The sequence below is a fragment of the Chiloscyllium plagiosum genome, unplaced genomic scaffold, assembly GCF_037043375.1.
Source record: "Chiloscyllium plagiosum isolate Xiang-an unplaced genomic scaffold, Cpla_swu_hap1 HiC_scaffold_4, whole genome shotgun sequence".
NCBI classification, from domain to species: domain Eukaryota; kingdom Metazoa; phylum Chordata; class Chondrichthyes; order Orectolobiformes; family Hemiscylliidae; genus Chiloscyllium; species Chiloscyllium plagiosum.
Window position 1 is genome coordinate 140169024 of NW_028270142.1, and position 72089 is coordinate 140241112.

At 42.7% G+C, this 72089-nt stretch overlaps 2 protein-coding genes and 1 pseudogene across 5 annotated transcripts in view; 1 reads left to right on the forward strand and 2 right to left on the reverse strand.

The window, feature by feature from the left end:
- The window catches only part of stk3 (serine/threonine kinase 3 (STE20 homolog, yeast)), a 449830-nt gene extending 442274 nt beyond the window's left edge, over positions 1–7556 (forward strand). For 2 of the 3 annotated variants that reach the window (XM_043687660.2, XM_043687663.2), the window contains one exon: positions 1–2738. This exon is cut by the window's left edge and continues 926 nt beyond it. The gene's annotated coding sequence lies outside the window, so the exon portion shown is untranslated. Of the gene's footprint in view, positions 2739–7252 lie in introns of those variants that run through there. The other variant, XR_006311343.2, reaches the window with a different exon arrangement.
- A 23422-nt stretch (positions 7557–30978) lies between these two features.
- On the reverse strand, positions 30979–38292 carry kcns2 (potassium voltage-gated channel modifier subfamily S member 2). 2 transcript variants are annotated; one of them, XM_043689383.2, is made up of 3 exons: positions 38217–38292; positions 37860–38036; positions 30979–32488 (listed from the first exon to the last, which is right to left on the reverse strand). In XM_043689383.2, the coding sequence occupies exon 3, from the start codon at positions 32470–32472 to the stop codon at positions 31027–31029; it is 1446 nt and encodes a 481-aa protein (XP_043545318.2). In that variant the 5' UTR covers positions 32473–32488; positions 37860–38036; positions 38217–38292; the 3' UTR covers positions 30979–31026. The 2 variants fall into 2 exon arrangements, with proteins under 2 accessions (XP_043545318.2, XP_087842849.1); XM_087986723.1 differs by lacking the exon at positions 38217–38292 and having other exon boundaries at positions 37860–38039.
- A 7996-nt stretch (positions 38293–46288) lies between these two features.
- On the reverse strand, positions 46289–59731 carry LOC148150492 (uncharacterized; annotated as a pseudogene).
- Positions 59732–72089: the final 12358 nt, after the last annotated feature.

Genomic DNA, 72089 nt, shown 5'->3' on the forward strand with positions numbered 1-72089 from the left:
ACCCAGAGAAATGTGGTAGACTCTTGACTGCTGTCTGGAAAATTCAGGAAAATAAATGCTGACCTTATGGATTAAAAAATTAACTGTTGGGGTATCAAGAAACCCTATTAAAAGTTTTTAAAGATTAAAACTTAACCTGAATAAGTAAGCTTGGTAATATTCTCTGGCTCCCCCAACAAATTTTTAAATGCACCATTAATTTGTTGAAGTGTGTCAATTTGTGTCAATCATAATTGTATAAAAACTGGATTTCTGCCAACTAACCTGCTTACCTCATGTCATACCTTTTTTGTTGCAAATAGTTCCACAATTTGCTTGAAGCTACTGCCATTTTATAATGTTTCAGAACACTACTGGAGTTCTGCTGCAGCCTGTTGCAGTCCATTTGATGTAGGTATACCCATAAGGTTATTAGGGAGTTCCTTCAGTCTCTGGATCAAAACCTGGAATTACCTCCCTCATAATGCGGTGAGTGCACTACACCAAATGGATTGCAGTGGTCCAAGAAGGTAGCATACCACCTACACAAGGGAATAAGGACTGGGCAATATGTGCTGATGCTATCAGCAAAGCCCACAACCCATGACTGAATGAAAAATGCTCTAAAGTGTACATAAGAACAAAACAGTATACTAATGTCTTTAAAGTTTCAGACCCTGGATGTATTGCACTTTTGAAATTGACTGCATAGGTCTACAGTAGAAAAATCACATTCCAAACCTATACAGATAGGTTGAACGGTCAAAACTGCCTGCCCATGTCAATGCAGCAGGTCATTATGCAGTGTGTCATCTCACTGCTGACAAGTCTTTGCTTAAAGTTGGCAGCGGTTTACCTCTTGTGACACAGTAGAGCCATTTCTTAGAGATAATGCTTCATATTATTGAATGTACCTGCACCTGTTTGTTAATATTAGACCAGAGAGACATGGATTGCTTCTTGCACTGTGATATGAATGTTTATTATTGTCTGCTGTCACTTCAAAGAGCATTTTAGTTCTGGTAATCTTGCTAGATCTCCTTTTCGTTTACTTTGATGTATAGGCCTGATGTGAGATATTTGCCTAGGTTTACTAATAAAAGTAGACTTTGATACACAAACACTTGAACACAAAACTAATACAGAGCAATTGGTAATATATTAATGGCTGCTACTGATTTACACAAGATGAAACATAATTCATTGCACGTCTTGACAGTGTTCAGAGATCAGATTCCCAGAACATGCACAAATGGTAAAGATTGTAGTTTATTTATTTCAGAAGTGAACACTAATTTCATTGGTGCACGTGAGTCCTTGAAGAAGTCAGTACATGCCAATTTTCTTGTTTTTATTAAATTTGATGCCTTATTTCTTTCTAGTCTCACTTTAGTGTGTGTATCGAGTTGAGCCATGTCATGGTAGCAGAAGGCTGTAAACAGATGTGCTGACTGGATTGACTTTGTCACCCTACAAATGGAACTTCCTGTGGTATAGATGCTCGACAGAAACGTAAGACATTTGTGCTGCATCAACAGATTTTTCTTACTGTACATTTAAGCAAATTTGGGACAGTAGCTTTCCTATTATTTATGCCTTAAAAGAGTTGTCATGACGTAAGCAAACAGGGTTCTATGAAGTTGCCTTTTAGCATAAACTTGGCATTTGATTGATGAGGATATTTTTCTCTGAGGGTCGTGAATTTGTCGAATTTGTTACTGCAGAGGGTTGTTGAGACTGGATCATTAAGTTTACTCAAGGTTGAGATAGGTAGGTTTTTAATCTGTAAGGGAATCAATGATTATGGGGAAAAGGTAGGCAGGTGGAGTTGAGGGTTGTCAGATCAATTGTGATCTCATTGAATGATGGAGCAGAGTCAATGGGCTGAATAGCCTACTTCTCCTACATGTTATTGTCTTCTGGACATTGAGTCCAAATCCCTATGCCATTTGGTAGTTTAGGTGATGGCCAAATAAACTCATTATAACTTTTATGAAAATTTAAAGATAATCTAAAGTTAACTTTCATTTATCCTTCAAAACTTGACAATTGCTTGTTCAGTGAACACAAACCATGAGTGGAACATTATCAACCTCATACATGACTAAACAACTGAGCTCCATAGGTGGACTCTGACACCTGTTATTCCACTTAGTAATGCTCAAATGATTTACCAAGGCACTGTTTGCCTTTATAATAGTGTGCATATATACCTGACATGTTAATTTTGTTAAAGGAGAAATTGATATGGCACTGGGTGCTTGAACTGGCCAAACGAGCTGACTTCAATTTTCCCTTTTAATAATAGAAAATAGCTATAGAAATTGGATAATCGATTTTTTTCTACTGTGTTATAATTAATACAATCTTTTAGTATAGATCTGTGAAAGATTTTCTCAATTATCTCTTGGCCTAGCAAATCAAGACTTAGATTTATTTAGCTGACGTAAGACCCAGCATTTGACTAACCTCTAAACTAATCCAATTACTGTAAACTCATAATTCTTGCTCTAATACAAAGATGTCTGCTGCAATGTTCTGGTTAAGTCCTATACAAGACCAAGGGATAGCACCTCATTTTCCAGTTAGACACTTTACTGTCTTCAGGATTCAACATTGACTTCTTAACATGGATGTGATCAGGGTCTAACACTTTGATGACAACCATCACCACCACTGAGGTAAAAACAATGACTGCAGATGCTGGAAACCAAATTCTGGATTCGTGGTGCTGGAAGAGCACAGCAGTTCAGGCAGCATCCAAGGAGCAGCGAAATCGACGTTTCGGGCAAAAGCCCTTCCTGATGAAGGACTTTTTCCCGAAACGTCAATTTCGCTGCTCCTTGGATGCTGCCTGAACTGCTGTGCTCTTCCAGCACCACTAATCCGGAATCCATTCACCACCACTGCCCCAACATGTCTTTTCTGTGTGAAATTGATCTCAGCAGAGCTGACCTATTTTCTGCCTAAAACATACCATATATCATCTTTACTGTCATTTGCCTTCTGCTCTGGGCTCCCAGCAGGATATTGATTGACTACATGAGTGTTTTAATGTGCATCATCCTGACAGATAGATGTGTTTTCTTCATAACTGAGCAGACAATACTGAATTAACTATACCAAAGATGGAGGCTTTTGTTCGTGTTCACAGGAAAGTCAGCCAAGTCTACATATGTCTTATTTATTATTCAGATTATAGTTTAAACTTTTAAAGCTCAAGAAACTTAAAGAAAGTTTTTTGATTGCAAGAATCACAATAAATTGCCAAATTGAAATAATTTCAGTGCCTCTTAAAGAGATTTGATTGACTGATGTATTTTATTTAAAGTTGAGACACGCTGAAGTGTGGTGCTGCTCAGAATCTCCAAAATGATATGCACTAAAGAACTATAATTACTGAGATTGGGGAAACTCAATCCAACATGAGAATGCAATTTGCACACCGGTCAGTCGAATACGTACCCAACAGCGCAGGGTATTCAGAAAGATGTAATCACTCACTATAAAAAGCCAAATGTGAACATTAAGAAAGTTTTGTAATGAAGGTTCAATTCAGAAAAAAAAAGTTACTGTCTGAATTCTCATTTATAAACTGGCACCTTAGAACAATATTAACAACAAGCAATGACATTGCAGCACTTAATGTTAAATTGGCCGCAGCACCTGTTAATCATTAAGATCTGAAAGTTGAGTTGTAAATAAACCTCTGAAGATCACATCTAAAATTGGAAGTGCTCCTTTTTTAGCATTAAATGTGATTGTGCTGCAGAATTATGTTCTACAGTTTATTTTTCAGAATGTGGTTTGTGCGACTTGTAATGAAAGATGCTTTCTCAGTAATTAACACCAACAATAAAGATTATGATGCTTTCAATTGTAACAGCTACCTTTATGGCTGTTATACTTAGGCATAACATTTTATTGATCAAGCAATACAGTGCTTTTCACATTGCTGATGGATTCATCACATTGATTTCATTTGTTTTTTTTTTATTGTCATATGTATCAAGATACAGTGAAAAGTATTGTTGTGCATGCTATACAGGCAAGTCATACCTTACATAAATACTTCAGGATAATAGATCTCCTCTTTAAGGGAATACTAAATGGATGTTATCATCATCAACATCATTGGTAGTCCCTCACTGATGAGGATGACTGTCTTCCATTCTCAAAGTGAGTCCATTGGTGGCTATACAGACTCTGCTACACTTAGGCAGAAGGTGGTCATGGAAAGGGGTGGGTGGGGCGTAGATGTGATGGTGCACGGTTTTTGCCTGGCTTCCACTTTTTCCAGTAAGTCTTGAGGTGTTCATCACAAGATGGATAGATGAGAAAGGATTACATGGATATGTTGTTAGGGTGTGATGAAGTAAGCTATGATGAGCCTCGTGTGGAGCATAAACACTGATATGTAGCTGTTAGGCCACATAACCTATTTCTGTTCTGTAAAGTAATTGTGATGGTGCAGTGTTCTGCCGCAGCCAGAATAACTCCTGTCCACACGCTTGCACTGTCTTTTGAATTTCTGTTCTGTTCTCATCAGACTGAAATCAGCAAACAGTTCAAAACAAAGTGGCAATTTCCAGTACAATACTTGTGTCTGTAAACACCTCAGATGAATGCAGATGTTTAGAGTTCCCAAAAAAATGAGAAAGTATTACTGATCCCAGTATCTGCAGATTTAATGTGTTAATTCTTCCTGGTGTTGGTGCATTTCATTTATCCTCCTATCCATTCCTAAATTCACTGACAATAAACAATTATAATCTATTGTCATCTGTTAAAAACTACTGCTGCTGACTTGAATTTTAAATGTATGTATTAGTGATGTTGTCAATCTTTCTTTGAATCTAAATGTTGAATTATTTAAAAAGAAAATTGTTGGGCCTGGCTTCTCTTATTTTTAATTGAAATGTTATATGCAATATTTTGAATTTTAAATGTTCAATTTCTTAATATGGGGCACTAACTTATTTTATGATGTTTAATTCCAATATGTCACAATAAAACAAATGAGTACCAACAGCAGTTGAGTGTTTTTGAATGTTTATGCTATGATCCCTATACAGAGATTCAATTTTTAAAAAGATACTTAAATATCCAGTGAATGATTAGAAGGATCATCCAAGATTTCACATCTTTAACTTATACCATATCAAACAAACTGTAAACAACATTGACTATTTTTATGGGCAACTTAAAGTTTGGACTAGAGAACAGTCCTTTTTTTTAATTTTTGAAAAATTCCCTGACATTGTTATACTTTACTATGAGTCTCAAGTGGACTTCATAATGAGAATTCCTGGAGGATACTAGCCAAAGCTAAGTGAAACTTCCAGCCCCATTTAAGTCCAAAAAGACTAATTTTCTCAATGTGACCATGAACTCGCACCCACATTCTGCATGATGAACAACAAGTGACTGGCTGCCTCTATTTCCTTATCCTGTCTGTGATTCTTACCAGCTATTTCTGTCAGGTTCAGTCTTAGAAAACCCAACCGACTGATGTAGACTTTTTTCCCTCTTAAAGCTGATCTCTGTGGCATAGTGTTTCATGTCGATCTTGTTTCCAGGTGGAAGTACTACTTATCTACAATGAATGGGAGTTTTTTTTCACTATCAGATATGTACAGTGAGAACTATGTACATTCTTAGAAGTTTAGTATATTTAATATCCATATGATCCTGAGGTCTGAGCATGGTTGATACTGGTGGCGGGCGATGGAGTTGTAAGGAGACTTTGGGCATGGTGTAGTGTTTATAGGAGGTGAGGAATAGAGGCCTGTACTGTCTCAAAATCATCTTAAACAACTGGAACAAAGCTCCAGAGATCCAAGGCAGCCTTATAAATAGGAGAAAGTGAAGACTGCAGATGTTGGAGATCAGAGTTCAGAATGTGATGCTGGACAAGCACAGCAGGTCAGGCAGCATCCAAGGTGTAGGAGAATCGACGTTGGGATTCCTGATGAAGAGCTTATGCCTGAAATATCGGGTCTTATTAATAGTCAAAAAGTGTGGTGCTGGAAAAGAACAGCAGGCCAGGCAGCATCCAATGAGCAGGAGAGTCGAAGTTTCAGGCATAAGCCCTTCATCAGGAATGTGGAGAGGGGTGCCCAAGGAGGCTGAGAGATAAATGAGGCAGACGGCTGAGGGGGAAGGTGGCTTGGAAGGTGATAGGTAGATGAAGTTGGGTATGATGATAATAGGTCGGAGCAGATAGGTGGAAGGAAGATGGACAGGTAGGACATTTCAAGAGGGCAGTGCCGGGTTGGGTCTAGGATAAGGTGTGGGCAGGGGAAATTAGGAAACTGGTGAAATTGACATTGATGCTGTGTGGTTGGAGGATCCCAAGGCAGAAGATGAGGTGTTCTTCCTCCAGGCGTCAGGTGGCTAGGATTTGGCGGTGGAGGAGGCCCAGGACTTTGGGTATGACTATATTGAATGGCAAGGCAGCCACTTTGTCTCTTCTTGCTCCAGTTTCTTATGGCCTTATGGCCAAATGTTGTTTTATAAAGAGCGTGTTTAATGTGATGTAAAAACAAGCTTGAAAAACAACAGAGAGACAAAACAATTCAAGAGAAAACTCAGCAGGTCTGGCAGCATCTGTGGAGAAAGAAACATTAATGCCTCAAGACCAATGATTCCTCTTTGGAACTGAGGGGAGAGGAGGAAATTTGATGGGATTTATGCTGTTGGAAAAGAGGGGAGGATCAGGTGAAATACAAGGAAAAGTATGGAATTTGGTTAGTAGGTGGAGCCAAATATCAACAATATTTGGGAACAGAAGTTAGAAAGAATTGTAAAGTTGATAAAACTATGTATTGGTTCAGAATAGGTGTTAACAACAGAATGAAGATCAGCTGTGGCTGGGCTTGGGGGGTGTGGAGGTCAGGAGGGGGTGTAATGGGGTTGGTGATATGTTCTCAGTTTAGGATAAAGGCTAACGTCTCAGGTGCACCATTGTAGAAAGCATAATCAGAATGAATGACGTGGAGACCACAAAACAGGAATAGAGTCCTTACAAGAAACAGGGTGTGAGGGGGTGACGTTAAGATAGCTGTGATGGTTGGTCAGCTTGGAATGAATATTCATGAGCAGCCAGTTCCCAACACTGGACCCAGAGAAAGTCGAGGATGTGAAGGCTCTAAGAGGCTCAGGTGAGGGTGAGAGGAGAGTGGAAATTGGAAACAAAATTGATTTATCCTGATCCAGTGAAATTTTGTCTCTTTTCAGACTCAAAACATTAATTCTGTTTCTCTTTCCACAGATGTTGCCAGATCTAGGAGGTGTCTCCAACACTTGGCTTTTGTTTCAGGTTTCCATTATCTGCAGTATTTTATTTTAATTAAAGATGTTAGATTTGTTTTCCCTTTGCTTTTGTGAATTGACTTTATAATTTAGCTCAAACTTACAGATGTTGTATTTCTGTTTTAGCTCCCTTCTGCAATATTTCTTTATTTTATCTTTATCTATGTTCTTATTCTTTTCAATATTTTGTACTTCCAGTAATAAGTCATTGGCAATTGTGACATACTGTCAACAATAATAAATATTCCTGATGAAGGGCTTACCCTCAAACATTGATTCTCCTCCTCCTTGGATGCTGCCTGGCCTGCTGTGCTTTTCCAGCACCATACTCTCAACAATAATAAATAACATGCTTGTAGTAGCTGCTGAGATTCTGGTGTCTGACACCATGTGACCACATGTAAAATATTTCCACCCAAATACACTGAGCGAGTAGCCAGTTCCCTAAAGTTACTATCTGCTGAAGTGCTTGGACTGATGTCTTGTAGTGGAGTTATCTATTACGCCAATGTGTGTTGTACTGTTACTCAAATTAATGCTACAAAATAGCTGTTATAAGGCGAAAGAAATGAATTTCACAGTGTTTAGAACATAGAACATAGAACAATACACCGCAGAACAGGCCCTTCGGCCCTCGATGTTGCGCCGACCTGTGAACTATTCTCAGCTCATCCCCCTACACTATCCCATCATCATCCATGTGCTTATCCAAGGATTGTTTAAATCTCCCTAATGTGGCTGAGTTAACTACATTGGCAGGTAGGGCATTCCATACCCTTACCACTCTGAGTAAAGAACCTGCCTCTGACATCTGTCTTAAATCTGTCACCCCATAATTTGTAGTTATGCCCCCTCATACAAGCTGACGTCATCATCCTAGGAAAAAGACTTCCACTGTCTACCCAATCTAATCCTCTTGATCATCTTGTATGTCTCTATCAAATCCCCTCTTAGGTCTGTTCTCATTGGAAAGAAGGAGGCTAAGTCTCTTAGCCTTTCCTCATCAGAACTTCCCTCCAGACCAGGCAACATCCTGGTAAATCTCCTCTGCACCTTTTTCTAATGCTTCCACATCCTTCCTGAAATATGGTGACCAGAACTGTACACAATATTCCAAGTGTGGCCGCACCAGCGTTTTGTATAGTTGCAGCATGATATTGCGGCTCCAGAACTCAATCCCACTATGAATGAAACCTAACACACCGTATGCCTTCTTAACAGCACTATCAACCTGGGTGGTAACTTTCAGGGATTTATGTACGTGGACTCCAAGATCCTTCTGCACATCCATACTACCAAGAATCTTTCCATTAACCCACTATTCTGCCTTCCTGTTATTCTTTCCAGAGTGCACCACCTCACATTTAGCTGCTTTGAACTCCATTTGCCACCTCTCAGCCCAATTCTGCAGTTTATCCAAGTCCCCCTGCAACCTGTAACATTCTTCCAAACTGTCCACTACTCCATCGACTTTAGTGTCATCTGCAAATTTACTAATCCATCCACCTATGCCTGCGTCTAAGCCATTTATGAAAATGACAAACAGCAGTGGTCCAAAACAGATCCTTGTGGCACACCAATAGTAACCGGACGCCAGGCTGAATATTTTCCATCAACCACCATCACCTGGTTATGAAAATCGCATCACCTCAGTCGCCTGATTAGTACAAGCCTGGCCGCGGTTTGACTGATGCTTGTCTATTCCCCAATGACAGCCTGGAAGGAGCCAGAAACCGCAAACTCTTTCAAAAGGTTATTGGAATTGATTTCATCCTGCACTGCTTTGCCATTTAATCACTGGTATTTTTGAAGGATGTCCTTGGGGGAGAAAATCCTCCATCCTTACCTGGTCTGGCCTACATGTGACTCCAGACCCACAGTTGACTTTGATACAGTAAGTGACAGAACCCTTAGAAGCGTGAACAGAGAGATCTCTGCATACAGGTCGATAGTTCCCTGAAAGTGGCAACACAAGTGCACATGGTGGTCGAAAAAGCATGTGGCATCCTGCCTTTATCAGATGGGTGCAGAGTATAAGAATTGACAAGTCATGTTGCAGCTGTTTAGAACTTTAGTTTGGCCATATTTGGAGTATTGAGTACATTTCTGGTCGCTGCACTACCAGAAGGATGTGGATTTGAAGAAGTCACAGGATTATCACGGTGTTGCCTGGGTTGGAGGGTATTAGCTATGAGGAGAGATTGAACAAACTCAGTTTGTTTTCACTTGAATATCAGAGGCTAAGAGGCAACCGGGTAGAGTTTTACAAAATTATGAGAGGCATGGATAGAATGGATAGTCAGAGTGTTTTTCCGAGGGTAAAGATGTCAATTACTAGACTGCAGAGTTTTAAGATAAAAGGGGGGAATGTTTAAGGGAGATGCAAGACAAGTTTTTTTACACAGATGGTGGTAAGTGACTGGAATACTCTGCCAGAGGAAAAGATTGTAGCTGATACAATAGCAACGTATAAGAAGCATCTTGACTGATACATAAATAAGCAGGGAATAGAAGGATACTGAATGGAGGCTAAAGGCTTCTAATTTAGAAAAGCGACATATGTTGGTGCTGGCTTGGTGGGCCAAAGGGCTGGATCCTGTTCTTTGACTTTTAACATCCTGTGCATTTCTGGTTGCAAATGTGAGGTAAGGAAAGCAAAATTGGATTTACCCTTGTCGATGAAACACTGGTTGCTGTGGTGAGAATTAAATAAGGTTTTAGAAAAAGAGCTTAAAACAGAAGACACTTTCAAACTAAGACTGGAAGGCACATTTTAGCATCAATTTTTAACACATCAGCAGAAATGACTGGAGAGGAACCTTGAACACCCTAAGGCCTGCATCAGCCTTGAGAGCAGACTAGCTAGAGTGAGAAAGTCATAAAGTGAAAGACTTCTGTTTATCATAAAAGAATGCAAAGGAAACAATGTGTATAAGCCTGGGATTATAAAGATTTTTTTTTTGTATTTATCGGACATAGGTGGGATAGAGACAGGCAAAATATCAGTCAGAGTTTTGCTCAGCCTGTCTAAGGCAGACTCTCTCTCCAAGGTTGTTTAAATTAACATGAGGTTAACCTGAATTTCTGGGTCCTCCTGTAGTCTACGTGGAAGTTTGACCATAATAGTTGCCTTCCTTTCTAAATTAAAACCATCATATTTTACACCTCTGTGTAGCATTTTTTGGCCTGACATTATTTTTCCAAATTAAAGGTACTTTATAAATGTTGTTGTAGTTCATGATTATAGAATATGTGGTATTTTAAACTTGATAAGCTCCCAGGAGCAGATGGAATGCCTCTGAGGATAATGAGTAAAAGTAGAAATTTAGAGACATAGGCTGGAATCTTACAACCTCCCTATATCTGGGACAGGTGCCAGAGGATTAAAGAATTTCGAATATTACTGCCTTGTCTAAAAACAGGGTGCAAGGGTAAATCCCTACAGACCAGATCAGTTTAATTTCAGTGGTTGAAAACCTATCTTTTGGGGCAAGATTAAGAATCACTTGAATGAGGGTGGATTAATTTGGAAAGGGAGCACAGATTTATCAAAGGCAAGTTTGTGTCTAACTAACTTGCTGGTGTTTATTGAAGAAGGAATGGACAGGGTTGATGAGAGCAATGTGGTGGACGTGGTGTACATGGACTTCCAAATGCTTTGATAGAATACCATAATAGACTTATTAGTGAAGTTGAAGCCCATGGAACTAAAAAGGTAAGTAGGAGTATTGATCTGAATTTGAGAGAGTGACAGTAGACACCTATGAGTATGTACACAAATAGTTTGAAGGTGGCGTGGCAGGTTGAGACTGTGGATAAAATGACATATAGAATCCTGAGTTTATGATGTGCTTTACGAGAAACACTAGTTCAGCCTCAGATGGAGTATTGGATGTTACCAGAAGGTTCCATGTGTTGGAACACCTGGATGCAGGAACCAAATGCAATATTTCCAAGTTTACCGATGCTACAGCACTGGGCGTGACTTACTGTTGTGAGGATACAAAGAGGCTTCAGGGTAATTTAGACAATTTGAGTGTGTGGACAAATACATGACAGATGCAGTAAAACATGGCTAAATGTGCAGTTATACACTTTTTTGCTGTGAAAGGCAGAAGAGTATTATTAAAATGGCTGAAAATGTGTTACTGGAAAAGCGCAGCAGGTCAGGCAGCATCAAGGAGCAGGAGAATCGACGTTTCGGGCATGAGCCCTTCTTCAGGAAATGTCGATTCTCCTCCTTGGATGCTGCCTGACCTGCTGTGCTTTTCCAGCAAGACATTTTCAGCTCTGATCTCCAGCATCTGCCATCCTCACTTTCTCCTATTATTAAACTGGTGATATATTGAGAGGTACGAAGGGAGCAGAGACCAGTAGGACAAAATGACCTGGACTTGTGTATTAAAAGTATTGTCAAGGTTCAAGAAGGCAGCTCATTGCCATTCTCTCCAGGGCAATTTGGGGTGGATAATAATTGCTAGCCCCACCAGTGATGGCAAATCTTTTTTTTTCATTTGTGGGACTTGGATGTCGCACACTGGCCAGCATTGATAGCCCATCGCTATTTGCCCTTGAGAAGGTGGTGGTAAGCTACCTTCTTGAATTGCTGCAGTCTATGTGCAGTGGGTTGAACATAGAGAGGGAATTCCAAGATTTTGACCCAACAACCCAATATAGTGGTATATTTCCAAGTCAGGGTGGGAGTACCTTGGAGGGGAACTTGCAGGTGGTAGTGTTCCCAAGTACCTGCTGCCCTTGTCCTTCTAGATGGAAGTAGTTGTGAGTTTGGAAGGTGCTGTCTAAGGATCTTGTAGATAGTACATACTGCTGCTACTGGGCACCTGGTGGTGGAAGGATTGAATGTTTGTGGATGTGGTGCCAATCAAGTCGGTTGCTTGGTCCTGGATGGTGCCAAACTTCGAGTGTTGTTGGAGCTGCACCAATCCAGGCAAGTGGGAAGTATTCCATCACACTCCTGACTTGTAGATGGTGAATAGACCTTGGGGAGTCAAGAGGTGAGTTACTCGCTGCAGTGTACCCAGTCTCTGACCTGCTGTTGTAGCTACTGCATTTATGTGGTGAGTCCAGTTGAGTTTCTGGTCAATGGTAATCCCAAGGATGTTGACAGTGGGGGATTCAGTGATGGTAATACCGTTGAATATTAAGGGGCGGTGGTTAAAGTGTCTCTTTGTGGGTGGCACGGTGGCACAGTGGATAGCACGGCTGCTTCACAGCGCCAGAGACCCGGGTTCAGTTCCCGCCTCAGGCAACTGTCTGTGTGGAGTTTGCACATTCTCCCCATGTCTGAATGGGTTTCCTCCGGTTTCCTCCCACATTCCAAAAATGCGCAGGTTAGGTGAATTGGCCATGCTAAATTGCCCGTAGTGTTAGGTGAAGGGGTAAGTGTAGGGGAATGGGTCTGGGTGGGTTGCCCTTCGGAGGGTCAGTGTGGACGTGTTGGGCCGAAGGGCCTGTTTCCACACTGTAAGTAATCTAATCTAATCTTATTGGTGATGGTCATTGTCTGGCATTTGCGTTCTGCGAATGTTACTTGCCACTTGTCAGCCCAAGCCTGGATATTGTCCAGATCTTATTGAATCCTACAAGTGAATTTAAAAAAAGTTTGATTCTGTTTAAGTTTTAAAGGCAGTAGCAATCCGTATAGATTGGAGAGTAGCTGTAGTTCCTTAGGATTGTGTTATGAAGGTGGAGAAGTGTACTGTACCTTTAAGAGAATTAAAAGCCAGCAGAACTACCTGACAGCACCAAGTGTTCTGAACAAGATACAATTTAACCTTTTCGAGCAGCAGCTAGTGTAGCTGGTTGCCTGGAGACAGAAACAAATTCAAATTAGGCCAATCAGTTTAAACTATACCCCAAAACATACCAAACTGCAATCAAGTTTGAATTGAATATAGTGACAATATTAAAGGCCAATGACACAATTTGTTGCTTTGGGGTATAAGACCGGGAAAAATTGAACAGTTGGGAGAGAATGCCAAGCCACCAACACACATGGACTGCCCACAGAATCACTCTCTTAGAGGTACCTTTATCAATCAGTGAGCTGTGAAACATAATCCCTTAAAAGAAGAAAAGAAGATAGAGGAAGATACAAAGAAAAGATTCGATATCTGCCTGGTTTTGAAATTTGAGTTTTGGTAAATCTTAATCAAGGATTTTATCGGACTAATATTATAGACGGGAAGTAAAAGATAGGTTAGAGGATGGAGTTGTAAATAGTTATTAGTTAATTATTCTCATACTTTAAGAACTATTTTTACTTTAAATAGTTCTTGGCCCCTCGAATTTTCACAGGTTACTGCATGGGATAAATCGTTTCTATGTTGCTGGTTTAAATTAAGCGGGGGGGTCTGTGTCTTAACAGTTTGGGGGCTCGTCTGGGATTTGAACAAGTTTGGACAGCTTTGAATACATTTGGGGGTATGGAGCAACCCAGCAGATTTAAACACTTGCAGGTTAGTGTCCTAGATCTTTAAATAAAACATAAGTGAGACAAGTTATTTAATTTCAGTGACTTGTGGTTGATTAAATTAAAACTGAGAGAAATGGCTCTTAAAGAAGTTCTGGGATTTGAAAATGATTCTCAAAATTGCCAAGAACACTTAGAAGGAAAGAAAAAGGCCATACTTTTAGAATTAGCAAAGAAGTTAGATTTGGGTTTAACCGAGGACAAAAGTAAAGCTGAAGTTATAAGGGAATTACTCAAGCATTTAAGTGTGTCAGAGACACAGACAAGTGCAGTAGAGGTAGAAAAACTTAAATTACAATTGAGAAAAATTGAGTTAGAAGTTAAACAAAGAGAGGGAGAGAGAAAGAGATAGAAACAGAGAAGAGAGAGAGGAAAAAGATAGATAAAGAAGGTTCTTTGCTGAGCAAAGAGAGAGAGAGAGAGAGAAGAAAGGGAGAGACAGAGAAAAAATTTGAACTTGAGAAGTTGTGACTTAGTCAGCAAAGTCAAGTTAACAGGATGGAAATTAAAAAAGAAGGTAGTGAGATATACAACTATGTTAAAATTTTGCCACATTTTGATAGAAAGATGTTGGAAAGATTTGAAAAATAGGCTGGGCAAATGGAGTTGTCCGAGGAATTATGGGTAATGCTAGTTCGGACTAAACTGGTAGGCAGAGCTAGTGAGGTATTTGCTGCACTGTCAGATGAGGGTGTCAAGAGATTATGAAGAGGTTAAACAGGGTATTTTATGTGTCTTATGTATTGGTATCAAAAGCATATCGGCAGTGGTTCAGAAACCCCAAGAAGGAATCCGGTCAGATTTCTGTTGAGTTTGAAAGAATTAAACATAGTCATTTTGATAGATGGGTGTGTGCTTGGAAAATAGATAGGACCTTTGAGGCTCTACAATAGATTACTCTGCGGGAGGAGTTTACAAATTCACTTCCAGAGTTGCTAAGAATTCACGTGGAGGAACAGAAAGTTCAGCAAGTGAGAAGGGCAGCAGAATTAGCAAATGAATACATGTTAGTGCATAAGATAAGCTTCTGGCCAGAATTTCATCCTGTGAGGGATAGAGGTTGGGAGAATGGGAGATCCTACACTACAAAACCAAGGGTAAAGAACACTGGTAAGAGATTGCCACAGGATAAAAAAGAAGCCCAAGAAGGTAGACAGGAAGTGGAAGGCCTCAGGTGTTTTCACTGTAATGGAGTGGGACACAGGAAATTACAGTGCCGGTGGTTTCAGAAGGGCACTGGGAAAAGATTTTCACTGCCAGAAGGTGGGACACGTAAAGACACAGTGCTGGTCATGAAAGAAAGGCACTGGGGAAAAGATGTGGTAAAAGAGGCTAAGCCAGTGGCATTAGTGCAGGTAGTAAAGGAGACCCCAAGAAGAGGCAAGGAGCTGCAGGAAGGTGCACAGCCGAGGAAGGGGCTGGAGTTAGTACCTGATGTCTGTAAAGAATTTGCATCTGTGGGTAAAGTTTACTCAGAAAGAACAAGGGGAGAAGGACAAGAAGTTATAATTTTGAGAGATAGTCATAGAGATGTACAGCATGGAAACGGACCCTTCGGTCCAACCCGTCCATGCCGACCAGATATCCCAACCCAATCTAGTCCCACCTGCCAGAACCTGGCCCATATCCCTCCAAACCCTTCCTATTCATATACCCATCCAAATGCCTCTTAAATGTTGCAATTGTACCAGCCTCCACCACTTCATCTGGCAGCTCATTCCAAATACGTACCACCCTCTGTGTGAAAAAGTTCCCCTATAGGTCTCTTTTATATCTTTCCCCTCTCACCCTAAACCTATGTCCTCTAGTTCTGGACTCCCCGACCCCGGGGAAAATACTTTGCCTATTTACCCTATCCATGCCCCTCATAATTTTGTAAACCTCTACAAGGTCACCCCTCAGCCTCCGACGCTCTGGGAAAACAGCCCCAGCCTGTTCAGCCTTTCCCCATAGCTCAAATCCACCAACCCTGGCAACATCCTTGTAAATCTTTTCTGAACATTTTCAAGTTTCACAACATCTTTCTGATAGGAAGGGGACCAGAATTGCACGCAATATTCCAACAGTCGCCTAACCAATGTCCTGTACAGCAGCAACATGACCTCCAAACTCCTGTACTCAATACTGTGACCAATAAAAGAAAGCATACCAAACGCCTTCTTTACTATCCTATCTACCTGCGACTCCACTTTCAAGGAGCTATGAACCCGCACTCCAAGGTCTCTTTGTTTAGCCACACTCCCTAGGACCTTACCATTAAGTGTATAAGTCCTGCTAAGATTTGCTTTCCCAAAATGCAGCACCTCACATTTATTTGAATTAAACTCCAACTGCCACTTCTTAGCTCATTGGCCCATCTGATAAAGATCCTGTTGTAATCTGAGGTAACCCTCTTCACTGCCCACTACACCTCCAATTTTGGTGTCATCTGCAACTTACTAACTGTACCTCTTATGCTCGCATCCAAATCATTTATGTAAATGACAAAAAGTAGAGGACCCAGCACCAATCCTTGCGGCACTCCAATGGTCACAGGCCTCCAGTCTGAAAAACAATGCTCCACCACCACCCTCTGTCTTCTACCTTTGAGCCAGTTCAGTATCCAAATGGCTAGTTCTCCCTGTATTCCATGAGATCTAACCTTGCTAATCAGTCTCCCATGGGGAACCTTGTTGAACGTCTTCCTGAAGTCCATTTAGATCACATCTACCGCTCTGCCCTCATAACCAGTCACTAATAGTAAGGAATGAGCAAATATGTACTCTTTTTGCTCTGTCACCCGAGAGTGTGGTAATTTGTTGGATTGATGACAGAAGTTTAGTGTTCCTCTATGTAAGATCAGGTTGGAGTGCCAACTCAAGACTGGGGAGGTAACAGTGGAAGTGATTGACAAAGTGTTACTCCCAGGAATTCAGTTAGTTTTTTTTTAAGATTCCCTACAGTGTGGAAACAGGCCCAACAAGTCCACACCGATCCTTTGAAGAGTAACCCGCCCAGACCCATTTCCCTCTGACTAATGCACCTAACACGATGGACAATTTAGCATGGCCAATTCACCTGACCTGCACATCTTTGGAATGTGGGAGGAAACCCATGCAAACATGGGGAGAATGTGCAGACTCCACACAGACAGTTGCCCAAAGCTGGCATCGAACCTGGGACCCTGGTGCTGTAAGGTAGCGGTGCTAACCACTGAGACATCGTGCCACCCAATAAATTGAGCTTTAGTGGGCCTGACGTGATTTTTGGGGATGATTTGGCAGGATCCAAGGTGGGAGTGACACTCCTTTTTGTGGAGAAGCCCAAAGAAGACCAAGAAACCGAGGAGTTAAAACGGAAATCTCCTGTTTTTTTTCCCAGACTGTGTGGTAACCAGGTCCTACTATCATAAGTCACAGCACAAAGTGAAAAGTAAAGAGAAAGATGAAGGAGTTGAGGTTCAGATAGTTGATGTAATGGTGCAAGAAAAACTTGAATAGGCAGAGGGTCAGACAGAAGTGTTTACTCCGGAAAGGCTAAGAGACTTGCAACAGAAAGACAAGATGATGAAAGATACATTTGTGGATGCATGTTCTGAAAAGGAAGCAGAGAATATTCCAGAGGGTAATTCTCTGAAATATAATCCTAAATGGAGACCACGGCAGATCAGTGCAGAGGAGAAATGGGCCGAAGTGCACCAGACTATGTTGCCGGTAGCATACAGACAGGAGGTGTTATGGGTAGCACGTGAACTACCTGTTGGAGGTCACCTAGGGGTACGAAAGACTCAGGCTGAGGTACAAAAACATTTTTGGCCTGGAATGCACAAGTATATGGTTAATTTTTGCCATATGTGTCATACATACCAAATGGTAGGTAAGCCTCAGGTGGTAATAAAACCAGCACCTTTGTTGCCAATTCCCATATTTGAAGAACCTTTCACACGGACTATAATTGATTATGTCGGTCCTCTCCCAAGAATTAAAAGTGGGAACCAGTACTTGTAACCATAATGGAATGTGTCTACCAGATTTCTGGAGGCAATCCCATGATGGAGTATGAAGGAAAAAAAGAGTAGTAGAAGCGTTATTAGCTTTTTTCATGCAGTATGGGCCATCCAGAAAGATTCAATCAAACCAAGGGACAAATTATACTAATAGGCTATTTAAGGAGGTTATGGATAGCTTGGGAATACAGCACTTTAAATCCAGTGCATATCATCCTGAATCCCAAGGAGCTTTAGAAAGGTAGCATCAGACCTTGAAGACCATGTTGAGAGCATACTGTCAGGATTACACGAATGATTGACTTTAAAGGTATCCCATTCGTATTGTTTGCCATTGGAGATGTCCCAAACTAATCTGCTCAGTTCACACCCTTTTAGTTATTGTTCGGGCTTGAAGTGAGAGGTTCTTTGAAAATAATTAAAGAAAATTGACAGGACCAAAGTCATAGATCTCACACTTAGATTATGTATAGGAGATGAGCGAGAAACTACATCAAATAGGTGAGTTCGCTGAACAGCACCTAAAGAGGGCACAGTTTAGAATGAAGCAGGTGGCAGATAAAAGCTCTGAGACTCGGATGTTTTCCCGAGGGGAAAACGTGTTAGTACTGTTACCAGTGATAGGAGATCCTTTCAAAGCCAGGATTAGTGGTCCCTATCAAGTTGACAAAAAGATGCCAGATCAAAAAAAAGGTATTGGGTATGTCATGTGAACATGTTGAAACCATATTATACTAGAGAGAAAGAACTGGAAAATAAGTGTTAGTTACTGCCCCGCAGAGTGTGGAATCAAATCCAGATGTTGTGAAGTTTGATGTGCCTCAAAATAAATTTAAACATGAAGAAGTCCTTGATGAGTGGGATAGCTTTGTAAACTCTCTGTCTCAGGAGCATAGAACGCAGTTGAAAGATTTGTTACTGCAGTGTAGGGACATATGTAAGAATCAGATGGGGAGGACTGATGCTATGAAGTAGACGTAGGGAATACTGCTCTGATAAAACAAAGCCCTTATTGGCTTAATCCTTTCAAAGCCAAACAGGTCCAGAAGGAGGTAGAGGCCATGCCCGACGAGGACATCATCGAACCAAGCCAGAGCAAGTGGAGTTCACTGATCATCTTAATTCCCAAACCGAATGGGACTCGGTGATTCTGCATGGATTATCGGAAGGTCAACGATGTTACAAAACCAGACTCATACCCAATTCCTAGATTGGAGGACTGTATTGAGAAAGTCGGACAAGCCAGTTACGTCACCAAGTTGGACCTAATGCACGGTTACTGGCAGGTACTTTTACCAGAGATTGCAAAAGAAATGCCTGTATTTGTAACCCCAAGTGGGCTATATCAGTTTAAAGTGATGCCCTTTGGAATGAAGAATGCAGCCATCACATTCCAAAGACTCATGAACAGATTTGTGGCTGGGTGAACAATTTGTGCATTTTATTTGGATGATGTAGTGATCTTTAGCAAGCCCTGGAAAGATCACATGGTATAGTTGGCAGAGCTCTTTGAACAACTATGAGAAGCAAAACGAGTGATAAAATTAAACAAAACTGAATTTGCGAAAACAGAGGCGACGTTCTTGGGACATAACATCTGTCATGGAAGTTTGATGCCACGGAATGCAAAAACAAAGGCCATCGATGAATTTCCACAACCGACCTTGAAGAAAGTGCCGCTTCGATTCTAAGGTCTCAGCGGATTCTATTGGACATTTGTTTTAAATTTCAGTATAGTGGCACTGTTAACCAATTTGCTGAAGAAGAGCACAAAGATTCGGTGGACAGTACAATGCCAGGAGGCCATTTGAACTCAATATTAACCACCAAACCAGTTTAACTACATCAAATGTTTCAAAACCTTTTAAAGTTGCATTGATGCTAGTGACATTGGGGTTAGAGCTATACTCCTACAGGAAGATGAGGATAGGATTGAACTGCCAGTTGGTTACTTTTCAAAGATCAACATCCAGCAAAGAAAATACTCCACAATCAAGAAAGCACTATTGAATTTGATACTGGTCTTACAACATTTTAATGTGTATGTCATGAACAATGTGTCGGAGATGGTTGTGTACATGGATCACAGTCTACTTGTATTCTGGATGTAGGTTTGCTCACTGAGCTGGAAGGTTCATTTCCAGACGTTTTGTCACCCTACTAGGTAACATCTTCAGTGGGCCTTAGGCAAAGCACTGTATTTCCTGTTATTTTTCTCAGGGATGGTAGATAGGAGCAGGAAATGACATCACAGGAAATGACATCACCAACCCAAAAAACCCAAACATATAAATAGAAAGCAGGAATCATGTGCAGTGCTTTGCCTGAGGCCCACTGAAGACGTTACCTAGTAGGGTGACAAAACGTCTGGAAATGAACCTTGCAGCTCAGCGAGCAAACCTACATCCAGAACCTCAACCTGAGCTACAAATCTTCTCAAAACTTGCTATCCACTTACATTTTTCAAATGCTTTAAAGGCAAGAATGAGACTATTTCATTGGAGCCTTATGTTACAGACTTTTAATTTTAAAATCGTGTATGTTGCGGGTTGTAAGAGTATAATCGCAGATGCATTATAATGGATTTAACTTAAAATGTTTAGATGAGATTTGTATTTATTTATATACAGGTATATATGAAGACGTTAAGGTGAACGTATATTAAAGTTATCAGTATGTTAAGGTTTGTAAATCCATGCTGACTCTGACCAATCCTATTGCTGCTTTACAAGAGCCCTCTGCTATCAAAACGTCTTCAGTCTACTCTAGTATTTTTCCAACTACTAATACCAGGCTAACCCAATCTATACTTCTCTGCTTTCCCTCTACTTCATTTTTAAAATAGTGGTGTTACATTAGCCATCATCCAATTGTTACGTCACGGGTTTAAACCCCACTGCTTAATTTAAACCAGCTTAATTTAAAAAAAGAAGCCATCTTTTCATTATGGTGGTTCATTTTCTCTTAAGGGGGGAGGTGTTATGAAGGTGTAGAAATGTACTGTACCCTTAAGAAAGTTAAAAGCTCGCAGAACTACCTGACAGCATCAAGTGTTCTGAACAATGTAACCTTTTGGTCCAGCAGCTAGTGTAGCTGGTTGCCTGGACAGAAACAAATTTAAATTTGGCCAATCAGTTTAAATTATACCCCAAAACACACCAAACTCCAATCACGTTTGAATTTAGTATACTGGCAATGTTAAAAGCTGATGACACAATCTGATGCTTTTGGGCATAAGACCAGGAAAAATTGAACAGTTTAGAGAGAACTGCCAAGCCACCAACAAATGCAGACTGCTCGCAGAATTCCTGAAGAAGGGCTAATGCCCGAAACGTCGATTCTCCTGTTCCCTAGATGCTGCCTGACCTGCTACGCTTTTCCAGCAACACATTTCCATCTCTGCCCGCAGAATAGCTCTCTTAAAGGACCCTTTATCAATCAGTGACCTAAGAAGAAGAAAAGAAGACAGAGGAAGATACAAAGAGAAGATTCGACAACTGGCTGGTTTTGAAATTTGAATTTTGGTAAATCTTAATCGGGGGTTTTATCGGATTAGTATTATAGAAGGAAAGGTTAGAGGAAGGAGTTGTAAATAGTTGTTAGTTAATTACTCTCTGTTATGCTTTAAGAAATAAAGTGGTTAATGTTTACTTTAAATAGTTCTTGGCCTCTCAAAGTTTCACAGATTACCGCATGGGATAAATCTTTTCTGTGTTGCTGGTTTAAATTAAGGAGTGGGGTTTAAACCTGTGACGTAACAATTGGATGATGGCTAATGTAACCCCACTATTTAAAAAATGAAGCAGAGGGAAAGCAGAGAAGTATAGATTGGGTTAGCCTGGTATTGGTAGTTGGAAAAATACTAGAGTAGACTGAAGACGTTTTGATAGCAGAGGGCTCTTGTAAAGCAGCAATAGGATTGGTCAGAGTCAGCGTGGATTTACAAACAGGAAATCATACTTAGCAAATCAACTGAAATCTTACAAGGATGCAATCAGTCGAGTTAATAAGGGAGAACCAGCGGATGTCTTAGACTCTCAGAAGGTTTTCGATAAGGTCCCACACAAGAGTTTCCATTTACATTTAAAGTGCATGGGTTTGGGGTAATGGACTGACAGAGGTAGAGAACTCATTGACATACAAGAAAGAAACAGTAGGAAAAAACATGCCATTTTCTATGTAACAGTCAGTGACTAGTGGGTACCACAGGGATCAGTGTCCAGACCCCAGTTATTCACAATATACATTAGTGATTTAAATATGGGAACAAAATGTAATATCTCCAGGTTTGCAGACAACACAAAGTTGGATGGGAGGGTGAGCTGTGAAGAGGATGCAGAGATGCCTCAGTGTGATTTGAACACATTGAGTGAGTGGGCAAATGCATGGCAGATGAAGTATAATGCGAACAAATGTGAGGTTGTCCACCTCGATAACAAAAACAGGAAAGCAGATTATGATCCGCGAGGCAATAGATTGGGAACGGAGGAGGTGCAATGAGACCTGGGTGTCCTTGAACACCAGTTACCAGAGATGAGCATGCAGGTGGTGAAGAAGGCAAATAGTATGTAGGCCTTCATAGCGAGAGGATTCAAGTACAGGAGGAGGAAATGTCTTGCTGTAATTATACAGGGCCTAGGCGTATTGTGTGCAGTTTGGTTTCCTTATCCGAGGAAGGATGTTCTGATGACAAGGGGGTGCAACAAAGGTTTAGCAGACTGAATCCTTAGATGGTAGTCTGACATATGAAGAGAGATTGGATCAGTTAGGACTATAATCACTGTCGTTTAGAAGAATCTCATGGAAACCTATAAGATTCTAATCGGGCTTTACATGGTAAACACAGAAGGCATGTTCCCAATGACCACGGAGTGCAGAACCAGGGGGTCACAATCTAAGGATATGGCGTGGGCATTTTGGACTGAGATGAGGAGAAAGGTCTTCACGCAGAGAGTGGGGAGCCTGTGGAATTCTCTGCTAAGAAAGTGGTTGAGGCCAAAACATTGAATGTTTTCATGAAGGATTAAAGGGACCAAAAGGTAGGGGGAGAAAGCAGAAACAGGGGACTGAGTTGGATCATCAACCTTAGAGTCACAGAGTTATAGAGATGTCAAACTCATCCATGCCAACCAGATGTCCTAACCCAATCTAGTCCCACCTACCAGCACCCGGCCCATATCCCTCCAAACCCTTCCTATTCATATTCCCATCCAAATGCCTTTTAAATGTTGCAATTGTACCAGCCTCCACCACTTCCTCTGGCAGCTCATTCCATACACTCACCACCCTCTGTGTGAAAATGTTGCCCCTTAGGTCTCTTTTATATCTTTCCCCTCTCACCCTAAACATATGCCCTCTAGTTCTAGACTCCCTGACCCCAGGAAAAAGACTTTGTCTATTTATCCTCTCCATGCCCCTCATAATTTTGTAAACTCTATAAGATTGATCATATTGAAAGGCAGATCAGGCTCAAAGGGCTGAATGGCCTACTTCTACTTTCTATGTTTGTAAAACAGATCTTAATATTTGCTTTACATGAATATGTAAAACATGCTTTTCATCTGTGTTAATGCTGCTAATTAATATTACACAATGTTCTATTATCTGCTACTGTGTCCTAATTAGATCATTGAAAATTTATCAGGGAGTTATCTGAGTAAAAGGGACCTCTGGAAAAGGAACATGCTCTTTAAATCACGGAGCACATCCCAACTTTCAGAAGCAATTGTGAGGTTTTTCCCAAGGGCTGCATCCCATTAAATGACTGCTCAGTTCATTCTGCTCTTGGGTATTCTTGTGATGTTATGCTGCTTGTCACATTGTATCTCGAATGTGTGCAGTTTAATTTCACCAACTAAAACTGGGGTAAGTACATAATATGGATGACTAATGTATTTTTTTTTAAAAGCTCTCCATTTGAAATCATTGAAAAACATTTCCAGCTTTTTTGAATGACAACTGGCTTACAAATACTGGCAATATGGATCAGGCCAAATATTAATGTCAAAATAACGATGAGGCTAAGGCCTTCATTATCATTTAAGTGTAAGTTGCACAGTGACTGAAGGTGAGGTACAGAGGTGCAATGAAATACAGTAATTGGAGTGTTGCTGTTGGAGACGCACCTTTCTGTCTTTTAGCTTCACGTGAAGTTTCCTGATAGGCTCCCCAATCAAATCCATTGTACTCAGGAGGTCAGGTAAACTCACCTCAGAAAGCTAGGGCTTGTCTATTATGGTGCAGCTAACCCACCAATAGGACCATGGCCTGGAGTTTGTGTATATTCTGGGACATGAGAACTAGGAATGTACAGAACTATGGAGGGGAGCACACCCACGTCTGATTCTAATGTTTATTGCATTATCTCTGTAGATAGAATGAGATCCAGGTGTACCTCTCCGAACGTACAAACTCTTTATAGTGCAGAACAGGCCATTCCACTCTGATTCTGAGTGCGGGTCCCCAGCTGGAATTTTAGGGTCACGTGTTTCAGTGACAAGTCTCCTCCCACCTTCTTCATCTGAACCCTCCCTCCTTTTATTTTTTCCTCCCTCGTGTTAATCTGCCTTCCCTCTATGTGCAGCTATGCCATTTCCCTCAACTTCTCCCTGTGTAGGGAATTCCACATTCTCACCACTCCCTGATTCGAGACATTCCTTCTGAATTCCCTTTTGGATTTCTCTCATGCCTGTCTCCACAATGATGCCGATAATAGAACATTGTGTAATATTTATTAGCAGCATGCCTGCAAATGGAGACGTCTGTGCAAACCAATTCTTTCATAATCTTAAATCAGAACCATTGATAATCTTAAATACCTCTGGAAGGTTACCTTTCCGTTTTCTTCTGGAGAAAAGACTTCCCAACCTGTTCCCACTTCCCTGAGAAATATAACCTCTTGGTTCTGGTATATTTCTTGGGAATTGTTTTTTCCATCTTCTCATTGCAGTATGAGCTAATCACTCCCTGTTTGTTTTCAACAAACTGCAGAAATCGAGAATGAACTTGGACCCCTCCATCTGGCCTTTCACCTGTACTTGATCTCTTCATCGAGTCCTTAGTCTTTATTGGTCAGAACTTTGAGTGTAGGAGCTGGGACGTCAATTTGTGGCTGTACAGGACATTGGTGAGACAACTTTTGGAATACAGTGTGCAATTCTAGTTGCTCTTCTATAGGAAGGATGTTGTTAAGCTTGAGAGAGCACAGAAAGGATTTACAAGGATGTTGCTGGAACTGGAGGGTTTGAGTTATAGGGAGCAGCTGAATTGGTTGGGGCTTTTTTCCCTGAGCATTGGAGGCTGAGGGGTGACCTTATAAAGGTTTATAAAATCATGAAGGGCATGGAGACAGTAAATAGACAAGGTATTTTTCCCCAGGGTGAGGGAGTCCAGAACTAGAGGGCATAGGGTTAAGATGAGAGGGGAAAGATTTAAAAAGGACCTGAGGGGTAACTTTTTCATGCAGAGGATGGTGCATGTTTGGAACGAGCTGTCAGAGGAAGTGGTGGAGGTGAGTACAAGTTCAAGATTTAAAAGGCATACGAGTAGGAAGGGTTTAGAGGGATATGGGCCAAATGCTTGCAAATGGGACTAGGTCAGATTGGGATGTCTGGTCGGCACAGACAAGTTGGGCTGAAGGGTCTGGTTGTGTGCTGGATGATTCTATGATTCTACTGCCGATGTGACATTGTTCCTCTTGCTCACTCTAATCCATCTCCCTTTGAACTTGCTGCTCCACTTGCTCAGGGTGAAATGGGACTTTGTCATCAGACATGGAGAGCCCCCATTTCCCCCCTGTGTGCACCTTAATTGACACCATTTTACATCCCTAGTTCTCTTCCACCACAACTTGACACTGAGCCTCCACACCATCTGTTTCATCACCCCCCACCACTCCCCTTCCAACTGAGGTTAAAAGTTTTAAAAAGCAACATTTTCCAACTCCTTCAGAATCAAAGAAGATTCTTACCAGACTCAGAGCCTTAACTCGGTTTATCCTTCCACCGATGCTGCCAGACCTGCTGTGTTTCTCTAGCAATCTCTGCTTTTTGTTTCAGATTTCCAGTATCCACGGTATTTTGCTTATTTGGTGAAAATGTGACCTAGTCAGTGTGAATACTAAGAGATTGAATGAGTATTTAATTCCCCATCTAAATTCATTTGATTCTCATTTTGGATGAACTAACAACCCATAAAACAGGGTGAAATGAAACCTCCTGGTTAAATTTTTGATCATTACATTCTTTATTGAAATTCCTGTGGAAGACCAGATTGTTTTTGCAATGAATGGTGCAAAGTCATAGTAAACTGTTGCAAAAGATTTGTTTAAATTTAATGTTAGCAGCAAAGATTGATGACTCTTTCAGTAACACACCTTCCAGGCAGTTCATGCAATTTAAAATCCAAACTTGGACATGCAATGTTTTTTTTTCCACAGTCACTAATATATCAAATTTCACATCAAAATTGACAACAGATATTGATTCAGAATTTATAGTCTTCAGTCAGCCGTTTGACAGAGCAGTTCTGTGTTTTTTGATTTCCTTGCGGCAAGTGGGAAAAGGTTATTTTCTTTCTGTGTTAAAACACAGTCCTTTATGTATCACAGCAGTTAAGATATTTATACAGGGCATTGACAGAAGGAGGCATTGAAGCTGTTCTACAGCCTAGAATGTTCCACAGTACAGGGGGAGAAGGGAGTGGGAGTGATATTCTCCTCAACAAGTGCTCACTGTAACACAGTGGGTAGCAGCTCTTTTGCTTTTAGAATGATGATAGCACTGAAAGAGGCCATTCAGCCATTTGAGTCAGATGATTGTGGTTTCAAATCCTACTCTTGACATGACAGCAACAAATAAGCTGATGCTCTAATTTGTCCTTTGGTTCGGCCATTAAACCAAGGCCATGTCAACTCTCTCCCATGTACATATCACAGAGGAATTACAGAAGTGTTTACAGAGGAGGATGAGGCTGTTTGGCCCATCATTGCGCTCCAAATGAGCAGGATGACTATGTCCCATTTTCCTGCTTTCTCCCCCATGCCCCTGCACATTGTTTCTATCCAAATAAACATCCAGTGCCCGTCTTGAATGTTTCCAATTGAACCTGCTCCATCTCATTTCCAGGCACTGTACTCCATACCCTAACTACTTACTGTGTGAAAAAATCTTTTCGCACATCTCTTCTTTTGCAAAATTACTTGAAATTTCTGCCTTCATTCTTGATCCTTTTACAAGTGGGAACAATTTCTCTATATCTAATTTATCCAAACCATTCATGATTTTGAAACCTTCCATCAAATCTCTGGTCAGCCTTCTAACTCCTCCAATCTATCCTTATAACTGAAGTGTCTCATCTCTGGAATGCCCCCTTGCTGCAAACCTTTCTGCACTCTCTCTGATGCATTCACATCCCTCCAATAATATCCAGAACTGTGCACAATATTCCAGCTGGGCTCAAACAAACGTTTTGCACAAGTTCAATATCACTTCCTTGCTCTTCTACTCGATGCCTTTATTGATAAAGTTCAGGACACAGTACACTTTATTCACTGCTGAGTGCATCTGTCCTACCACCTTCAATGATCTGTGCACAGGTCCTTCTGCTCCTGAACCCCCTTTTTAGAATTATACCCCCCTTTTTTATATTTCATCTTTCAATGTTCTTCTAACTAAAGTGCATCACTTCACACTTCCCTTCATCTGCCAACTATTCCCCCAGTCCATTGATATCCTTTTGGAGCTCCACACTGTCTTCCTCAGTTTTCAATTCTTCCACGTAACTTGTCTCCTGTACACCAAGATCCAAAGTATTAATATACATCAGGAAAAACAAAGGTTCCAATACCAACCTCAGAGCAACTTCACTATAAACCTTGCATCAGCCTGTAAAGTATCCATCAACCGTCATTCTGTTTCTAGTCACTCAGACAATTTTATACCCATGATGCTACTTTCTCTTTAATACCAAGACCTATAACTTTTCTCACAAGACTGTAATGTGGCACCAAATTGATGCCTTCTGGAAATCCACATAAACCACATCAACAGTATCACTCTCATCGACCCTTTCCATTGCCTCTTCACAAACCTCCAGCAAGTTAGTGAACTATGATGTTCCCTTTAAAAATCCATGCTAACCCTTCCCAAGTGACTACTAATTCTATCCTGAATAATTGCTTCTAGAATCTTCCTCACCACTGAAGTTAAACTGACTAGATAATAATTGCTGGGATTATTCCTGCAATGTTTCTTGAACAAGGCCGTAATGTCTGCAATCTTCCAGTCTTCTGGCACCACCCCTGAGTCCAGGGAAAATGTTAGAAGTCACATGGCACCAGGTCATAGTCCAACAGGTTTATGTGAATTCACAAGCTTTCAAAGCGCTGCCCCTCTATCACCTGATGAAGGAGCAGCGCTCCGAATGCTTGCGATTTCAAATAATCCTGTTGGGCTGTGTGTTATGTGATTTCTGACTTTGCCCACCCAGTCCAACACCGGCACCTCCACAACATGGAGTCCAGGGAAGACTGAGAGATTTCAGCTAGTGGTCCTGCAATTTCTACGCTAACTTCATACAAAATCCTTGGAAGCATCTCATTCAGTTCCAGTACCTTGTCAACTTTAAAAACCTACAATCAACCTAATATTTCCTCCTTATGAACTTTGAACCGTTCGATTGACAAGAGTTTCTTTCTCTGTCACCATGACGTGTGTAGAATCTCCCCCTTTAGTAAAGACAGATGAAAAGTATTCATTTAATATCTCAGCCATATCCTCAGCTCCCCTTTCTGGCCCCCAATCACCACTTTTACCACCCTATTACTATTCAAAAGCCTATTAAAGACTTTGGAATTCCATAAAACCATAAGAAATAGGAACAGGAGTAGGCCATTTGGCCCCTTGAGCCTGCCCCGCCATTCAAAAGGCTGATTCTATCCTAAAGTGCATTCTCCTTTCTGTTGGCTGCCATTCTTTTCTTAGAATTGTCAATGATTCTCTAACCTGCTTTTTCACTCCCATTTAAAACTTCTGCCTTCCTCTTGGTTCCCAAACATATTTTCTACTGACACCTATCATAAGCACACTTAAACTCTATCTCGTCTACCATCCTAGAAGGTCTGGATTTGTTTGTTGTACCTTTCTGCTCTGAGGGTATCTATCTTGACTGTACCTAAACCATCTCCTCTTTGAAGTTAGCCCATTGTTCAGCTAGAGTTTCTCCTGCTGACTTTTCATTCAAGTTGATGCAACCCAGCTCTGTTCTTGACTCGTTGAAGTCAGCTCTCAATCAATTCTCTTCCTCAGGAATGACCACTGTCACTCTCTGCCATTTACTGACACAATGATCACTGAGTATTTCCCCCAGTAACACTTGGCCCATCTCATTTCCAAGAACCAGGTTCTAATCACCTCGCATTATTTTAAGGATGTGTAGGGTGTAATGTTTGTATATTTTCAATAATCTGGATAGTTTTAGCTCTTCACCAGGAACATTTCAGCGTGCGAGTTAGAATCATTGAATCCCTACAGTGTGGAAAATGGCCTTTTTGTCCATTGAGTTCATACTGACCCTCTTAAGAGCATCCCAGCCAGACCCATCCTATCCCTATAACCTTGCATTTCCCATGGCTAGCTCACTCAGCATGCACATCTCTGGACAACGTAGCATGACCAATCCACCTAACCTGCACATCTTTGGACTGTGGGGAGAAACTGGAGCACCCAGAGCACCCACACAGACACGGAGAATACACAAACTCCACACACAGTTGCCCAAGGATGGGATCGAAACCAGGTCTCTGGCGCTGTGAGGCAGCAGTGCTAACCACTGAACCACTCTGCCAACCTTAGGAGTTACATCTGGTATATAATTGCATTTCTTTTGAGTACCCACTTATTCTCTGGACAGTGATTTACAGAATTTGAAATGCTCAGATCACCTAAAGCTACATAAGTCTTAGCAGCACAGTGTAATGAAATAGGGACATCACAAATAAGTAGACTTACAGTAAGTAGTTTGAATATAAGTTAGCTGCAATTTAATAACAAAACATGGTTGAAATTTGGGCTCATGGTGTTGACATTGAAGTCCTCAATCTTGTGTTTCAAACTTCACAGCCTTGTCCCTCCCTAAGTCTATAAATTCAAACCTTGCAATATTTCCACTTGTGGCCTCTTGTGTGTCCCCTATCTTAATTATTCTTAATTATTCCACCACAGTCGCTGTGTCAACTCCCTAAATCTCTCTGCCCCCCCTTTCCTCCAGTAATATGCTCTTTAAAACCCACCTGCATGGTCAAGTTTCTGGTCATATGCCCAAATATCTCCGTATGTAGCTCAGTGTCTCATTTTGCCTGAAGATAATTCTGTACAATGCCTTGAGACATTTCACAGCAATAAAGGTGCCACATAAATGCAAACTGTTACTGTCTTTGTTTTTAATTATTCTGGAAACTCCAGCTTTGTGGCTCATCTCTCATTGCCCTTAATCTGAATGGATTCCTGGGCCTGTTTCTGGCTGTATTCGTCAGACTCAATAATGACACTATATTTTCTTCCCGAAAGGATATATTAGTGAAACAGATAGGTTTTATTTTTAATGACAATTGATTATGGTTTCATGGTTAGAATTACTGACAGATTATTTTCCCAGTTGATCAGTTGAATTTAAATTCCAGTGGTTTTCACGATTGGAATTGAGTTAATATTCCCCCAGGATATTAACAGCAACCTCTGAATGACTAATCCAGTGAGATTAACACCACCGAACCTCTCCCCCTTTACACCCTCGTTAATTAATGTCACCACTGTGTACATAAGCAGTGTTGAGGTTGAGGATTTTTTTCTCTTTAACAGGATGAGGGTGTCACTGACTCGGCAGCATTTATTGCCCAGAGGGTAGTTGTGTGTCAACCACTTTGTTGTGGGTCTGGAGTTACATGTACACGATTCCAGGTAAGGACAGCAGACATCCTTCACTAAAGGACATTAGTGAACTAATTGGGTTTTTCCAGCAATTGGCAATGGATTTACAGTAGTCTTTAGATTCGTAATTCCAGATTTTTATTGAATTCAAATTCCACCATCTGCCATGATGGGATTTGAACCCAGGTCGCCAAAACATTATCTGGATTAACAGTCCAGTGATAATACCACAAGGTCATCACCTCCCCATAAGATTGTCAAGAGTTTTAAATGCAGCTATGCGGTATATTCTAACCCTTGCCACTTTCCTGGACAGTGCAGGGCTGGATTTAAAGTATTGAGTTTATACTGTGTTCACTGGGTGTACCCCTGCTCATGTTATTCAGACTGGCCATGAGGGACTTCATTCTGTCCGCATAGTAGTCCCGGAGATTGAGCAGAGGCAGCTGGGCGAGGCGCTCATCAAACTCGCAGTTCCTCATGGCATTCTCCAGATTCTTCTGGCGCCTATAGAAGTGGGAGAACTTGTTGAAGATGAGCGTGATAGGCAGCACGACCACCAGGATCCCGGCCAGGATGCACGCAGATGCCGTCAGCTTGCCCCCGATGCTGATGGGCACCACGTCACCATAGCCCACGGTGGTCATGCTGACTGTGGCCCACCACCAACAGGACGGGATGGTGGCCAGGGCTGAATTCTCTTCTTTCTCGATGGTGTAGGCCACCACGGAGAAGACAGACACTCCGACGGAGAGGTAGAGGAGGAGCAGGCCCACCTCCCTGTAGCTGTGCTTCAGGGTGGCCCCCAGCGATCGGAGGCCCGTGGAGTGCCGCGCTAGTTTGAGAACACGGAAGATCCTCATCAGCCGCAGGACCTGCACCACTCGGCCCAGGTTGGCCAGTGCCGGGCTGCTCTCCATGGCCAGGTCGGCCAGCAGTGTCAGATAGAAGGGCAGAATGGACAGCAGGTCGATGAGGTTGAGGGGTCGGCGGAAGAAGTGCGCAGCACCCGGCGACACCAGCAGGCGTGCCAGCAGCTCCAGAGTGAAGCAGGCGATGCAGAAGTGCTCGAGGGCCTCGAAGCGGGGGGCGAAGCGCCGGAACTCGGCCATGCTGTGTAGGCACATAGCAGCGATGGAGCTCAGCACCATCAGGATGGAGATGGCGCTGTAGCAGCGGCTTGCCACATTGTAGCCGGGGTTCTCCAACATCAGCCACAGGCGCCGGCGGCAGCTGCCCAACCTCCGGCCTTCGTAGCTAGCCGCGTCGCGGTAGAAACCGAGCACCTCGTCCAGGGAGGAGCTGCTGCTGCCCAGCTCACTGGCACCATCCCCGTCCCCGTCCGGGTCACCATCACCCCCGTCCGGGCCAGACCTCCCCGTCCCCAGGCCCCAGTACTCAATCTCCTGGCCCAAGGAGAAGACACAGAGCTTACCGCTGGCCCGCAGCTCCCCGGTCCGGTAGAAGTCCACAATGCGGGGGAAGAGCGTTGGGTTGCGGTCGAAGTAGTACTCCTCGCCATCATAGTCATCGCAGAGCTGCAGGATGGAGTCCGCTGAGTGGCACCGCAGCAGCCGCGCCAACCGCGTGTCTGGGAACCGGGACAGGCTGCCCCTCCTCAGGCTCTGCTTCAGACCCCCTACATTCACCCGGATCTCCTCTGGCTCTGGCTCTGGCTCTGGCTCTGGCTCTGGCTCTGCCTCCGGCTCCTGCTCCAGCTCTTCCCCTGGTCCCCCGGAGTCCCTGCCCCCTGCGGCCCTCATTCCCGGGTGCATGATGCCCGGCCACTCGCTGCATTTGGGGAGGCAGGGGGAATTAACAAAAAACACACAAACAAAATAAAACAGATAACATGGAGACTCAGTGTGAACAGAATACACCCGCACCGGGGTGGGGAGTCCAGGGTTTGGCAGGAGATGGGGTTACCAGGAGTGCTCAGGGAATGGAGTTTAGGAAAAGCCCAGGGGTCAAAGGACCATTGGGGATGGGGGATATCAAGACAGAATACCAGCAGAAGACGGGGTATCTGAATGGCCTGGGGTGGGCGGGGAGAGGGCTATCGGGCGGTTTGGTTGGGGAGAGGATGGAGAGGTATATCAGGAATGTCTGATCAGCCAACTCAATCCTGTCTAGTCTAAAAGCCTGTATCTCCGTATTCTCCTCGACAACATTATCTTTGTCCTGTGTGAATACTGATGAAAAATATTCATTTAGCGCCTCTCCTATCTCTTCAGATTCCACACACAACTTCCCACTACTGTCCTTGATTGGCCCTAATTTTACCCATTCTTTTGTTCCTGACATACCTATAGAAAACTTTAGGATTTTCCTTGATCTAACCTGCCAAAGACTTCTCATGTCCCCTTCTGGCTCTTCTTAACTCTCTCTTTAGGTCTTTCCTGGTTAGCTTGTAAATCTCAAGTGCCCTAAATGAGCCTTCACGTCGCATCTTTACATAAGCCTCCTTCTTCCTCTTGACAAGAGATTCAACTTCTTTAGTAAATCACAGTTCCCTCGCTCAACCACTTCCTCCCTGCCTGACAGGTACATACTTATCAAGGACATGCAGTAGCTGTTCCTTGAACAAGCTCCACATTTCAATTGTGCCCATCTCCTGCAGTTTCCTTTCCCATCAGGCCCATCCTAAATCTCGGTTAATCACATCACAATTGCTTTTCCCCCAGCTATAACTCTTCCCTACGGTATAAACCGATCCCTTTCCATCGCTAAAGTAAACGTACTTGAATTGTGGTCACTATCACCAAAGTGCTCACCTACCTCCAAATCAGATTCATTACCCAGTACCAAATCCAATGTGGCCGCGCCTCTTGTTGGCCTATCTACATTCCTGAAGAAGGGCTTATGCCCGAAACGTCGATTCTCCTGTTCCCTGGATGCTGCCTGACCTGCTGCGCTTTTCCAGCAACACATTTTCAGCTCTGATCTCCAGCATCTGCAGACCTCACTTTCTCCTATCTACATACTGTGTCAGGAAACCCTCCTGCATATTTTGGACAAAAACTGACCTATCTAAAGTACATGAACAATAGCATTTCCAGTCATAGAGATGTACAGTCGGGAAACAAACCCTTCAGTCCAACCCGTCCATGCCGACCAGATGCCCCAACTCAATTTAGTCCCATCTGCCAGCACCCGGACCATTTCTCTCCAAACCGTTCCTATTCATATACCCATCCAGATGCCTTTTAAATGTTGCAATTGTACTTGCCTCCACCACATCTTCTGGCAACTCATTCCATTCACATACCACCTTCTGCGTGAAAAAGTTGCCTCTTAGGTCTTTTTTATTTCTTTCCCCTCTCACCTTAAACCTATGCCCTCTAGTTCTGGACTCCCCAACTCCAGGGAAGAGACTTTGTCAATTTATCCTATCCATGCTCCTCATGATTTTATAAACCTCTGTAAGGTCACACCTCAGCCTCCAGGGAAAACAGCCCCAGCCTATTCAACCTCTCCCTATAGCTCAAATCCTCCAACCCTGGCAACATCCTTGTAAATCTTTTCTGAACCCTTTCAAGTTTCACAACATCTTTCCGACAGGAAGGAGACCAGAATTGCACGCAATATTCCAACAGTGGCCTAACCAAGGTCCTCTACATAACCCCCCAACTCCTGTACTCAATACTCTGACCAATAAAGGAAAGCAAACCAAATACCTTCTTCACTATCCTATCTACCTGCAACTCCACTTTCAAGGAGCGATGAACGTGCGCTCCAAGGTCTCTTTGTTCAACAACACTCCCTCGGATCTTACCATTAAGTGTATAAGTCCTGCTAAGATTTGCTTTCCAAAATGCAGCACCTCGCATTTATCTAAATTAAACTCTATCTGCCACTTCTCAGCCCATTGGTCCATCTGGTCAAGATCCCGTTGTAATCTGAGGTAACCCTCTTCACTGTCCACTACACCTCCAAGTCATCTGCAAACTTACTAACAATGCCTCTTATGCTCACATCCAAATCATTTATGTAAATGACAAAAAATAGTGGATCCAGCACCGATCCTTGTGGCACTCCACTAATCACAGGCCTCCAGTCTGAAAAACAACTCTCCACCACCACCCTCTGTGTTCTACATTTGAGCCAGTTCTGTATCCAAATGGTTAGTTCTCCCTGTATTCCATGAGATCTAACCTTGCTAACCAGTCTCCCAGAGGAACCTTGTCGAACGCCTTACTGAAGTCCATATAGATCACATCTACCACTCTGCTCTCATCAATCCTCTTTGTTACTGCTTCAAAAAACTCAATCAAGTCTGTGGACAAGATTTCCCATGCATAAAGCCATGTTGACTATCCCTAATCAGTCCTTGCCTTTCCAAGTACATGTACATCCTGTCCCTCAGGATTCCCTCCAACAACTTGCCCACCACTGACATCAGGCTCACTGATTTATAGTTCCTTGGCTTGTCCTTACCACCCTTCTTAAACAGTGGCACCATGTTACCCAACATTCAGTCTTCCAGCACCTCACCTGTGACTATCAATGATACAAATATCTCAGCAAGGGGCCCTGCAATCACTTCCCTGAAAGTTAAAGACCCCATAACAACTACCTTGTTACTTTCACTCCTATCTAGAATCATCTTTGCTATCATTTCCTCTACATCTCTGGAACTTTTCTGAGGTCTGTAGAAGACTCCCAATAGGGTGACCTCTCCTTTTCTGTTTCTAACCTCAGCCCATACTACCTCAGTACTGTTCTTGACTAACAATGCCACACCTCCCTTTCTTTTACCAGCTTCCTTGGTCTGTCTGAAACATATAAATCCTGGAACCTGCAGCAACCATTCCTGTCTCTGCTCTATCCATGTCTCTGAAATGGCCATAACATTGAAGTCCTAGGTACCAACCCATCCTGCAAGTTCACCCATCTTTTTCTGGATGCTCCTGGCATTGAAGGAGACACACTTCAAACCATCTGCCTGCCTGCTGGTAAACTCCTGCTACCTTGAAACTTTATTCATGACCTCACTACTCTCAACCTCCTGTACACTGGAGCTACAATTCAGGTTTCTGCCCCCCTGCTGAATTAGATTAAACCCTCCCGAAGAGTATTAGGAAACCTCCCCCCCAGTCCAGGATATTGGTTTCCCTCTGGTTCAGGTTTAGACCATCCTGTTTGTAGAGGTCCCACCTATCCCCAAAAAGAGCCCCAATTATCCAGGTATCTGAATTCCTCCCTCCTGCACCATCTCTGTAGCCCTGTGTTCAACTGCTGTCTCTCCCTATTACTTGCTTCACTAGCACATGCCACAGGCATCAAACCAGAGATAACAACTCTGTTTGTTCCAGCACTAAGCTTCCACCCTAGCTCCCTGCATGACTGCCTTACATCCCCATCCCTTTTCCTACCTATCTCATTGGTGTCGATGTGGACCACGATTTGGGGCTGCTCCCCCTCCCCCTTAGGGATCCTGAAAACACAATCCGAGACATCACGGAACCTGGCACCTGCGAGGCAGCACAGCCACGAGTCTCTCTTGTTCCCACAGAACCTCCTATCTGTCCCCCTAACTATGCAGTTCCCAATGACTAATGCTCTGCTCATCTCCCCTGTTCCCTTCTGAGCACAGGGACAGACTCTGTGCCAGAGACCTGTACCCCATGGCTCACCTCTGGCAAACTCACCCCCCTCCCCCTAACAGTATCCAAAATGGTATCGAAGGGAACAGCCACGGGGGATCCCTGCACTGCCTGCTTCTTATCCCTTCTCACAGTCACCTAAGTATCTTCATTTCTGGGAGTAACTACCTCCCAGTAGTTTTTATTTGTAACTGTCTCCGCCTCCCAAATGATCCTGATCCAAATCAGTTTCCAGATCACAGGAATCCTGGCCAGAGAGCCTGGTAACTAGATTCCATACTCCGCAATCTGAATCATAGGCTCTGGGTTTAAGCCTCAAGGTCTTATTCAGATTCCAGGCTTTGGATCAGGTTATTGTACAGGGATCCAGATCAACACCCCCAGGTTATAGTGGGATCTGGATCAGAAATATATGGATTCAGAACAGGGCATTCTAGATCCGGATTAGGGATTCCAGGTCAAAGCCCCAGGACTTAGATTAGGTCTTATGGATTAAAACCACAGGATCTGGTTTAGAGAACATGAGATCTTGTTCAGAGATCTTGGATTCAGTTTCAGAGATCCTGGGATCTGGTTCAGAGACTCTGGAATCCAGTTCAGGTTCTCTGTTAAAACCCTGTATTAAGAGTTAATTTTCTCTTTCATTCCCTAACATCACCTTAAATACTCCACTTGCACCTGGATTCTCATCCTCTAACCTTATAATAACCATTTTCACTTTCTCCACCCCTGTCATGCTCTCAGTCTCTCCTCTCTGATCCTCTCATTCTCTCTCTCTCTCTCTGCCTATAATTCTTTTCCCATCTCCAATCCCTCTCAGTCTCTCACTCTCACTGTCCCTTTATTATTCTCAGTCTCTCGTTCTCTTTCATTCTCAGATTCTGTCTCTCATTTTGCCCCCATCCCTCACATATTACTCTTTCTCATGCATCTGTGATTCCCCCATCTCTCTCCAATTGTCCAATATTCTACTATTCTCTCTTGTTCTCTCCGTCTCTCCCTCTCTTTCTTACAATCTCTCTCTCCCCCTCCATAGTCTCTCTTCCTTCTGCAATCTTGCTCACAATCCCTGTTATCCTCTCATCGCTTTAGTCTTTCTATCCTTCCATATCTCATTCTCTCTCTCTCCCTCTCATCCAGGGTCTCTCTCATTCTCTCCCTCCCCTCTTATCCCTCTCATTCTCTCCCTCTATCTCTTTCATTTCTGTCTCTCTCTTCCTGAAATACTCTCTCACTCATTGTTCCTGTCATTTGTCATTCGTGTCTCTTTCTCTCCCTGTAATATTCTCTCTCCCATCCGTAATGCTCTCTCTATCTCTTTGTCCCCGTTATTCTCCCATTCTCTTCCTCTCATCCTTTCTCTTCCTCATTCTGTATCTCAGAATGCTCTGTCGCTGTTTGTGCCTGTTCTACCTGGTGTGTTCGCGGTTATATTTTAGCAGCGACCACACTCTCTCGCTGTCTCTATGTCTGTGCCTCAAAGCCATGTCACTGTTTATTTCCCTGACCCTGTTAAAACTCTTTGCCGGTTGCTATCCGTGGGGACGCGCTCTCACCGTGTCGCTGCGCCTCCAGTTTGAAGCCCTGGGGAAAGGGCTGGGGGTGAGCAGCTCAGTCAGTAACTCTTCTCCATACCCTGAATCCGCCCAGTCCCGGGGAAAACGGCGACCGAATCAAGGAGCCAGTGAGACAGAGAGGGAGATGAACCGAACTCCACCAGGGATTCGCCTTGTCTGTGAGAGAGAGAGAGAGAAGATGTAAGACCAGTCACCGAGACACGTTCAAGCTGAGCACATTAAACTGGAATTATTCATCGCTGATAATTATGTAACCTGATGTGAACAAGTGGTTTCAAATCGTTAACAGAAGTGTATTTATTGCAGCCTTAATGGGAGAGCTATCTTGATACTCACACAACCTTAGTCAGCGGAGTTCATCTATTTTTTTTCGATTTAATTTTCATCCAGCCTTAAATACTGCCCCACACACCTCCCCTCCCCGTCACTGAACGTACTCAATGGGCCAGGGATTGTGGACTTGCCTGTTCAGCAAGGAAACTGATGGCATCTGTGCCAATATTTTAATGGCCACCCTGACTAAGGGTGTTAAAACAAATGCCCCTGAGGGGCAGGGTCAATGCTGAGCGGATGTTTCCCTTCATGGAAGAGTCGAGGACGAGAGGGCACTGACTCAGAATAAGTGGGCACCAGTTTAAGACTGAGATGAGAAGGAATTTCTTCTGAGAGTCACAGAGATGTACCACACGGAAACAGGTCCTTTGGTCTAACTCATCTATTATGACCAGATATCCTGAAATAATCTAGTCCCATTTGCCAGCACTTGGCCCATATTCCTCCAAACCCTTCCTATTCATATGCCTTTTAAATGTTGCAATTGTACCAGCCTCCACCACTTCCTCTGGCAGCTCATTCCATACAATGCACCACCCTGTGCGTGAAAAAGTTGCCCCTTAGGTCCCTTTCAAATCTTTCCCCTCTCACCTTAAACCTATGCCCTCTAGTTTTGGACTCCCCTACTCCTGAGAAAAACACCTTGTCTATTTACCCTATCCATGCCCCTCATGATTTAATAAACGTCTATAAGGTCACCCTTCAGCCTCCGATGCTCCAGGGAAAATAGTCCCTGCTTCCTCTCAGAGGCTGTGCATCTTTGGAACTCCTTGCCACAGAGAGCTGTTGGGGATGGGGGTGTGGGGGAGCAGAGTCCTTGTGTATATTTAAGGCTGAGAGAGGTTCTTGATCAGTCTTGAATCAAGATTCATGGGGAATGGTCAGGAAAGTAGTCTTGAGGATTGTTGGATCAGCCATGATCCTATTGAACATGGACCGAGCACGAGGGGCTGTTTCTTATGGTGTTATGGATGCTGGAAATCTGAAACAATCAAAAGCAGAAAGTGATTTGCTTTGATTTATTGTTGTCACACGTACCAAGATACAGTGAAAGGCATTGTCTTGTGTGCTATCCAGATAAATCATATCTTACATAAATACATCAGGGTAATACAACAGAATGTAGAATACAGTGTTACAATTACAGAGAAGGTGCAGAGAAAGATCAACTCTGATATATGAGAGTTTAATTCATGAGTCTGATAACAGCAGGGAAGAAACTCAGTAGGTCAGGAAGTATCTGTGAAGAGGGAGACAGAGTTAATGTTTCGAGTAGAATAATCCTTTGTCACTGGGCAACTCAGTGGCAAGCACTGCTGTCTCACAGCACCAGGGACCTGGGTTCAGTTCCAGCCTCCAGCAATTCTCTGTGTGGAGTTTGCACATTCTCCCTGTGTCTGTGTGGGTTTCTGCCCACAGACCAAAAATGTGCAGGTTAGGTGGATTGGTCATGCTAACTTGCCCATAGTGTTCAAGGTTATTGAGGTGAGTTAGCCATGGGAAATGTAGGGATAGGGTATGGGGTGGGCCTGGCTGGGATGATCTTTGGAGGGTCAGTGTGGACTCAATGGGCAGAATGGCCTGTTTCCACACTGTAACTGTTCAAGAGCAGTGTGAAAGTGACCTGAGCCTAGTTGTTTGACTCTTGCCCCACACCCACAACTGTAGTTGAGTTCCCCTGACCATCTTTTGGTACCTTTTCAAGTGAATGTCCAATTTTGTTCTCTCAACTAAGGACAATCACCTGCTGTTGTCCTTTGACCCAGACAAAACCATTTTAGCCCAATCCACAGAATTGTTAATGTGCAGAGAAGGCCATTTGGCCCATCATGTCTGCACCAGCTCTTTGATGAGGATTACCTACTGCTGCTTTTACCTGCACTGTTTCAATCCAGATTACCATCTAATAGCCCTTTGAGTGTCTCAATTTAACCTGCCTCTATCATATTTTCAGATAGTGCATTCTATAACTTAACTACTCACTGTCTTTAAGTTTTTTCTCCTGTCATCCTTGCTACTTTTGCACATCATTTTAAATCAATGCCCTCCCATTTTTGCTCCTTTTACGAGTGGGAACAGCTTCTCCCTATCTACTTTAGCCATGATTCTGATTTTAAAAACCTCTTTACCGATATGTTTTCATCACTAAATCCTCTATTCCCAGCATTACCCACGTAAGTCTCCTCTTTGTTCTCTGTGATACAATCACATCCTTCCTGTAATGTGGTGACCACAACTGTACTGTAGGTTTGGTCAGTGTGTAGGTATGTTTGCATATTTGTATTTGGGTTTTGTGTGTGTTTACACATATGCCTAGATGTTTATGAGGATGACTGTGCATAGGTGTGTATGGAGTGCATATATTTTCAGTAAGTGTCTATCTGTACATAGGTGTGTGTAGCTTTGTGTATGGGCACACATATTTGTGTGGAACTGTATCTAGGCATGTCTCTTTATAATTGTGTGTTGGTGTGTATATATATTTGGGTAGGGGCATGTAAATGTATGGGGATGTACCATGCACATTTCCCAAGTTATATAATGATCATGTGTTTGGCCTATTCACCATACTCTTGATTTATCCATTGTGTATAAATTATAAACACCACTTAAGTCACGGTTTGTAGGTGTCACTGACCAGGCCATGTTTGTTGTCCATCCCTCATTACCCTGAAGAGGATGGTGGTGAGGTGCCTTCTTGAACCCCTGCAGTGCACAGAGGATATTGTTAGGGAGGGAATTTAACTTTTCGCTGAGGGCAATTGCCACCAAAGCTTTTTATTTGGATTAAAGGTGAGTGTCCCAGGGGTAACAGCTGAGTCCTGCTGCAAACTCTGATCATTCTCTGAAGCAGAGAGTTGGCACAAGGGGGTCTTTGCCAGGTTGGCATCATGTGACAAGTGATGTGCCAACAGGGATTTGGATAAGGGATTAAATGCACAGCCTCTAAACTTGCTGATGACTCAAAGGCAGGTAATAAAATAAGTTGTGCAGAGAACATAAGGAGGCTGTGGAGGGATGTATCTAGAACAGCTGAGTGGGCAAAGATCTGGAAAATAGGGCATAATGTGTGAAAATTGTGACTGTCCATTTTGGGCACACCAGAATATATAAATTATTAGAAATTTAGAAGTTCTGAGATGCAGAAGGATTGGAGGTGTCCTGGTGCTTGAATCAAAAGCGGTGACTTGATTGAAACGTATAAAATCAGAATTTGGGGGTCAGTGCTTAAAAATCTGTAGTTGCCTATTTAAAACAGAGATGATGAAAAACATTCTCTCTCAGATGGAACTCTCTCCTTGAAAAAGTTGTGGAATCAGGTTTGTTTAATGCAAAGGTTTTTCCCTTAATTGGTTCACAGGATATGGGTATTACTGATTATTATCACCCTTCCCTAATTGCTCAGAGAGCTGTTGAGTCAACCACATTGCTGTGGGTCTGGTGTCAATTGTAGGCCAGACCAGGTAAGGATGACCGACTTCTTTCCCTTAAAGGACATTAGTGAACTAGATGGGTTTTTCTGACAATCGGCAGATGGGTTACAGCTTGCCGTTAGACATAGCTTTTTAATTCACATTTACCATTTGCCACTGTAAGGATTCAAACCCATGTACCCAGCCTGAGATTTTGGGTCATTGGCAAGGGTTTGAAAGATGAGGTGATCAGCAGTCAGGTGGATTTGATGTTACATCAGATCAGCCATGACAGTATTGAATAGCAGAGCTGATTAGAGGGCTGAATGGCCTACTTCAGCTCCTGATTCAGGAATTGTACCAGCCTCCACCCCTTCCTCTGGCAGCTCATTCCATACACGACCATGCTCTGTGTGAAAAAGTTGCCCCGAAGTCCCTTTTAAATCTTTCCCCTCTTACCTTAAACCTATGCCCTCTAATTTTGGATTCCCCTATCCTGGGGAAAAGACCTTGGCTATTCATCCTACCATGCCCCTCATGATTTCATAAATCTCTTTAAGGTTATCCCTCAGTCTCTGACAGTCCAAGGAAAATAGCCCCAACCTATTCAGCCTCTCCCTACAGCTCAAACCCTTCAATCCTGGCAACATCCTTGTAAATCTTTTCTGAACAGTTTCAAGTTTAACAACCTCCTTCCTACAGCAGGGAGACCAGAGACAAAGTGATTTTTTTTTCTTTCAGAGGGTCACAAGGCTTTGGAACACTATTTCTCAAAACATTCATCACTGTTTTAAATGGGTGACCACTGATTTTTAACCAGTGACTCCTAGTTCTAGATTCACTGTAGAAGAAGAGTCCTCGAATATTTCTAAAACTGAGGTAGGTAGTTTCTTGTTAAGCAGGGGGATGAAAGATTATCAAGTCTCACAGAGACTGCGAGAATCTGAGGTTACACTAAGATCAGCCATGATCTCATTGCCCATGATGTGGAGATGCCGATGTTGAACTGAGGTGGGCAAGGTCAGAAGACACATGACACCAGGTTATAGTCCAGCAGGTTTGTTTGAAATCACAAGCTTTCAGAGCATTGCACCTTTGTCAGATGAAGTGAACTTCACTTGACGAAGGCGCAGCACACTGAAAGCTTATGATTTCACTTAAACCTATTGGATTATAATCTGGTGTCATGTGTCTTCTGACCATGATCTCATTGAATAGTGGAGGAGGCTGGAGGGGGAGAATGGCCTCCTCCTGTTCCTAACTCACATGGCCCCTTACAGGAAATGTAAAGCACAAATAATCAAAACACCGCTAAAATATTATAAAAAGAATGCACATAGAAAATCGATGCTGAAACAATCTGAAGAAAAGAACTGTTATTTCAAATGAACTTAATTTTTTTAAAGACCTAATAGATAAATCAAAATGGGTACATAATATTTCACGCAAACAAAAGTTGTTGCTTTTGAAATTTGGTATTCTTGCATCTGACCTGATGAACAGTTTTGACAGTATGTGTTCTTTTCATAAATACTGAAATATAAAGTTTCTTTTCAGGATCAGATCTGGTTATTACTCAGATTGTCATTAGCAGATTGATCAAGCAAGGCATAACTTTTTAACAGGATCTCGAACAACAATGTGGGAGCAAAAATTGGGAAATTCTCATCAAATCAATTGATTTCACCAACCACTGGCTCCAGGAGAGGGTGAAGGGGTTAGGAGGCAAATTTCAACTGTTGCAGACCCCTTATTTATTCAACACTATTTGAAGGATTTGTGCCTTAATCTGCCCATATGTCCAATCCTGAAGTTTCAGAGAGGTAATAACAATGAACATTATCAGTTCATGACGTAAAGTCCCCCAGTCTCCAGATCATTATGCAGTGTAATGAGAATGCACATATCAATGATTTTGTTGCTTATGATAATATAACTCATCACAAGCTTGCTTCATTTAACCCAAACCTGCCATTAAATTTGAAGCAGAAAGTTAAGCCTGGTAATTGGCAGTTTAATTATCTTTTTAATGAGGCTAGGATTGTCGATGACTGCAGTGAGCCTACCTGGCCCAGGAGGTGAACAATTAAAAGGGATGCATCTCATTCAGCTATATTAGACCATAAAATATAGGAGCAGAATTAGGCCATTCAGCCTATTGAATCTGTTCTGCCATTCCATCATGGCTGATATGTTTCTCGTTATTCATTGTTTGCAAGTATTTTAAAAATGCAGTTTGTTAGTTTTAGTTTTAATTTTATTTTTCCTTTTCTATCTCTTATATTCTGTCTTGCAATCCAATCTTTTTTTTCCTCTATTTCTATATGAGTTTGGAGTCTACTTCACTGAATTTCCTTCTCCACAATTCCTCTTTATTTCCTGACTTGAAATCTCTTTAGTTAAGGTGACAGATTGTTAGTGCCTTCTCTGACACCCTTCTGCCCTCACTCCACCATTATCAGCTCCCCTTCTCAGGAAATTACAGGGCAACTCTTTTAAAAATCTAAACACATCACAACAGAGCATGTAGTGACAACATCCATCAAAACCTAGCCTATTAATTTACACACATGGAAGCCAAATAATTCAAAACTAAACCTTGGAATTTCAAAGTAGCAATATTCCCCATTATTAATAAATCACTTCCAACATAATCCTGCAGCAATCATCTATTGTACACAACAGAAACTATACTGAGTACCAATGTGTAGATTTCTTCTCATTTTGATCACAGAAAATCGCTTTACAATCAAATGATGTTTGAACTGACTGAGACAAATAATCCTTCATTGTCACTGATTTCTCTGGAGATTTAGTTAAATAGAATGAAAAAGACATCTGTCACACACCATGCCATTTGGGCTGCCGTGTAGGAACAGATTAACAGTCCGCCTCCCATAACTCCCCTTTATCTCCAACAAGATAGCAATACGTAGAGTCAAAGAGGTGTAAAGCACAGAAACAGACTCTTCGGACAATTCAAAGGAACAGACGTTCCAATCTGACCTCGTCCCACTTGCCAGCATTTGGCTCATATCCTTCTAAACCCTTCCTATTCATATACTAATCCAGGTGCCTTTTAAATGTTGAAATTGTACTAGCCTCCACCACCTCCTCTGGCAGCTCATTCCATACACGCACCACCCTCCGCATGAAAAAGCTATCTCTCAGGTCCTTCTTAAACCTTTCCCCTCTCACCTTAAGCCTATGTTTTCTAGTTTTGGACTCTCCCAACCCAGGGAAAAGATCTTGTCTATTCACCCTTTCCATGCCCATAATGATTTTATAAACCTCCACAAGTTCACCTCTCAGCCTCCGACGTTCCAGGGAAAAAAGCCCCTGCCTATTCAGCCTCTCCCTATAGTTCAAACCCTCCAGTACTGGCAACATCCTTGTAAATCTTTTCTGCACCCTCTCAAGTTTAACAACATCCTTCCTATAGAAAGAAGACCAGAATTGTATGCAGTATTCTAAATGTGGCCATGGAGTAGGCTATTCAGCCCACTGAGTCTCCTCCCCCATTCAGTGAGATCATGGCTGATCTGATAATCCTCAACTCCACTTTCTTGCCTTTTCCCCATCACCCTTGATCCCTTTACTGATTGAAAGTCTACCTCAATCTTAAATATACTTAATGACCCAGCCTTGGCCACCCTCCAAGGTAAAGAAATCTACAGATTCACTCTCCTCAGAGATGAAATTCTTCCTCATCTCTGTCTAACCGTACGACCCCTTATTTTGAGATGATGCCCTCTGGTCCTAGATGGGAAAGGAAAAACAAACGTTCTGCGTCTACCCTGTCAAGTCCTGTCAGAATCTTGTATGTTTCAATAAGGTTGCTTTTCATTCTTCGAAACTCCAATGAGTACAGGCCCAACCTATTCAATTTGAGGCACAGTTTTAGCAAAACCTCCCTCTATTATACTCCATTCCTTTTGAAATAAAGCCCAACAGTTATTTGGCTCCCCTATTATCCCCTGAACTTTGATATTAGCTTTTTTGTCCCTGGCCCTGGTCTGCCTGCAGTCATGTCTCTAGGATCACAGTATATCCCAATCTAAAATTTACTGTCAGGTATATAAATACAAAGGCCTCAAACCCTTTGATTTGGTTCTGGATTATAACTCACTCCTGGGTTATTGTCACACCTCACTGGAGTAGTGCACTGGAAATCAAGCCCCATTAGCCCTGAGTAATCACAAAAGCTATATATTTTATTAAAAAATGTAAGATTCCCTAATTTACTTGTCACTTGGACTCAGGTTAACAGAAAAACAGTCTACAACTCGAAACTTAAGAATGACAATTACAAATAAATAATTGTTTACCAGCAGCTGAATTCTATGAACTGTCAACATAAAACTCCCCCAGTTGAAACTGTTAATAAAACATCCTTCACACACAAATACAGGCTATATAAAAAAACTACAGTGCTATGGGTAGAGAGAATAACTGCAAAAGCTGGTGTTAGGGTCGAAGGGAATGACTGGGAAGGGAGTTCAATGGTTCCTGCCCACAGGGTTCACTGAGTTGATCTTCTTTACTTGTCAGGACTTGCTGTTCCTCAATCTCTCTTTCTCCAGCTACTTTTCACTTGTAGGAGCCACGGAGCAACTGCTTCATAAATTATAAAGTCTCTGACTTGCTGCTTAAGAGCCACAACTAGCGAAGGAAAATAAACAAAGGCTTGTTTTTGGGCAGACAGAAAAAGATGCCATCTCCATTTTTGGCGGTCTGAAGGTTTTTGGCGCAGTTGTTCACATTCACACATTGTCCAGCTACCTGGGTAGAAATCATATAGTCATTGGCAGTCAGAAGGTGTTTATTCACAACGGGTTTCCATTCCACAGACTAATCAATTCCTTGTTGCCAGCTAGACCCCAGTATGTAGACATTCATTGGCATCATCTTGTCTGCAGTAATGTCCCCCCACTGCTTGAGAAAGTAGCAATGTGACAATGTGAACAGCAATTACGAATGTTGGTAACTTGTTTTTTAAAAACATTTTGAACTCCTTCCACAACCATTTATTTTTAAAACAGTCCTTCTTCCATTTCAGTCAACAATCAAAATTATGTAAAAGCAAAAACAGTCTTTACATTATCCTCTAATTCTAAATATCCTGGATCCCTCAAGTAGATACCAGACTGGATCTCAATCTTGGCCATTTGTTATTCCATATAGAAACACCATTAAATTCCTCAATTAGACCACACGCTGTAACTCATTCCCAAGTATCTGTTACTCCATATAAATCCCCCAAAACCCATAGATTTAATTCCAATCAGTGACCTACTCTTAGTGCATCTATTTTCTACTTACATAAATACTCTGGAGTCCTCAATTAAATACCAGTGTGTAATTCACTCCTCGGCATCTGTTGTTCTGTATGTAGCACCCCCCCCCCCCCCCCCACCCCCCTCCCTCCACCTCGACTCCCCCCAACAAACCCTGTATTGGACCCCAGCCTGTAACTCACTCTGTTACTGTCTATTGCAGCTGGAGTCTGTTGCAGGGATCTGTAGTTACAATAGTCAGACACAAGTGTTAGCTTCTTATCACTGTGTAGAACACCATGTAATATTTAGCGCTCACTCTTCCAAAACCTACCTTAGAGGGAGCAGCAAAGAGGCTGATTTCACGTCTCTTCCATGTGTTGTCTTGTGTCATTTAAATATAACTTTTAAAGCCAGTCATCGAAAACAAATTACTCTTTCTCAAGGTCAATTTTAAAATGAGAATAGTTCCATTTCATTGATCTGCATTGTGAAGAATTTTTTTTAGTTTATTCTCAAGTTGTGTCACTGGTGAGGTCAATATGTATTCCCCATCCCTAAATTACCCCTGTGGGAAATAGCTGTCTTCTTGATTACAACTGAGTGGCTTACTGCATCTGGGAAGAGTCAGCCACATTGCCGTGGGTCTGGAGTCACATGTTAGTCAGACCCGGTAAGGATGACAGATTTCCTTCAGTGTCACTGGGTCAGATCCTGGAATTCCCTCCCTAAGGGCATGGACTGCAGTGGTTAAAGAAGACAGTTCACCTTCTCAAGGGGCAAATAGGGACAGAAAATAAATGCTGGCCCAGCCAGTGAGGCCCACATCCCATGACTGAAAAGAAAATTACATGGAGTTATCTGAATTTAATTTGCATAGAGGCTGAGGCAGGATCCATAGTCATATTTCTGGACTCATGGGTTTTTAAACGTATTCTTTCATTGGATGTGGGTACCACTGCAAGGCCAGACTTTGTTGCTCATCATAGCTTTCCCTTGAACGGAGTGCCTTGCTCAGATCATCGCAGCAGTCAATTAAGAGTCAACCATGCTGCTATGGGTCTGGGGTCACATATAAGTCAGACTGGGTAAGGACAACACATTTCACTCGCTTGAGCCTTCTCTGCCATTCAACAAACTGCAGCTTTAAATTGTCCTGAAATATTGAAGAATATTCAACAAAACGAGGAGGGAAGGGAGATAGCGAGATGGAGATTGTACAGCAATGGGTTAAAGCAGTGTTTGCAGATGAACTGGAGCTGAAGGGTTCTATACAGATGGAACTCTGGTTAGCAACAAGAAGTCAGTTGGTTTGTGGACTAGTGACCAGATGACAATGACAAAGCCCTTCTGCCTGCCAATAGCCATTAACTGAGTAGCTTAGGTCTGGAAACAAATACAGAGAATCCATCAATTCTCCATCAACCAGGTGCTCACTCTCTGTTCTCTGCAGTAAGCCATTTTTAAAAAGTCAGACAAATTGGGGAACCTTTGTGTAGTTTTTGTAATCTTTATCATTTGCTGATTCATATTAGCTGAATTAGCTGAATCTTGTCCTCATATTACTATCATTGCTAAGTAGAGGTGCCTTCAAGTGAGCTCATTAATTAGTCTTATCTCATTATGCAACAGCAGCCTATAATAGCTTGCTTTTTACTTGACTCCAGGATGCAGTCTTGTAAGAAACAATCCTGAATACATTTTATGAACTTCTCATCTGTGCTAATTAACAGAGTCACTCCTCCATCTTTACTTAGCTTCCTGTTCTTCCGAAATGTCAGGCATGTTTCAAGCTTTGGCAATATACAGCCATTTATGTGTATTATCTATCAGGTTGTATTTATTTATTTATTTCTGTTTGAGCTATTAGTTCATCAGTTCTGAAGAAGGGTCACTTGACCTGAAATGTTAACTCTGATTTCTCTCTACAGATGCTGCCAGATCTGCTGAGCTTTTCCAGCAATTTCTGTTTTTGTTTCTGATTTTCAGCATTTGCAGTTCTTTCAGTTTTTATTTAGTTCATCTGTTTTGTGATGAATGCGATGTATATTCAGATAGATAGCCTTTAATTTTAATCTCTCAATAATTCTTTCAGCCTTATTTATTATCAACTGTTCAAGTTGTATTTTCTATTCTTTTCCATCATGATCTGTTTACTATTTCCATATTAATACCCTTCTCTCTTGCCTTAACTTCATTTTGATAAATCTTCCCAAATTTGATCCCTTACCCTACTAATTATTTTAACCCTCTCTATATTTCCCTAGTTATGCAACTCACTAGAATACTGATTGCCAGTACAGTTCCAGTGTAGATTGTCACAGCCTCCACTTGCCCAGTCCTGGTGCCCCACAAACTGGAACCCACATCTCTCTAATCTTTTGGATTATAGGTTTGCTCGCTGAGCTGAAAGGTTCATTTCCAGACGTTTTGTTACCTTACTAGGTAACATCTTCAGTGGACCTCACACAAAGCAATGCTGAAAATTCCTGCTTTCTATTTATATGTTTGGGTTTCTTTGGGTTGGTGATGTTATTTCCTGTGGTGATGTTATTTCCTGTGGTGAAGTCACTTCCTGTTCCTTTTCTCAGGGGGTGGTAGATGGGGTCTAACTTGACGTGTTTGTTGATAGAGTTCCGGTTAGAATGCCATGCTTCTAGGAATTCTAGTGCATATCTTTGTTTGGCTTGTCCTAGGATGGATGTATTTTCCCAGTCGAAGTGGTGTCCTTCCTCATCTGTATGTGAGGATACTAGTGAGAGAGGGTCATGTCTTTTTGTGACTGGTTGGTGTTCATGTATCCTGCTGGCTAGTTTTCTGCCTGTTTGTCCAATGTAGTGTTTGTTGCAGTCCTTGCACGGTATTTTGTAAATGACATTAGTTTTGCTCATTGTCTGTATAGAGCCTTTCAAGTTCATTAGCTGCTGTTTTAGTGTGTTGATGGGTTTGTGGGCTACCATGATGCCAAGGGGTCTGAGTAGTCTGGCAGTCATTTCCAAGATGTCTTTGATGTAGGGGAGAGTGGCTAGGGTTTCTGGGTGTGTTTTGTCTGCTTGTTTGGGTTTATTGCTGACAAATCGCTGGACTGTGTTCACTGGGTACCCATTCTTTTTGAATACACGATTTTCCTCTGCTCTGTGTAGTTTCTCTGTACTGCAGTGTGTGGTGGCTCATTGAAATAATGTTCTGACACAGCTTCGTTTGTGGGTGTTGGGATGATTGCTTCTGTAGTTCAATATTTGGTCCGTATGTGTTGTTTTTCTGTAGACGCTGATTTGAAGTTTCCCCATTGACTGTTTGCTCTACTGTGACATCTAGGAATGGCAGTTTGTTGTTGTTTTCCTCCTCTTTAGTGAATTTTATGCCAGTAAGGGTATTATTGATGGTCTTGAAGGTTTCCTCTAACTTGTTTCTTTTAGTGATGACAAAGGTGTCACCCACGTAGTGGACCCAGAGTTTGGGTTGGATGATTGGCAGAGCTGTTTGCTCAAGTCTCTGCATTACTGCCTCTGCTAAGAACCCTGATATTAGAGATCCCATGGGTGTTCCATTAGTTTGTCTGTAAGTTTTGTTGTTGAAGGTGAAGTGGGTGGTAAGGCATAGGTCCATTAGCCTGATGATATTCTCCTTGTTGATGAAGTTAGTTGTGTTTGGTGTATGTGTCTTTGGATCTTCTAATAGTGTAGTCAGTGTTTCCTTGGCCAGGTTAATGTTGATTGAAGTAAACAGGGCTGTTACATCAAATGAGACCATTATTTCGTCCTCTTCTATCTTAATGTCTTTGATGGTCTTCAGGAAATCTTGGGTGGAGTGGATGGAGTGGCATGCATCTTCTACTAAGTGTTTTAGTATTTCATGTAGCTCCTTGGCTAATCTGTAAGTTGGTGTTCCAGGTGGTGAGACTGTGGGTCTGAAGGGGGCTCCTGCTTTGTGAATTTTGGGTAAACCGTAGAAGCGTGGTGTGTTGGATCCATCTGGTTTCATTTTTTGGAAGTTGGTCTTATTTGTCTAGATTTCTGAAGTTTTTTGAGTAGGGCTGTGATTCGGTTCTCTAGTTGTGGGGTCGGGTCTATCGCACTTGTTGGTAAGTGTTGGTATCTGTAAGTAATGTGTTTGCTTTTTCAATGTAGTCTTTTCGATTGAGAATGACTGTCAAGTGTCCTTTGTCTGCAGGTAGGATAACACAGCTCAGCTTAGCAAACAAACCTACATCCAAAACCTCAACCTGAGCTACAAATCTTCTCAAAACTCGCTATTTCTCTAATCTGATTTCACCCTATGCCAATTTGTACACAGCCTAGGTAATATCTCAAAGAGTATTACCCTTGAGGTCTTGTATCTTAATTTGGTTCCCAGCATTCCATAGTGACTCTATAATCATCTCTTTCCTTGTCATCTCTATATCATTGGGACCTACAACCAAAGTAGTAGCTGCTAGTGGCCAACATTCTACTCTCCATTGAGCTCATGCAAATCATATCCCAATGCACACCAAGTCCCGTGGCAGAGGTAATGGATGGGGTGAAATGTGAGAGTTCCAAGTTACTGGAAAGGCTGGAGAGGCTTAGAGTGGAGAAGTCACCATCTCTGGGTGGCCGCTATAGGAAGCAGGAGGTGGAGATAGTGGAAGGGCTTTCCACAATCTTCCTGAGAAGGGGCCAGAGAATTGGAATTGATAAATGTGACATTCTTATTCAAGATGGGAGAGTACTAGCAACTAAAGGCCTGTTAGATTTTTCAGCAATTATTTTTGAAAAGATACTCAGGGGAAGAAACAGCAACAGGCACTTGTGGAGGTTTAATTAAGGAGAACACAGATTTGGAAATGGCAGATCATTCTTGACTAACTAATTGAATGTTTTTTATGAAATAGTGAAGAAGGCTGGCAAAGAGAATGTGGTGGATGTTATTTACATGGATTTTTAAAAGCCATTGACATAAAAGGCTGCTTAACAAAATTTAACTTTATGGAAAAGGAGGGTCTGTGGAAGCTTGTATAAGAAAATATTGACTCAAGGACAAAAAAGTCGTTTTTTTTCCCCAAGTTGTTAGGAAGTGGTTCTAAATATTCTTCTTTGGACTATTGCTTTATGTACATAAATAGCTTGGCTACAGGAATACAGAATAAAACTTCATAATTTGCCATGATTCTGAACATAGCTGACAGTGGGATGATACAAATAAACTCCCAAAAAACATAGATAAACAACAGAGTGGGCAGGTGAGGTACAAGGTGATGTATTTTGTCAGAAGGAAGAGGCAGAGGCGATATTGACGAAATAGAATAATGATAAAGAGCTGTACAGAGACAGAGGGACCTGGGAGCTAATGTACATTGATCCATGAAGGTAGCAGGCTCTATTGATAGAGTACTTACCAAAGAATATGAGACCTTTGTAAAGAAAGGTATGGAGTAAAAAAGCAGGGAATTTATATGGAAACTCCAAAAAATGTTCTGATAATCCCCCAGCTAGAGAATTACATTCAGTTCTGGTCACCACACTTTTGAGGATCCTTAAGAGGGCACAAACGAGACTCGCCAGAATGGTTCCAGAATTAAGAGATTTTAACTATAGGTTTCCAAGCTGGTGCTACTCTCCTTGAAGCAAAGGCCAGTAAATGCATGATGAATGCACGTTTTTATAAGTTAGTTAACAGCTGAGGACTAAAGACAAAGCATCTGACTTTGAATTGGGGAGAGCCACGGAATCTGAGATAGCTCTTTTGACTTTGTAAGGGCATACAGATTCCCTGACATAGAGAAGCAGCAACTCTTGTGAGTGGTAGAATTCTGCTAGCTACAAGGCAGAATGTTAGTGAAAATGTTTCTGAATGAAGACATGGAACCTGCAGAGATTTGATGTCACTGGAAGATTCTCACAGACAGGCCAAGAAAAGGAATGACTGGACTGAACTTTAGTGCTGGAAAGGGGGTTTGGAATACAGAGGGACAGGACTTTTGGTAGTCACAGGGATGTCATGACTCAATTAAGCAGGAAGAAATAAATCCATTGGAAGCTGGGAATAATTTGCATTCTATCTGTAAAGATTCCAATTCTGCTACATGTGGTTATCAGTTGTGTTATTACAGTAATAAGAGTTATCATTTCTTTAGTCTAGACTATTAGTTGTCTCTTAAGTAATGCATGTTCAATGCTGATTTTCATTTGTTACTGTAATAGACTTAAAATTTGAAACCTTCTCATAGAATTCCTTTAAGTTAATTATTAGAAATTCAAGACTGCTTTTAAAATATCCTGCCTCTACACGGATCATGATAAAGGAAGATTTGGTAAAGATGTAAAAGATTATGACAGGTTTGGATAAAGTACACAGAGATTTAAATGATTTACAAGGATACAAGGATGGGAAGGTTTGAGCTATAGGGAGAAGCTGAATAGGCTGGGGCTGTTTTCCCTGGAGCGTCAGAGGCTGAGGGGTGACCTTATAGAGGTTGATAAAATCATGAGGGGCATGGATAGGGTGAATAGTCAAGGTCTTTTTCCCAAGTTGGAGGAGTTCAAAACCAGACAGTGTAGGTTTAAAGTGTGAGAGGAAAGATTTAAAAGGGGCCTAAGGGGCAATATTGTCACATTGAGGATGGTACATAATATGGAATGAGCTTCCACAGGAAATGGTGGAGGCTGGTACAATTACAACATTTAAAATGCATCTGGATGGGTATATGAATATAAAGGGTTTAGAGGGATATGGCTGAAACTTTATTGCTGGAACAGCACAGCAGGTCAGGCAGCATCTAGGGAACAGAAGATTCGACGTTTCGGGCACATGCCCTTCTTCAGGAATGATTCCTGAAGAAGGGCATGTGCCCGAAACGTCGAATCTTCTGTTCCCTAGATGCTGCCTGACCTGCTGTGCTGTTCCAGCAATAAAGTTTCAGCTTTGATCTCCAGTGTCTGCAGACCTCACTTTCTCCTCCTTAGAGGGATATGGGTCAAGTGCTGCCAAATGGAACTAGATTAGATTAGGATATCTGGTCGGCATGGATGTGTTGGACCAAAGAGTCTGTTTCCGTTCTGTATATCCCTATGACTCTATGATAGTGCAAGAACTGGGTGACACAGATTTGAGATTTTACACAGAAGATGCAAAGGGAACAGTTTTTACACCGAGTTTGGTAAGGACCTGGAATTTGCCGCTGATAAGTGTGGTGGAAGTGGACACAATGGACTCATTCATGAGGAAATTGACTGTGCACTCGAGGGAAATAAATAGCAGTACAGAACCAGGGAATTAGACAAAATTAGACAAACTGGATTGCTTTATGGAAACAGGCATGAATGGCTGATGGCCTCCATCTGTGCAGTAGTGTCTCTGTGCCACATTACCCCTGTGCTTACTTACCTGCAATGGACTGCTCTTCCAACGGAGCATTGACTTTAAAATTCTCAGCACAGACAGACCATTCAGTCCAGCAGGTCCATACTAATCTTTATGCTTTTTATTGGAGCCTCTTTCAACATGATTATTAGAATCATAGAATCCTTCCAGTGCAGAAAGAGGCTATTTAGCCCATCAAATCTACATTTATCCTCCAAAGAGCATCACACCCTATCCCTGTAACCCTGCATTTACTATGGCTAAACCACCTAGCCTGCATATCTATGGATTGTCGTAAGAAACCAGAGCACCCGGTGGAAACCTGCACTGATTGGGATAAAGGCCAGGTGGATCTCATTGACTATGGGGTTGATTGATTGGGGTTGTTAGTTTGAGTGAATCAGGGTGCACTGGCTGACCAATAGAATTGAATTGAATTTATTGTCATGTGTACCAAGGCATAGTGAAAAGCTTTGTCTCCTCCAGATCTTCGGGCACTTGGTACGTAGTGGGGAGGGCAGGTCTGAAGACCTCCTCGTGGGTCTGCTCTTGGGCCTGGCCAAACTGGCCACAAGCAGGTCCAGGCAGCGGGCCGGAGAGGGGGTTGTTAGGGCCGATTACCTGCCCCTCTTCCACAGATACGTTAGAGCCCGGGTGTCTCTGGAGAAGGAGCACGTGGTGTCCACCAACACCCTGGAGTTGTTCAGGGAGAGTTGGGCGCCACAGGGAGTGGAGTGCATTATTTCCCCCTCCAACTCTATTTTGATTTAATCCCTGCCCTCCCCTTCACTGTTTGATCACACAACACTGTCCTTTGATGTGAAGGGCACTGCTTGTCACTGGCCACTCGGGTGTTTCTTTTCTTCCTGGTGGTGGAAATGTGAATGAAGGTTTGTGCACCTTGTGTCTTTCACTGTTCTCACACCTGCACACACACAACATGGGTGCTGGAGAAAAAATAAGCACTACCGCAGTTAGGTGGTAGTGTGGGGGTTTAAAAAGAAAAAGATTTTAAAAAGTTTAAAAAAAAGAAAATAAAACTTTGTCTCCTCCTGATCTTCGGGCACTTGGTAGGGAGGGCAGGTCTGAAGACCTCCTCGTGGGTCTGCTCCTGGGCCTGGCCAAACTGGCCATCAACAGGTCCAGGCAGCGGGCCGTGGAGGGGGTCGTTAGGGCCGATTACCTATCCCTCTTCCGCGGTTACGTTAGAGCCCGGGTGTCTCTGGAGAAGGAGCACATGTTGTCCACCAACACCCTGGAGTTGTTCAGGGAGAGTTGGGCGTCGCAGGGAGTGGAGTGCATCATTTCCATCTCCAACTCTATTTTGATTTAATCCCTGCCCTCCCCTTCACTGTTTGATCACACAACATTGCCTTTTGATGTGAAGGGCACTGCTTGATGTGAAGGACACTGGCCCCTCGGGTGTTTCCTTTCTTCCTGGTGGTGGAAATTTGAATAAAGGTTTGTGCACCTTGTGTCTTTCACTATGTCTCACACCTGCACACACACAACGTGGGTGCTGGGGAAATAGATAAGCACTACTGCAGTTAGGCGGTAGTGTGGAAGAAAAAAAGCTTTGTCTTGTGAGCAATATATGCAGATCACATAGTTAAGTAGCTTAGATAGTAAAGAATAGGTAAAAACAAAAACACAGGTACAGCCGAATGTTAAGTGTTTGTGAGTCAATTCAGTGTTCAAACAACAGTAGGGTGGAAACTGTGGTGAAACCGGCTGGTGCATGTGTTCAGGTTTCTGTACCTTCTCCCCGATGGTAGAGGTTGTAGAAAAACATTGCCAGGGTGGGATGGATCTTTAAGAATGCTGGCGGCCTTTCCTTGACAGCGAGCCTGGTAGATGGATTCTATAGATGGGAGGTTGGCCTTTGTGATTGTCCCAGCTGAGTTCACCACTCTCCGTAACCATCTCCAACCTTGAATGGTACAGTTGCCATACCAAGTAGTGATACATCCAGACAGAATGCTCTCACTGGCACACCTAGAAACGTTGGTAAGGGTATTCACTATCATGCCAAATTTCCTCAGCTTCCTGAGGAAGAAGAGACGTTGTTGGGCCTTTGTAACCAGTGCGTCCACATGAAGAGTCCAAGAAAGCTTTTTAGATTAGATTAGATTACTTACAGTGTGGAAACAGGCCCTTCTGCCCAACAAGTCCACACCGACCCGCCGAAGCGCAACCCACCCATACCCCTACATTTACCCCTTTAACCTAACACTATGGGCAATTTAGCATGGCCAATTCACCTGACCCGCACATCTTTTGGACTGTGGGAGGAAACCGGAGCACCCGGAGGAAACCCACGCAGACACGGGGAGAATGTGCAAACTCCACACAGTCAGTCGCCTGAGTCGGGAATTGAACCCGGGTCTCTGGCGCTGTGAGGCAGCAGTGCTAACCACTGTGCCACCGTGCCACCGTGCCGCTTGTTGTGGATGACCACTCCCAGGAGCTTGACACTCTCACTCGTTCCACCTCTGTGCTGTTTATGTGTAGGGGGGGCATGAGTAACATCTTGCCGCACGTCAATAATGAGTTCCATGGTTTTGCTGGCATTGAGAGCTAGGTTGTTCTCAGTGCCCCATTGTTCCAGGTCTTCCACCTCCTGTCTGTAGTCTGTTTCATGGCCATCTGAGATTCAACAGACTATGGTGGTGTCATCAGCGAATTTGTAAATGGCATTAGTCTGGTATTTGGTGATGCGGTCATGGGTATACAGTGAGTACAGTAGGGGGCTGAGTATGCACCCATGGGGGGCTCCAGTGTTGAGTATAAGTGAGGATGAAATATTGTCCCCAATCTTCACTGATTGTGACCTGTGGGTCAGGAAACTGAGGATTCAGTTGCAGAGAGTAGTGCTTAATCTGAGATCACTAAATTTAGTAATCGGTCTTGAGAGGATAATAGTGTTGAAGGCTGAACTGTAGTCAATGAATAGGAATCTTACGTAGCTGTTCTTGGTGTCAAGATATTCTAGGGAGGAGTGAAGGGCAAGTGATATGGCATCTGACTTGGATCTGTTAGTCCGATAGGCAAATTGGAATGGGTCAAGAGTAGTGGGGACACTGGAGTTGATTAATGCCATGACCAGCCTTTCAAAGCACTTCATGACCAACGAAGTTAGCGCCACTGGGCGATAGTCATTGAGACATGCTGCACGAGCCGCCTTAGGCACAGAAATGATGTTGGCCCTCTTGAAACAGACAGGGACAGTGGCCTGCTGCAGGCAGAGGTCGAAAATGTCCAAGAAGACCTCTGCCAGTTGATCTGTGCATGTTCTGAGTGCATGGCCTGGTACTCCATCTGATCCTATCGCTTTCCTTGGATTTACACTGAGGGAAAACTGATCCTGACCTCTGATGCAATGACTGTTGGGATAGGTTCGTCAGGACTTGTCGGAATAGGTGTTACCTCTCCACCGAAAATCTGCTCAAAGCGAGCATAGAAGACACTAAGACGATTTGGGAAGGATATGTCATCATCTGCTATCTTGCACTGTCTCGTTTTAGAACCTGTGATGTCATTTAGTCCTTGTCATAGTCACCGGGTGTCTGCCTGGGTCTCTAGTTTGGATCGGTATTGGTTCTTGGCTGTCTTAATGGCTCTGCGATGGTCATACTTGGATTTCTTATATTTGATTGGGTCTCCTAATCTGAAGGAGAAAGTGAGGTCTGCAGATGCTGGAATCTAAAAGATTCCTGAAGAAGGGCTAATGCCCGAAACGTCGATTCTCCTGTTCCCTAGATGCTGCCTGACCTGCTGCGCTTTTCCAGCAACACATTTCCATCTCCTAATCTGAAGGAGAAAGTGAGAACTGCAGATGCTGGAGATCAGAGCTGAAAATGTGTTGCTGGAAAAGCACAGCAGGTCAGGCAGCATCCAAGGAGCAAGAGAATCGACATTTCGGGCATGAGCCCTTCTTCAGGAAATGCCATGTCTCCTAATCTGAAGGCCTCACACCTGGTTTTATAGCAGGTTCTATATGTCCTGATTCATCTCGGGTTTCCTGTTGAGATTGACTTCCTCGGTATACAGTCCTCCACACACTTGCTGATAAAATCTGTGACGGTGGGGGCGTACGCGTCCAAGGTACCTGAGGACTGTTTGAACATGGCCCAATCAGCCAATTCCAGACAGCACTGGAGTTGATCCTCTGCCTCCTCCGACCACCACTGGACCTGTATCCACAAGGGGGTCTCCTGCTTGAGCTTTTGCCTGTAAGCCGGGAGAAGAAACACGGCATTGTGGCCAGAGTTCCCGAAATGAGGGCGGGGGATGGAGCGGTAGGCATCCTTCACAGTGGTGTAGCAGTGGTCTAAAATGTTCAGGCCCCTGGTGGAGCAGGTAATGTTCTGGTGGTACTTGGGCAACACATTCCTTAGATTGGCTTGATTGAAGTCGCCAGTCACAATAAACAGGGCCCCGGAGTGTTCCGTCTCCAGGGTGTTAGTGGTGGAGTACAGCAGATCCAGAGCTTCCTCAACCTTTGCTTGTGGTGGTATGTACACAGTACTTAGTATAGCAGTGGTAAATTCCCGTGGTAGATAGAAGGGGCAGCATTTGATGGTGAGGAGTTCAATATAAACAGGGGATTTAGAGAGATTCCCCACTTTTGTGACTGGCTCTGAGCTGACTGGTCAGACCCCATGTACTGTGCACATGTAAATGAAGGATGACTTGGTGACGGGATACCAGGCTCTGTGCAGTTATTTCAAAATCCACGCAAATATGGGCAGAATATGCAAACTGAAAACAGTCACCCGAGGCTGGAATCAAACCCAGGTCCCTGCCACTGTGAGGCAGCAGTGCTAACCACTGAACCACCATAATGCTCTCACCATGTCCTTCTGATCTGTTATCCCGAATGCATCCCTGTAATTTCAGTTCAACCATGACACATGGTAGTGACTTCCATATTATCACCACTTTCTGAATAAACAATGTTTCTCCATATTGGATTTATTAGTGACCATCTTTTATTTTAAGCCATATATGTCCTTACATATATCACTAGACAGTGATTGCTGGCAGATTCTTAAAAAGAAAATGTGCACATTTCCTTTTAAGTCCAGTCTCTAAATAGTGATCAGGTGTCTGTCTGATTGTTTTCCTCCTTTAAGCTAGGGTTAACTGTAGTAATGTACAATCTCCTTGTCTTAGATCAGCAAACACAGGACAGATTGAGGATTAAACTTGGATTTCTCCTGGTCTGCATGGCTCGGTTTCAACTCAACCATTTCAGGAACTAAGTATTTACAGCTTCCACGATACTGAAATCAAAGCTTCGGATACATATCTCATTTCACATTGAAAATGTGTTTCTCCTTCGGGTTAACTGCAACAATCTGTCAAAACATTTAATATATTACAAGCCTAGTTACAAGGCTGATTGTTGCAAGCTCTCTATGCTGCTAATTTACCTTGCCCGTGCATTTGGAAAGGAACTTCGGTAACGAGACTGAATTGCTCGCATATATACTCCAGATGCCTAATGGGTTTTATTTAGCACTTAGCCAGGTGAATTGATGACTGTAGGTCTTCCAAGTAAAATATAGCATCAGCTGTTCAAATGTTTCGTACATTATACTAACATAGGTGCTTTTCATTCAGTTTGGTGTCTTTATGGCATTCTCCGATATAACCTACTCAATGAACCTGACAGAGTAAGTATTAGTTAGACAGATGTCTTGTAGAATGAAAACTGCAAGTGTCCTTTAAGATTTGGCCAGTTCTCACTTGTTCTCTAACACTAGAGTGTGTGAAATAGAATGACAGTGATATAACATGGAAGGTGACCAATCAGTTGTCAGATCTGTCCCACTCTATCCCACTCTTTCCTCACAGCCCGGCAACATTTTTTCCCCTTTTCAAGAACTTATCTAATTCCCTTTAGCAAAGGGCCTATTCAATATGCTGTCCCTGCCACTTCAGACAGTAAATTCCAAATCATAACACTTCACTACGCGAACAGAATGGTTTCATCCACCCATTGCTTCTTTCGCCATTTATTTTAAAGTGGTGTATTCTGGTACTGATACTCCTGATAATGGAAAATATCCAACCTCTTCCCTTGGAATCCTTCTTAATTTTGCCACAGAAAAGAGGTTGAGGTCAAACTATTGATTGTGTTATGGACCGGACCAGACCAGACGCCCTCAAAATATTTTAAGAAGTAGCCTAGACCCTAACATTTTCTTATTTAAAAGGTGGATATAAAATATCTGTCCCGATGCAATACAACTGGTCAAACTACATGATATTAAACAAAATTCAATTTATTTAAACACTGTAGTTAAAACACAAACAAAGAAAGAGGAATTTTGAATAACTTAATCCTATTGGAAAACTTGACAGAATAATAGATACAGTACCTATTACCGACTGTCTGTGTGGAGTTTGCACATTCTCCCCCTGTCTGTGTGAGTTTCCTCTCGGTGCTCCAGTTTCCTCCCACAGTCCAAAGATGGGCAGGTCAGGTGAATTGGCCATGCTAAATTACCCATAGTGTTAGGTGCATTAGTCAGAGAGGGGTGGGTTGCTCTTCGGAGGGTCGGTGTGGACTGGTTGGGCCGAGGGGCCTGTTTCCACGCTGTAGGGAATCAAATCTAATCTAATTAACTGTTCCAGTATAGTAACATCCCATAAACACACCCCTTGACAAAAAGGAACATTCAGACACAGACTCTCACATGCAGTTCCCCAAATCAGGAAGGAAAAAACATCAAGAGAAAATTCAGAGAGAATAGCAGCCATGAGATATTCACTGAAGCTTCCAACTCTGTTGAGGCCTCAATAGCTTCTGAAAAACCCAGAAATCCTGACCTGGCCACACCTATTCTGGATGTTAAAGCAAAACCCAAGGCCTCCCTGTTTACTCTAGTGGTCTTCAGTCGCCTCTGCCTTACGACCTCTCTTCAAAAACAAACATGAAAAAAATAACCTTGTAAAGTGACAGCATCATCACAACTGTTCTCAAGAAGTTAGATATACCTTTTAGGGATAAAGGAATTAAAGGATATGGGGAGAAAGCAGGAACAGGGCACTGAGATGGACGATCAACCTTTGTCATATTGAGGAGCAGAGTAGGCTTGAAGGGCTGAATGGCCAACTCTTGCATCTATTTTCTATGTTTTATGTTTAGAAATACATTCATTTTATGATTAGTGCCTTTCACCACCACTAGACGTCTCAAAGCACTATATGAAGTACTTTTGAGGGTAGTTCCTATTGTAATTCAGAACTCTGGATCACCTCCAAGAAATCTTCATTAACCTTGCGCAATCTCAAGAGAACAATCCCAGAATTGCCAACCTCTTCAAATGACTGAAGTCACCCACCCCTGGTGCTATTCTACAGAACATTAGAGATACCATTCTAGTAAACTGCCTCTGAACTTTCTCTATTCTTCAAATGTGACAGAATTTAGCACAAAACTCTGCATGATGCCACATCAATAACTTGTAGAGAGGGTTAGGATAAGGGGACATTTTCACAATTACAACCTGTAACTAGTGGTGTGTCTCAGGGATCAGGGCTGAGGCCACAATTATTTACAATACACATGTTAATAACTTAGTTGAGGAAAGTGAATGCACCATAGCCAAGTTTGTAGATGAGATAAAAATTGACTTGAAGGCAAATGGTTTGAAGACACCAGTCAGACCACAGCTAGAACACTGGTGAACAGTTTTGGCCCTTTATCTAAGGAAAGATTTTGGGGCATTGGAAGCAGAGCAGAGAAGATTCACTAGGGCTGATACCAAGAACGGAGGGACAGTCTTATGAGCAGAGGCTAAGTAGATTAGACCCCATTCATTGGAGTTCAGAAGAATGAGAGGTAGTCTTATTGAAATATATAAAATTCTTAGGAGACTTGATAGGGTAGATGAGGGAAGGTTGTATCTCCTTGTGGGTGAGTCTAGGACATAGTCTCAGAAAAAGGGGTTCACACAGGATGAGGAGAAATTTCTTTTCTCAGAGGCTAGTGAATCTGTGGAATTCTTTACTGTTAGTTCATTAAATATATTCATAACTGATATAGAATTTTAATCTGTAAGGAATCGAGGATTGTGAGAAAAGCCAGGTAAGTGAATTAAGATTATTAGATCAGCCAAGTTCTGATTGAGTGACAGAGCATGCTCAATGGGCTGAACATCTATCAAGCAGCACCTGCTCAGCAATAATCTGCTCAGCGACGCCCAGTTTGGGTTCCACCAGGGCCACTCAGCTCCTGACCTCATTCCAGCCTTGGTTCAAACATGGACAAAAGAGCTGAATTCCAGAGGTGCGGTTAGAGGGACACCCCTAGGCATCAAGGCCGCATTCAGCAGAGTATAGCATCAAGGAGCCCTGGCAAAATTGCAATCGATGGGAATCGGGGGAAATCTCTCCACTGGTTGGAATCCTATCTGACATATAGGATGATGGTTGTCGCAAGTCAGTCATCTCAGCTCCAGAGTTCGTCAGGGTTGTGTCCTAATCCTAACCATCTTCAATCTTCATCAACGACCTTCACTCAGAAGTGGGGATGTTTGTTGATGAATGCACAATATTCAGCACCATTCACGACTCTCCAGACACTGAAGCAGCCCATGTTTAAATGAACAAAGACCTGGACAATATCTAAGTTTGGGCTCACAAGTGGCAAGTAAAATTTATGCCACACAATTACAGGTCAATGACCATCTGCAACAAGGGAGAATATAACCATTGTCCCTTGATGTTCATAGCATCACCATCGCCGAAGTCCCCCAATATTAAAATCCTGGAGGTTGCCATTGACCAGAAACTGAACTGGATTCACCATAGAGCTACAGTCAGAGCAGGTCAGACGTTAGGAGTCCTGTCGTAAGTAACTCATCTCCTGACTCCCCAAAGCCTGTCCACCATCTACAAGTCAGGAGTCTAATGGAATGTTCTCCACTTGCCTGGATGGGTGCAGTTCCACCAACATTCCAGAAACTTGACACCATCCAGGATAAAGCAGCCCGCTTGATTGGCATCACATCCACAAACATTCACATCTTCTATCACTGATGCTCAGTAGCAGCAGGGTGCACTATCTACAAGATGCACTGCAGAAATTCACCAAAGATCTCAGACAGCACCTTCCAAACCCATGACCACTTCCACCTAAGAGGACAAGGGCAGCAGAGACATGGGAACGCCACCATCTACATGTTCCCCTCCAAGCTACTCATCTTTCTGACTTGAAAATATATTGCCATTACTTCAGTGTTGCTGGGTCACTCAGTGTTGGAACTCCCTCCCTAAGGACATTGTGGGTCTACCAACACCAATGGCATACAGCAATTCAAGACAGCAGCTCAACACCACTTTCTCAAGGGTAACTTGGAATTGCCCATAACTACTGGCCTAACTAGTGACACCAGCATCCCTGAACTAATTTTTAAAGATCAAGCTCGGAAGTGTTGATATTTACTGATCACGCAATGTTTAGCACCATTCTATATTCCTCAAATACTATGTCTAAATGCAGTGAAACCCGGTGAACCTCCAGGCTGGGAATGGTAGGTGACAAGTAACATTTGCACCACACAAGTGCAGGCAAGACAGAATCTAACTATTATCTCTTAACATTCAATGGCATTGTCATTGCTGAGTCCCCACTATCGATATCCTGGCAGTTATCATTGATCAGAAACTGAACTGGATTAGCCACATAAATACAATGGTCACAAGAGCAGGTCAGAGGTTAGGAACACTGCAGTGAGTAAAAAGATAACTATGAGGGAATGAGGTACAAATTAGGAACAATGGTTTGGGAAATCTTCCTCAAGTGGTTGATTGTGTGTGGTTGTGGATAGACAATTGTTTCATAGTTAAAGAACATGTGCACGAATTATTCATTCCTGTCTGGCACATAAAACAAAGAAGAAAAGTGTCAGGGCCTGGTTAACAAAAGACATTAGGATAGAATTGGATCCAAAGAGGAGACATATAAAATTGTCAGAAAAAGCAGCAAATCCGAGCATTGGGAACATTTTAGAATTCAGTAAAATAGGACATAAACTTTGATCATTAGGAAGAAAGTAGAGAATGAGAATAAATTTTCAAGAAACATTGAAACTGACTGTAAAAGCTTTTATAAATAATTGAAGAGAAAAAGATTAATACAAGTAAATGAGGATCTCTTACAGTCAGTAACCAAGGAAATTATAATGGAAAGAAAGAAATGGCAGAAGAATTGAGTACATACTTTGGTTCTGTCTTCACAAAAGAGGGCATAATCACCTTCCAGAAATATTGGGCAACCAATGAAAGGTCAGAATCGAAGGAAATTTGCTGGGATTAAAGGCTGACAAATCAGCAGATAATCTACATGCCAGAGTACTAAAGGAAGTGACTAGAAATTTTGAATGCAATGGTGGTCATCTGAAATTCTATGGACTTTGGAGCAGGCCTAATGGATTGGTGATGGCAAATCTGCCTCACTATTTAATGCTAAAGTAATGCCACGGAGTGCAGTGGAAGCCGGGACGCTAAATGTCTTCAAGGCCGAGATTGATAGATTCTTGTTGTCTCGAGGAATTAAGGGCTACGGGGAGAACGCTGGTAAGTGGAGCTGAAATGCGCATCAGCCATGATTGAATGGCGGAGTGGACTTGATGGGCCGAATGGCCTTACTTCCACTCCTATGTCTTATGGTCTTATGGTCTTATGGTCTAAATTCCACCCCAAAACCTGTCTACCAGCTACAAGGCTCATCAGAGAGCAATGGAATCCCCTCCTGGATAGGTGCAGCTCCAACCACATTAAAACTTGACAGCATCCAGGACAAAGATGCACATTTGATCCACCATCTTCAACACTTACTCAAGGTCACTGGGCTCTGTACTCTGTTGCTGTTCCATCAGTGTTGCTGGGTCTAAATCCTAGAATTCTCTCCCTACCAACACTGAGGCTGTCTCTGCACCACACGTCTGCATTGGTTCCAGAAAGTAGCTCAGCAAAGCTTTCTCCAGCCAGTTAGGAATGGGCAATAAATGTTGGCCCAGCCAATGATGCCCACGCTGTCTGAATTAATAAATGAACTTGTGATGAAAACTACAGCAACATCTCCCAATAAAAGCAGAGCGATCTGTCAGGTAAAATGCAGTGGTGGTTAAACAATTCAAATTCTATGAAGAAAATCAGTCCTAGCATCTGACAGCAGTGTGGATGCTGCATATGACCGATCAGAAAAATGATTCAATCATTTTCATTCTGGCATCCACGACCCCAGACATTTCAATAACAAATCAGAGCGTTATTCATAGCTTTGAGCTTCTAGACTTTTCAAGATGGTTTTGTTAAAAGAGATGATAATGGATTTCCAATATCATCCCCACCAAAACCTGCTTTGCTTTATTTTCTCATTCGTTCGATGGAACTGCACCTGGACATGATATTGAGTCGATGGGATAGGGTGAGGAGGCCCTGGCGATGAAATCTGTTTATACTTTGTCGTGTTTACTGTTCCATTAAATCATGGAATAAAGATGTAAACCAGCTGCCTTATAAATGCTTCAAGTGGAACATGGTGTATGCCTTGGTTGTCAGCGCTGCTCCGAACTTCAAAAGATGTTTGCAAGAAAGCAACCATAAACTCTGCTGAGAAATAAAAATTCCAATTTTACTGAAAATATTTGTAGATAAGCATCGCCCATCAAAGTAACAATGAAATTGTATGTTCAAACCAACGTTGCATTTGAACTCGGATGAGATCATTTGTCTTTTTATCGTTAAACCCAATGCTTCTTCAATCTTGCCACACATCAAGGGAAAATCCATAAATGACTCATTCTTAATAACTATTCATATAATAATTTAATCTCTTTGGTCTGGTTGCAAATTTATTCTTTTTTCTAAGATCTCAAATGGTGCATCTCCTTACATCCCAAGATTTAATCACCTCTCTCTTCAGGATGTGAAACATAAACGTGTGTCTCCTAATTACAACTTCTTAATTTTCTGTCCCTTTTTCTTTGTAGATAACATCAGTGGTAGAGCCACAGTTCCACTTATTGTTTCCAAATTAAAAAGAAGTCTGTGGCCACAACCTTTTCTTTCGTGTTAGGTGTCGACTAACTCATCACCCCCATGGACAAAAAATAATTATCGATCATGTGCAACGCATAAGATTATAAAAAATGTAAGCATCTACACAGGAACTGAAGGCCTTTCAACCTATTCCAGCATTCACTGAGAGCAGACGTATCTCTCACTTAGCTCCATGTATTCCTATTTAGCCAGGGAAAACATTTGATGAATCTTTGGTTCAGATTTGTTTTGCTTTTTATGCAGAGACATACCTGTGTAATTTTCCACATCGTTGGGTAGATTCCAGTGTTACAATATGGCCAGGGTTGCGGCAAGTTCTGCAGTACAAGTCTTCTGTACTATTGCTGGAATGTTGTCAGGGCCCATAGCCTTTGGAGTTTGCATTGCTTCCACCTGTTTCTTGATATCATGTGGAGTGAAATGAATTGGCAGAAAACTGGCATCTGTGACACTGAGAACCTCTGATGGATCATCTACCTTGCAGAGTTCTAGTTGAAAATGGATTTGTATTGATGTGCTGAGCCTCCCCATTCCCGGGGATGGGGATATTTGTGGAATTGTTAGTTATTTAATTGTCCACCAGCATTCACGACTGGAGGTGGCAGAGTTTCGACCCAATGACTGTAGGATTCCTTGGGCATGTCAGAGAGTCATGGTGATGTACAGCACAGAAACAGACCCTTCAGTTCAACTCATCCATGCCGACCAGATATCTCACCCTAATCTAGTCCCATCTGCCAGCACCCAGCCCATATCCCTCTAAACCCTTCCTATTCATATACCCATCCAGATGCCTTTTAAATGTTTCAATTGTACCAGCCTCCACCACTGCCTCTGGCAGCTCATTCCATACACGTACCACCCTCTCTGTGTGAAAAAGGTGCCCCTTAGGTCTCTTTTATACCTTTCCTCTCTCACCCTAAACCTATACCATATAGTTCGGGACTCCCCCACCCCAGGGAAAGACCTTGTCTATTTATCCTATTCATGCCCCTCATGATTCTATAAACCTCTATAAGGTCACCCCTCAGTTTTCGATGCTCCAGGGAAAACAGTCCCAGCCTATTCAGCCTCTCCCTATAGCTCAAATCTTCCAACCATGGCAACATCCTTGTAAATCTTTTCTGAACCGTTTCAAGTTTCACAACATCCTTCGTCTTTGGTATGCAAGCTGTCCTGTGTTATAGCTTCACTAGGATATCATCTGACTCTGGCTATGCCTGGTGTTGCCCTCCAACACTCTCCATTGAACAAAGGTTGATTTCCTGGCTCGATGGTAATGGATGAGTGGGGATATACCGAGCCATGAGGTTACAGTTTGGGCTGGAGTACAATTCTGCTGCTGTTGATGGCCTCCAGTGCCTCATGGATGCCCAGTCTTGAGTTGCTAGATCTGTTCGAAGTCTGTCCCATTTAGCACGGTGATAGTACCACACAACATGGTGGAGGATATTCTCAATGTGAAAGTTGGACTCTGTCTCCACAAGCTGTGGGATGGTCACTCTTACTGATACTGTCATGGACAGATACACCTGTAGCAGGCACATTGGGAAGGATAATGTTATGTATGTTTTTCCCTCTTGTTGGTTCCCTCACCACCTGCCACAGACCCAGTCTTGCAGCTATGTCCTTTAGGACTCAACCAGCTCGATCAGTAGTACTGCTGCCAAGCCACTCTTAGAGTTGGACATTAAAATCCCCCACCCAGAGTACATTCTGCAACCTTATCACCCTCAGTGCTCCCTCCAAGAGTTGTTCAACATGGAGGAATACAGATGACTGAACTGAGAGAGGAAGGAATGTGGTAATCAGCAGGAGGTTTCCTTGTCCATATTTAACCTGAAGCCATGAGACATCATGGGGTCCAGAGTCAATGTCAGGGGCTCCCAGAGCAACTCCCTCCTCAATCATATTGCCGCCACCTCTGCTGGGTCTGTCCTGCCGATAGCACAGAAATATCCAAGGATGGTGATGGTGGTGTCTCGAACGTTGTCTGTAAGGTATGATTCCGTGAGTATGACTATGTCAGGCCTTTAATTGATTAAGGATAGTTCTCCTAATTTTAGCACTAGCCCCCTGATGTTAGTAAGGAGGACATTGTGGGGTTGACAAATTTGCCGTTTACAGTGTCCACGTTGACTCCAGTAGTCTGTCTGGTTTCAGTTCTTTATCTCGAATTTATAATGACTTGATACAACAGAGTGACTTGCTCAGCCAAAGCTCTGGAGTCGCATGTTGGCCAAATGAGGTAAGAATTTATGTCAATGAACAGTATTTACATGGTTACCATTGAACCATCCTTTTATTCTAAATGTTATTGGATTCAAATTTCCCCATCTGCCATGGTGGGACTCAACTCAACTTCCTAGGACATTAGTCTGGAGTTCTGAATAACTAGTCCAGTGCTATTATCACACTGTCATCACCTCCCCTCTATAGCATTCAAATTCGACCTTCCAATATGTCTTCTATGAGCCAGCCAATTCTGTATCCAGACAGCAAATGTCCCTGTATCCCATGCCTCCTTACTCTTTGAATGAGTGTACCATAGGGAACCTTATCAAACGCCTTGCTAAAATCCATGTACACCACATCCATTGCTCTACCTTCATCAATGTTCTTTGTCACATCCTCAAAGAATTCAATAAGGCTTGTGAGGCATGACCATCCCCTCACAAGGCCATGCTGACAGTCTCTAATCGATAATGGTTTTCCAAATAATCATTAATCCTGTGTCTCAGAATCCTCTTCAATAATTTGCCCACCACAGACATACAACTGACTGGTCTAAATTCCCAGGATTATCCCTTTTCCCTTTCTTGAATAAGTGAATAACATTTGCCATCCTCTAATCATCTGGCACTACTCCTGTGGTCAGTGAGGATGCAAAGATCATTGCTGAGCAACGTATTCATGAAGGACCTCCCCTACCTCCATGCACCAGTTCCCTCTACTATCCCTGATCGGCCCTACCCTTACTCTGGCCATCTTCTTGTTCCTGACATAAGTGTAGAATGCCTTGGGGTTTTCCTTAATCCTACCCGCTAAAGCTTTTTCATGCCCCCTTCTGGCTCTCCTAAATTCATTCTTCTTGGCTGACCTGTAACCCTCTAGAGCCCTGACTGATGCTTGCCTCCTCTGCCTTAAGTAAGCTTCCTTCTTCCTCTTGACTAGATGTTCCACATCCCTTGTCACCCAAGGTTCCTTCACCCAACCATCCTTTCCTTGCCTCAGTGGGACAAACCTGTCCAGCACTGTCAGTAAGTGCTCCCTAAACAGCCTCCACATTTCTGTCATTCATTTCCCTGAGAACATCTGTTCCCAATTTAGGCACCCCAGTTCCTGCCTAATAGCATTGTAATTCTCCCTCCTCCAATTAAATACTTTCCCATACTATCTCCTCCTATCCCTCTCCATGAGTATAGTAAAGGTCATGGAGTTCGTGATCACTATCACCGAAATGTTCTCCTATTGAGAGATCGGACACCTGGCATGGTTCGTTGCCAAGCACCAAATCCAATATGGCCTCCCCTCTAGTCGGCCTAGCTACACATTGAGTCAGGAACCCTTCCTGACCATCCCTGACAAAAACTGCTCCATCCAAACTATTTGAACTAAAGAGGTTCCAATCGATAGTAGGGAAGTTGAAGTCACCCATGACAATAACCCTGTAACTTCTGTTCCTTTCCAAAATCTGCCTCCCAATCTGCTCCTCCCTGTCTTTGTTGCTAGTGGGGGTTTGAAGAAAACTCCCAATAAAGTGACTGCTCCTTTCCTGTTTCTGACTTCCACCCATACTGACTCAGAAGACAGACCCTCCTCGACGACCTCCCTTTCTGCAGCTGTGATATATCCCTGATTAGTAATGTCACCTCCCCACCCCTTTTACCTCCCTCCCTATTCCTTTTGATACATCTAAACCCTGGAACATCCAAAAGAGTCATGTGTTGCTTTATGTCCTCCTGAGAAAGTAGACAGGGCCTTAGTTTAAAATCTTGTCCAATACCCAGCAACTCTGGCAATGTAGCAGTCCCTTAGTATAGCACTAGAGTGTCAGCCTGGAATTTTACACTCTGCTCCAGGAGTGATACTTAAACCCAAAACCTTCTGCCCTTCTGATGCACTGTAAACTAAAGCGTTGGTTAATAGATTTCTACAAAATTAAAAGCATCACAGTATGCAGAGGTGGTGCAGGAAAATGGTGCTGAGATGAATCAGCTATGACCTCACTGAAAAGTGGGAACAGGCTATTGAGATGGAGGATCAGCCATGATCATAATGAATGGTAGAGTAAAATTGAAGGGCCGAATGGCCTACTCCAGCTTCTATGTTTCTATGAACGATGGAATGTGTTTGAATGGGTTGAATGGTCAAATAGGCGAAAGTGAGGACTGCAGATGCTGGAGATTAGAGTCGAGAGTGTGGTGCTGAAACGGCACAGCAGGTCAGACAGCATCCAAGGAGCAGGAAAATTGACGCTTCAGGCAAAAGCCCTTCATTAGGAATGAGGCTGTAAGCAGACGGGGTAGCGAGCTAAATGAGAAGGGGGTGGGGCTGGGGACAAGGTAGCTGAGAGTATGTGGCTGAAGAGCTTCAGGGCAGGGGAGATGACCCAGGTGATACAGTGAGAGAGAGAGACTTACTGAGATCCTTGGAGAGAGAGAGGAGGAGAACTTCTTCAAAGTAAGCATCCTTGGAAGAGGCTTCGCAATAAGGTGAAAATCAACCAGGAGAAAGTGAGGACTAGAGTCGGGCGTGTGTTGCTGGAAAGGCACAGCAGGTCAGATTTCTCGTGTTGTTGTGTTTTCTCTCAGGTGGATGTAATGTAATGTAGCCTGTGACACTATTCTGGATGAGAGCGGTGCTCGCATTTTTAATTCTTTAAACCACCTCAACACAAACCAGTTTATCTGGATTTTACATTTTGTCTTCACAAAGTTAAAAATCACACAACACCAGGTTATAGTCCAACAGGTTTATTTGGAAGCACTAGCTTTCTGAGCGCTGCTCCTTCATCAGGTAGTTGTGGAGCAGGATCACATGACGCAGAATTTAGAGCAAAAGATCACAGTGTCATGCAACTGACATGATATATTGAACAAACCTAGATTGCTGTTAAGTCTTTCATCTTTTAGAATGGGTTGCAGGTTTGGTTCATTAATATGTAGATTCACAAAATTGGTAGCTCTGTTTTTGACACAACAGTACCTACTTTTCAGGAACATTTTATTAGTTGCAAAGTAGTTTAGGACATGCAAGATGCTATATTAATGCAAACCTTTCTATGCATTATGCCTCAGTTATTCGGTGTGTTGGTGATGAGGAGTAAAAATGTGTCTGGTTTTAGGATCTCGTTGGCTGCCCGTTCACAGTAAATGATTGACTCAGTGTCTATGACATACAATAAGATAAATAGATAGTGCTTGGCCTCTTGTACGTACCTTTTGCTCAATTCATTCCCTTAACAGTATCTCCCTCTTTAGCATTCCCCAGTCTTTTAAGTTGCTCTCGCTTTTACAATGCTACCCATGCCGAGTTCAACGATATGGAAAGTTGTTGGTCACAACCCTCTTTCGCTGGAATACGGCCCAGATCTATTAATAATTCATTCAAATAGTCTTACCCATGTGTTCCAGGGAGTAACTGTATCAGTGGAAGCGAGGCAGTTCCCAAATGCAAGGTGAAAATTAGAAATGAGCATTTACAAAGGTGCTGTAAAGTATCTGAAAAGATAGGCTCCCCCATCCTTTCCCTTGTTTCCAAGGAGT

Bases quoted from the DNA above. Each gene is read 5' to 3' on its own strand.
- kcns2 (XM_043689383.2), bottom strand. From the start codon at position 32,472: ATGCACCCGGGAATGAGGGCCGCAGGGGGCAGGGACTCCGGGGGACCA.